The 72089-nt window shown below is 39.6% G+C and overlaps 4 protein-coding genes and 2 pseudogenes across 4 annotated transcripts in view; 2 read left to right on the plus strand and 4 right to left on the minus strand.

The window, feature by feature from the left end:
- The first annotated feature begins 7318 nt into the window (after positions 1–7318).
- On the plus strand, positions 7319–24706 carry LOC104435690 (annotated as a pseudogene).
- Positions 24707–25278: 572 nt separating this feature from the next.
- LOC104433830 lies at positions 25279–31404 on the minus strand. Its single transcript, XM_039306189.1, is given in 13 exon segments — positions 25279–26140; positions 26270–26359; positions 26564–26669; positions 27201–27394; positions 27633–27843; positions 28152–28227; positions 28349–28419; positions 28689–28784; positions 29136–29207; positions 29661–29760; positions 29762–29817; positions 29916–30118; positions 30771–31404. Coding segments are annotated over 13 exon segments (2532 nt in total). The 5' UTR covers positions 31282–31404; the 3' UTR covers positions 25279–25394.
- Positions 31405–36058: 4654 nt separating this feature from the next.
- LOC104435691 lies at positions 36059–38273 on the plus strand (annotated as a pseudogene).
- A 580-nt stretch (positions 38274–38853) lies between these two features.
- Positions 38854–45818, minus strand: LOC104433829. The gene is made up of 12 exons (XM_010046705.3): positions 44218–45818; positions 43417–43619; positions 43119–43316; positions 42594–42665; positions 42147–42242; positions 41809–41888; positions 41609–41684; positions 41090–41300; positions 40652–40845; positions 40202–40307; positions 39910–39999; positions 38854–39788 (listed from the first exon to the last, which is right to left on the minus strand). Exons 1-12 carry the CDS (start codon positions 44726–44728, stop codon positions 39043–39045), a joined length of 2583 nt encoding a protein of 860 aa, XP_010045007.2. The 5' UTR covers positions 44729–45818; the 3' UTR covers positions 38854–39042.
- Positions 45819–57072: 11254 nt separating this feature from the next.
- LOC104433831 (serine/threonine-protein kinase UCNL) lies at positions 57073–58660 on the minus strand. The gene has a single exon (XM_010046709.3). The coding sequence runs from the start codon at positions 58542–58544 to the stop codon at positions 57270–57272; it is 1275 nt and encodes a 424-aa protein (XP_010045011.2). The 5' UTR covers positions 58545–58660; the 3' UTR covers positions 57073–57269.
- Positions 58661–69844: 11184 nt separating this feature from the next.
- The window catches only part of LOC104433832 (cytochrome c-type biogenesis protein CcmE homolog, mitochondrial), an 8766-nt gene continuing 6521 nt past the window's right edge, over positions 69845–72089 (minus strand). Inside the window, 3 exon segments of the mRNA XM_039307228.1 lie at positions 69845–70518; positions 70521–70630; positions 70993–71633. Coding sequence (XP_039163162.1) covers positions 70358–70518; positions 70521–70630; positions 70993–71633 — 912 coding nt within the window. The 3' untranslated portion in view covers positions 69845–70357.

The raw sequence follows: 72089 nt of genomic DNA on the forward strand, positions 1-72089 counted from the left end.
ACTGCTGGGGTGGTGCCTTCAAGTTTACATCAAGCTGTGAAGTTCGTGATTGAAAGGAAGCTGATCACTGTCTATGGCGAAGATCACCGAATTTATCATGAGACAGCTATCCCCTATGTGGAGCTAGACTTTGAGTTTGAATCGAGTTATCACTAGTTTGAGTTGGTGTCCACCATTCATGCTTCTTGAGACTCATCACCACTCACTCCTGAAGTTTCAAATGCTACTCTCATGGTGGGAATAGTGATGGTTGTGAATGGTTTTGTTCCTGGTAGTGGTCTTGGAAAAAATGATCAAGGCATCCGAAACCCCGTTGAAGCCTTTCAGAGGTCCCGTTCTGCTAGATTAGGGTACCATGGAAGAGGTGGACAAAGTCTTGGAGGATGAAGATAGGAAAGACAGAACTTGCTACCTAACCAAGGGTGAGTGAGGTAAAACTCATTACCCCCAAACATTTGTGAGACATTCCCTGGTCCTTCGATAATGATGCAATATGAGACAGAAGTAATGGACACCCCGGGGCAGCCAAGCGGTAAATTCGACTATCTGGTGAAGTATTCGACTTTTCCCAGCTTTTACATTAACCCTTGCGACATAGTCCCAGATGGATGGGGTGGCATGGACGACCTGACACCTCCGGAGACAGAGAACCCGATGATACATTGGAAGTAATCACAAGCTTGTTCGATGATGTCTTCATAGGAGCCATTGACGAAGGTTCTCCAAAAGAAATGGGCCTTGGCCCACAAGAGTAACTCGTTTATTGCTTTTCCACATTTCCCCGCGTGGGAATCTTTATTGCTTTTTAGGAATTATTTTCGATTTCTCATTTTTTGCTTTCTTTTTAGGGCTTGAGAATCGCATTTTCCATTCAATAAATGTAACTAATTGATGAATTTCAATAAAATTATAAGTTTTATTTTGAGGGTATGATGAGGTACACCAAACCAGCCCGGTGATGATATTCAATCGATAAAAAGAAGAAAAATCTAAAGAGAATTCTGAGGCCTGGGTTTCATCATACTTTCTCGTGTCAAAATGTTTCAAAAAAATGCTTTTGTAAGTGCTTAAAAAATCCTTCAAAAGTATTTCATAAAATAAAAACAAAAACAAAAGATGTAACTTACTCTGTTTGTCTTTTTAATTTATTTACTTCATGTTTCAAGAAGTCTTATGACATGCAAAATTGTGGAAATGGTCCAATCCAATACAACAAATGCTGATATTGAAGATCCTGAAGATTTCATGAGGTGCATCGTAGCTAGAAACAACATGAAAAAGCCAAGGCCCTTACATCCGAGCAGACCATCACTATTGATTTAGGCGACACTGAAGAAGCCAAGGAGGTGAAAATTGGGGTGAATCTCCCTGAAGACGAGGCCGAGCGCCTAATTTAGCTACTGAAGGAATATCGGGATGTCTTTGCATGGACCTATGTTGACATGCCTGGTTTAGACCTGTCAATCATTGAGCATTGTTTGCCTACTAATCTGGACGTGCCACCTAAGAAGCAGAGGCTACGAAGGACTAAACCCAATCTCTCAAAGAAGATAGAGGAAGAAGTGATGAAGTTGTTGAAAGTGGGATTCATTGAAGTCTCACACTACCCTGAATGGGTGGCTAACATCGTGCCGGTGATGAAGAAAGACAGCCGAGTTCGAGTTTGTGTTGACTATTAGGATCCGAACAAGGCTAGCTCGAAAGATGATTTCCTGTTACTTCACTTAGATGTCATTGTGGATAGTATTGTCGAATTTGAACTATTCTCATTTATGGGTGATTTTTCTGGGTACAACCAAATAAGGATGAAGGAGAAAGACAAGGAGAAGACTGCATTTATTACATCGTGGGGGAAGCTTTCATTATAAGGTCATGCCATTCGGACTCAAGAATGTAGGGGCAACTTACCAGTGAGCCATGGTAGCACTATTTCATGATATGATGCATCAAGAGATCGAGGTCTATGTTGATGATATGATTGCAAAGACTCGGCTTGGAAGAAGCCACGTCAAAACTCTGAAGAAGTTGTTTGATAGACTCCGTGAGTTCAAGCTTCGACTAAATCTAGCTAAATATGTGTTTAGAGCAACATATGATAAATTGCTTGGATTCATTGTGATGGTGAAGGAAGTCTAGAGTCTTTTGGGGAGATTGAATTACATTACTCAATTCATTTCCCGACTTTTTGAAACTGCCAAGCCGTTTTTCAAGCTCTTAAAGAAGAATGCACGAGTCAACTGGGATGATGAGTGTCAAGAAGCGTTCGACAAACTGAAGCAATACCTGATGAATCCACTAGTTCTTGTCTCGCCTTTGTTGGGGCATCCTTTAATTTTCTACCCCACCATTCATAGTGAATCATCGGGTGCAATGTTGGCTTAGGAAAGTCCTATCGATGGAAGAGAATGAGCCATTTATTACTTGAGTAAAAAGTTCACTGTATCAGAACTGAAATATTATAATATTGAAAAGATCCATGTTGCATTAGTATGGGTATTGCATAGATTGCGACAGCACACACTACATTACCAGACGTTCCTTGTGACTGAGAACAACCCTATCAAGTATTTACTTGAATGGCTAGCTTTGGTGGGTAAGTTGGCAAAGTGGCAAATTTTGATCTTAGAGTTTGATGTGCAATTCATGCCACAAAAGTCGATTAAAGGTTGAGTGATCGCTGATCAATTGATCGAGAATTCAGGAGTTTCAAATGACAATGACAGTTTCTTAAATGACCGTGTCTTGAGTGTAAATGAAGACTCATAGACAATGTTCTTTGATGGAGCTGTGAACTTGTTTGGTTCTAGTACTGGGATAGTTCTGATTTTTCCAGACAGACAACACCATCCGGTAGCTACAAAATTGATATTCCCATGCACTAATAATGTGGTCGAGTATGAAGCTTGCATCCTTGGACTTCAAGCTGCAATTGAGATGGGTGTGGCCAAGTTAAAAGTGTTCGGAGATTCGATGCTAATCATACTATAGACCGTAGGTGAATGGAAGACTAAAGATGCCAAATTGCTCCTATGTCACGAGTATTTAGAAGAGCTGGTAAAGGAGTTCGAGAAAATTTCTTTTGAATATTTGCCAAGGTCTCACAATCAATTCATAGATGCACTTGCGACCTTGTCATCTACATTGCAAGTCACCGACGGGTTAGAAGTCGAGCCATTAAAAATAGAGGTTTTGGCAAAGCCGGCTTGTTGTATGATTGTGATTGAAGAACCTGATGGAAAACTATGGTATTACAACATCATAAACTACATTAAAATGCAGGAATTTCCCTAAGGAAGTTCTCCGGCTGATAGGAAATACATCACGAAGGTGGCCTCGAAATTCTTCGTTAGTGCGAGAATTTGTACAAGAGATCTTATGATTCAGTGCTATTGCGGTGTGTGAATGTAACCGACGCCACTCAAATCATGTAGGAAGTGCACAAAGGAGCATGTGGCCCTCATATGAATGGGCACATGATGGTGTTGACACCTGAAATTTTTGTCAACGTTTTAAACATTCATTTTGTAAGAAAAATATAAAAAATAAAGAGCAAAAAAAAAAGAATGAAAAAAGAATGAAAACATTAAAAAAAAAAAAAAAGAAGAAGAAGAAAAGAGAAAACAAAAAGAAAAAGGGAAAAACGCTAAAAAAAAATATATAAAAGGCTCACTCATTTTTTGGGGCGGGGGGATTCTCTCTCCCGCTCTTTCTCCATCATGATCTCTCAGGGGCTTGCTCTTTTCGGAAGGCTCTCTCTATTTTGGGTGGACTCTCTCTCTCTCTCTCTCCCGGGCGGGCTCCCTCTCTCTCTGGTTTGCTCGATCGCGGCGACATCAGCGAAAACGGTGGCGGTTACAGCAACAGTGACGACACCAACGTCTCTCTCTTTGCCGGATTTGACACTTTCTCTTGAGGATTTCTTAGATTTCCGGCGGAAACTAGAGAACCGATTTCTCCCTCTCGATCACTCTCTCGATGGGGTCTCGAATCTCCGGCAGAAACCAGAGAACCAGTCTCTCCCTCTCAATCGCTCTCGGTTCCGATGTTTCTGAGAGTTTTTCGACGGATTTCTCTCTCATTTTGGGGCAAGGATTGGTGACATCGGTGACGATGCCCACGCTTAATCGATCTTTTCTCTGGATCGGGCTCACCAGATTGGTGAGCTCTCTTTCTATCCCTCTCGATCAGTTAGGGTTTCGATTTCCGTTCTCTCTCTCAATCCGTTCGGGTCTTGGATTTTGACCTTCCCCTCTCTTGTTCGTTTTCTCTGGTAATCGCTATCTCGGTTGGATCTGACGCCCTCGTTGCGAATCGCACCCTTCTGGAGCTCGAGATACAGGAGTTCAGGTTTGCGCCGAGTTGGAAGCCTCGGCTCAGCTCTCTGTCTCTGGCTCGATCAGGTGACGAAGAACAATTTGTCGAGATTTTCCCGATAAATGTCGTTTGTTTAGGTGTTGTCGTTGTTGTCTTCATTGTTGATTGATGGATTTAGAGAATCCGTTTAAGCTTTGGTTCGGATTTGGTATTGAGTTGACTAGATATTTGATTGAGCCGTGTTCCGTGCTGTGTAGTCAAGATGAACGATTGTTGTACTGCACGGGGATGGAAACTAGTCTTGAAATTCTATAAGACGGGATTTGCTGGATTTTGTTCTTATCATGGTTAAAGTAGACTTGTTTTCGATTCAGATGTGGGGACTTTTGCGCATATTTTCCAGATCTCGTTTTCGTGCAGGTGTACAGTATAACCTTGATTTAATGTACTAGAGACCAAGTAAAGAATGAAAGGAGGTTCTGTTTGCTGATTTTGCTCCTTTTATGAGTGTTTCCTTTGATTGATTGCTATTATACAATGTTATTGGATGATTTTCTATGGATTGATGATCAATGATCATGAACTTGAGGTTGATTGAACTTGATTTGCCTTGATCTGCAATTTCGTATACCTGATATGTTACTCTCTGTTTTGGCTGTAACGAGGTGCTAGATGAGGTTTTTTGATCTCGAGTCCTTCTAGACATAAAAAACACACTTCTAGAGCTTCGATTTGATATGTCACACGCCCATAGTGGATGTTGTTTGGTCGCTGAAAAACACTTTTGAAATTTGTCAATTCTTTAGCAGTTTTAGATTGATTTGCTGTTATGACTTATTGATGTTCTGTTTTAGATGGATTGAGCTGGTAGATGATGTTATTGGGATTTAATGTCTTCTGGAGATTTGTTATAGACTTCTCAAGCTTTCCATAGACATATTATATGTGCGATTTAGTCATCATTTTCCCTGCCTTTCCATTTTTTTTTAAATTGAGCTTTGAAATCTAGAATTTGTCTTGAACTGTAGTGCTGTCTTGTCCCTATGAATCCGACTATTTACCATTCTTGTGTGGTCTTATGCATGATGATTATGAAGTTGAGCCATCAATAAAATTTCGGCCACATCATCCATGTGATGACAACTAGATTTTGAGTTCTCAATGAAAAATGTTTGTCATCCTTTATTCTATATGACATATTTTTGGTTAGATTCATGCCTATCTCTTAGTGAGCGAAATCATGCATGCTCTCAACTCTTGTTACATAATTGAAGCCTTGATTTATGCCCATCTTTTCATACTTGTCGGGTCTCTTAGAGGCCAAAATTCATGTTAGTGCCTTCTCGACACTTGAACTACATATAGCAAGTTTATTGTGCATCTTGCTTGGGTTTTATGTGCAAGTACATAATCACTATTAGCTTACATAATCTTCATCTCGACATGTGTTATTTGTTGAATTTGTACACCTGCTGCATTGTGAGCTCGCTGAATATGTCTACTCTTACCATACATGGCTCAAGTTTACTGGATTCATTGTTGTTCTTGCTGAACATGTTATATTTTTGGCTATGAATGTCCTGTATATTCATAACATACTGTCGCCAAGTTATAAGTGTAGTTTGTGACTTGAATTTGCTAGATTCATGTTCATGTCTGATGTCTGTGTCCATTCGTTATAATAACGATTTCTATGCGTTATCTTAGTCATATAAGATGAGGCAAGGAATCCATGTTTTTTTAGATTAGGGTTAGATTAGACCCTGTAGATGGAGAGAGTGTAAAGATGGTGGAGGTCGATGTCCATTCCGACCGTTGTCATGTACTATTTGTTTTCCTGACATATGTCTCAGGTTCCATGCATTGTATAAAACTTGACGAGTTACGGGTTTCCTTTCTTTCCTGATTGTTTTCTCTTTTATATTCTTTATGATTGCAAGATTAGGTTTACTACTTTTCTTGATTGTTTACTTCATGTCTTGCAATTTCAATTTCATTGATTGTTTTCTTTTCATTTCTTAGGAATATAATAGAATGAAAGTAATCCACCACGCATGATCACTTAGTATAAAATTAATGATCCTGAAAATGTAAAAAGAGACGCATGGACATGTTAGGAAAAACACAACATATTGTTTAGGTACCGAAAGTGCGCTAATAGCTATATTAGTGTAACCCAAGTCCCTGAATCTAGATATTTGGTTGCGTAAGAATCGAGAGAACTCTCCCGACCCTCGCTTGGGTTTTCTAGCCGACCCCCAAAATAAGGCTAATGGCGACTCCTGTATATTCTTAGGTTGTTAAATACCTATATCGTATAAATAAACCTGCTGTCGCACGGGGTACTAGCTTGGGAGAGCTCGCGATCTCGTGAGGAAACTCTCGTGATTAAAGTACCCCTACCTTACCTTTTCCCACCTTGGACATTCGAAGGTAGCGAGATCGGGTCGCAACAGATGTCTAAGAAGATTATGAGATTAGGCTACTAGTAGCTCACACTAAAAAGTTACTACATCAAGCATGTACGAAGTTGTCACTGCTACCGGATTCATGGTGATAAGATAAATGTTCCTCCAATTGAGCTGCACCAGTTTTCCGAGCCATGGCCCTTCTCAATGTGGGGCATTGATGTGATTGGCTCTATAAATTATAAGGCTTCAAATGGGCATCGGTTCATCTTGGTGGCGATAGACTATTTCTCCAAATGGATCGAAGCTACGTTCTTTGCAAGCGTGACCACCCGCAATGTTGTGAAGTTAATCAAACGTGACATAATTGCTCGCTATGGCGTTCCTGAAGCAATCGTCACCGACAACGGGACAAATTTGAACAACAAACTTGTTGATGAGTTGTTTAACGAGTTCAAGATCAAGCATCTGAATTCATTCCCTTACCGCCCTTAAATGAACAGGGCTGTTGAAGCGGCCATAAGAACATTAAGAAGATCTTGGCCAAAATAGCTGAGAATTATCAAGATTGGCATGACAGGTTACCCTTCACACTAATGGCATACTGGACATCGATCCACACTTCTACTGGGGCAACCCCTTTTGCACCGGTGTACGACATGGATGCAGTTTTGCCCGTGGAAGTGGAAATCCCTTCTTTGAGAGTTTTATCCCAGGTGGAGTTGTCAGAGGCGGAATGGTCACAACAAAGACTTGAGCAGTTGAACTTGTTTGACGAGAAGAGGTTGAAGGCTTTCTATCATGGCCAAACTAATCAACAGAGATAGCCAGATCTTTCAACTGGAAGGTGCGGCCGAGACATTTTGAGGTAAATGACCTAATCTTAAGGAAGTTGTTGCCGATTTTTTCGGATCCCTGGGGCAAGTTCGTTCTAAATTACAGCAACCCATATGTGGTGAAGAAGCTACTTCTTGGAGGTGCCTTGGTCCTGGTAAAATTGGACAGTCGTGAGTTTTCCACTCTAGTTAATTCTAATGCTGTCAAGAAGTATTACTCATGATAGAATTTGCTGTGTCATGTTTTAAACTACAAGCATTTTATGATGAATAAATTGCCTCAATAAGTGGCAAATTCAATTGTTCAAATTTGCTACAAAATTTGCATATATTCCTTGATGAATTGTGTGAGATAAATTGAATGTGTCAAATAGGATACCTTGGAATGATGAAAGGCAAGTCTTATTCCATACACTATTTCATACACTAATCCCTAATGAATTGTGTGAAAAATTTCATGCTTGCAAGGTAAAAGGGTGATCTTGCAAAGTGTACGTAAATCGAGGTAATGAGAGGTAGTTTTTCTTCTACTCGAAACACTACAGGTATACTCATCATTTAGCCCTTTGAGCCCACACACGTGAAGATTTTTTTTTTTTTAAATTATCCCTATCAAGGATCATCCCACATTGGGACAAATTTGAAATGAATGGTAGGAATCTTACTCACACTTTGCATCAATTTTCAAGAATTGCTTTCGCAGCATAACTCGTACAATAATTTGTAGTGCCCTAGGATGATGAAGAGCAGTTATTTCTCTATCTTATACACTTTTATCCTTTGCATAGCCTACTTGAGCTTATGAATTCATATTATATTAAGCCCAATTGGTGATCATCCTCCACACTGGGGCAAGACAAAAACATTCAAGTGGCATGAACTATAATGCTGACAAAAATAGAGACTTTGTCCAAAAAAAATAAGTGCAAAAATGGGGCATGAAAAAGCAGCGTGTCTAGTAAAAGCAATGCCAATGCCAAAAAAGAAATAATTAAACATTGGTTGAAGTCGTATCCCCAGTAAGGCGGTACTAAAAAACTTAAATGCTGTTGCAATAAATGGATGTGAAGAAAATCTTCGACATTGGAGAGGAAAATTGGTAGAGATATCAAGATGATCACCAACTTTGACTCCCAATCACTTGTTGAGCCTAATAATCCTTTTGTTTCTCACTAATGAACCAAGCCTATGTTATGTCTCTTACAAAGTCTCTTCAGATTATGGCACTTGAATTAACGTAAAAGTTCACATGTTCAAAAGTATTGCTTGAAGAAGTGCGAGTAAGACAATTTCTAGCTCATTTCGCATGTTTCTTAACTTGTAAATTCCAAGACAATTGCGAAGTCATTTTTCAATAGCTTTGAGTCAAAAGAGTCCATTTTGTTAAGCAATTGACCAAGCCGACATTACGGTCCCTGTTAAAGATCTCTCAAATTGGTAAGGTCATATCACTTGCGAGTTGCCTGGACCCCTGTTTGGCATGACGATGGTAAGATAGAGTGATTGTTGAGATCCTACATCAAAGGTCGGGATGAAATGGCCTTTTAATAAGGATGAGAGAAAAGTCATTTCAAACCGAGAGGTCCCTCATTTGACCCAGTCATGACACTCATGTGTTCATATTGGAATATTTTTTTTTTTTGAAATCTTTCCCAATGGAAATTAGGTGATACAAGATTGATATAAATTATCGCACATGAACCTCACTTGATTTAATGCATGTCTGTGAATGCATATTGCCTCTCTTACAACTGTGTTTTACAAGAGGCATATCCCCAAGGAGCAGAGATGTTACCAAATAAGTATATCTCTATTCACACCTTAAATACTTGTCACTTGAGTATACTGACACTCGATTGAGCTATCCCCCAAAGATTTTTCTCAGTCCAATTAAGGTGACCGAAGAAAGGTTCGAGTCTTGGTTAGATGATCCATGCTGCAACCTCATGCTAGGCGACCGTAGAATGGTATGAGTCTTAGACAATGTTTATGGCTCTTATAGGCGATCATAAAAAGGCATGGGTCTTGGAAAAGCCGTTTCTCATTTAGGTAACTATAGAAAGGTATGGGTCCTACATAATATTTATTACTCTAACAAGCGACCGCAGAAAGGTACGGGTCTTGGAAAGTGATTTCCTATTCAGGCGACCGTAGAAAGGTATGGGCCCTGGAAAGTGAATCCCCGCTTAGGCGACTGTAGAATGGTATGGGTCCTAAACAATATTTATTTCTCCATTTAGGCGACCGTAGATAGGTACAGGTCTTGGAGAATCCATTTCTTTATCAAGGCGATCGTAGAAATGTACGGGTCCTAGATACAACCAAACATTGCTATACTGGGCGACCGTAGAAAGGTACGGGTCCTAGGAAAGTAATCTCCCTGCAAAGCTTCGTTGATATTCTAGGCAATCGTAGAAAGGTACGGGTTTTGGACATGTAATGCCAACTATTTTGAATTACTCTATCTTCTCTAAAGGTAAGTTATTCCAGGTAGGTTCATTTGCATGCATCATATAAATTGCATTAAAAAATGGAATTCATTTTCCAACAAAAAAAACATTCATTACATATGCATAGTCAAAATTTAGGTCTCAATTTGTCTTTGAAGGCAACCTCTACAAGCTTACATTCAAAGAGGGGTGGCTGTTGACACCTAAATTTTTTACATAAAAAATGGGTTAGTTTTTACCCCCAAAAATAATACTAAAAATAAATTGCACGACATATAGTTTAGAAACATTTTATTTTATTTTTTGTTTTATTTTCATTTTATTCTTCTTCTTTTTTTGCATTGGATTGACGGTGAGCATATTCATGTAGGATTTTTCACATATTCAAGTAATATACACCAATGGGTATATTCTTTGGTAGAAAGGAAATTTTCGGATAGAATATTCGAAAAATACAAAAGAGAATATCGCGCGAGGTGCAACGATATATTCAGGGGTATTATGCACAAGCGAAATTGGAAACAAAATATGCCACAAAGATTTAAATTTTTCCCCTATAAAAGGTGTGGTGTGTGTACAAAGATTGAGGATGAAAAAAACTGAAAGAATTGAGAGAAAATTTGTGTAAGAGAGTCTTCGTCCATCTTGGTCCAAAGAGAAAATCACTTTCTCAAAAAAAAAAAAAAACCTTAGTGGGTACTGTTCATCTTCTTCGTGGAGGCAGCCTTGCCCGCGTCGGTGCCGTGCCCACACTAGCCACTGCCCCAACAGCCCTTGACCGCACCAGCACCACCCGCGCCAACGACCCACGACCCTATCTGCTCCACCGCCGCTTCGCTAATCTCACCCGCCACCCATCAACCTTGTAACGCCTCTGTCGCCTGCAACTTCTAGATCCAGCGCCTCTGCTTGCGCCTCCGCTTCGCTTGCGGCTATGTCAACCAACGACGACCTTACGCTTTTGCTGCCTCATTGTGCCGATCCTTGCCGCCGTGACCCTCCTCTGCCCTAATGCCCATCATATCCACCTTTGCCTCTGCTCTACCTATAAAGCCACCGTTGCTATCAAGCCACTCCACCAGCCTGACACCTTGACGCTCTCACTCACCTGCCGTGCCCTGCCATCGCCGCCTGCGAGCTCCACTTGGCATTGCTTGCCACTGCACCGGAATCCCCCTCACCCGCGATTGCACCAGCACTCGACGTCTACTCCGCCTCTGCTCCGATGATGTTGCTTCCCTCGTGACCCCCCTCGCCGGTGCCCTGCCTTGCCGGATGCCCTCATCAGTGTTTACCCTTGCTACCCGTGCCAAATGTGTTGTTCGGCTGTTGATCCCTTCGCAGAGCTCCTCGCCATCGATTCCCCTCGCCGGAGCTCCGAACTGGCGGCCAAGATTTCCTTTTTTTATTTTTTAAAGAGAAAAAATCAAATTAGGTATATTTAATTTATTTTATTAGGCAAGTTTATCTTATTTTTTATTTTATTTCTTGTTTTCTTATTTGAAATACTTCCCTATGTCTAAGTGGAAATTCTAACATACCATCTGATTCGCAACTACGCCTGGGTTTTTTTTATTTCATCTATGAGGCTTTAGATGAAATAATTAATCAATCGAGAATAAAATTGATATTTTGATCTTTAAGGCTTAAGATCAATTTATTGATTTTTTTAGTGAGAATTATTCCCTGATCTGAACAATGTATGATATCTTTGATGATTTTTGAATGGTTTGTCTTGTCTTGATTACTTTATTTATCTTGAAATATGTTTGAGTTAGAATATTGCATGCTTTAAGGTTATTTGCATATTTAGACTAATCATTTTATTTATTATGAATTTTGAAATAAAAAAAAAAAAAAAACATAAATTTAGGATGTTAGATTTTTGTTTCATTAGCTTAAATTGCATGTTTAATTATTTGACATTTTTTTTAATTTCGAAATTAATAAAAAGCAACAAAAATCATCATGCATATATCATGTAGAATTAGGGCATCATTTGTACGTCATTGCATATTTCATTTTAAGTTTAGATTGATTTTTTAGATAGATTGCATCTTAGGTTAGAAATTGCTAAGTTAAGATAATATCTTATTTTAAATTAGGATTTGGCTTAACCTAATTCCTAATACAAATTGAATAGAATCTTAATCTAGCTAGATAATTTTCACATTTTTCTAATTTCGAATTTCATAAAAAAATACAAAAAATGTCTTAGGATAAATTAATTTCAATTCCTAGGATAGATTGCCTTCTTTTTTAAAAAAAATTGTCATTACATGTCATGTAGAATTAGATTTATGAAATACATGTCATTTAGTGATTGTTGCTAAATCATTTTAATTAGAAATTGTCTGTCATTAGAATTAGGTCATTTAGTTATATTGCATTACATAAAGCATGATTCTCATTAATTAAATGAAAACAAAAAAAAATTGCGTGTTAATTAGAAATCATATGTAGGGTTGATGATGTGAATTCTGATCTAACAATGCGGATCATTTTATTGTTACAAGGTAAATCCCGTAATTTATTCATTACTTTTTTGGGTGTTAAATTGATAGTTTGCGCACCTGTATGATCACTTTACATGTTAGAGAAATAAATTTAAAATCAATCCAAACTGCTTGCAAAAATATTTAAAAAAAAGAAAAGAAATGGTACCGAAAAGGCATTAGAGAAGTCTAGTGTAACCAAATCCCCGTATCTAAAGTTTTTGATTCGTAGGAGTAAAATAATTCTTCAATTATTTTATTTAGGTGTCTAATCGATCTACCATAAATTGATTAGTGCCGACTCCTAGATAAAATCCATTTGTATGTTAAAAAATTTGAAACTAAGTTGTGAATTGGTATGGGTTTGGGAGAGCATGAGCTAAGTCTAGGGCTAGTAATCCATTAGCCAAACCCTAGGTGGTGCACCCGAAAATTTGGTTGCGACACTAATCTCTAAGAAAGGAAAGGCCGTGTATAAAGCTCCTATGGCAACAAAAGCAGGTCAGTCCCTATGAAAAGAAAACCTCACAGGATCTCTTGGTGGATGAAAAACAGCTCTTGGATGCCCCAATTTAGTCTTGGGAAGGGGCTAGTGCATGGGCTTTGGTGGTTGGCTCTAATAAGCTACCAAAGAATAGATTAAATTATTGAGCTAGAACTATTAAGGGTTGGTTGCTCCCTTGACAGTCTAGCACCTCAGAGCCCTCAGAGCCTTAGTGGCTCAAGAGCGGCCCAACCTGGTTTTCCTCATGGAAACAAAAAACAAGAATACTACTATAGAGAGAGTGAGGAAAATGACTTATTTCAAATTTTCTTTTATTATCGAGCCAGTTGGTATAGCAGGAGGTTTGATACTAATGTGGGATGAGGAGGTAGAAGTGGAAGTGGAGGGAAGCTCCGGGGAGCTTATTAATATACAATGCAAGGATCTCACTAGAGGCAACCTAATGCAGATATCCTTTCTACGTGCACCAACACAAGAAAGTTTGACTATGGCGTTTTGTGAAAGACAACAACTATAATAATCCACTCCCATAATTATGCATAGGAGATTTCAATGAAATTATTTACAATTGGGAAAAGGTCGAGAGTATAGAGGTGGATCGCTATCGAATGGCAGCTTTCCGGGGGTTTTTAGATTATTGCTCTTTGATGGATATCGAAAGTAAGGGCTGTGCTTATACCTGGTCCAATAATAGAGAAGGCAATGCATTAATAAAAAAGAGATTAGACAGGGCACTTTGTAATTTGGAATGGAGAATACTATACCCAAACACGATGGCTTTTGCACTACCGGTGATCTAATTATACCATCTCTAGATCAAATGGAGAAGAAAAGCAAGAGAATGTTCAGATTTGAATTGTTTTGGCTTGAAGACCTTGAGTGTGAGGAGGTGATTAAGCGAGTTTGGAATGCAAATAAAACAACTGAAATCAGTATTGCACATAAAACAAGGTTGGTTTATGCCGAATTAAATAAATGGAGTAGGAGAAAATTAAAAGTGCTCAAAAACAAATCATCCCCCTTAAATTTCAGCTTACGGAGTTGACTAATAAAACGAATGGAGAGCAAAACAGAGAGGAGATAAGTAACATTGTTGGAAAAATTGAAGATTTGTAAAGGAAATAAGAGATGTACCGGTGCATGAGGTTTAGAATTAACTGGTTAAAATGGGGGGGGGGATCAAAACATCAAGTTTTTCCATGCTACAACAATTCAAAGAAGACAATGGAATAAAATATCTATGCTTCGAATTGATGATCAAACCTGGTACAAGGACCCCCAGACTCTCAAACATCACATTCGAAGCTTCTATCAATTTTTATTTACTTCAGTGGGCGATCGGAATTACCAACCTATTTTAAGTCAATGTACAATGGTGGTCAATGAAGAGATGAATGAAGACCTCATCAAACCAGTCACAAAAGAGGAAGTTAAAGCTGCTGTGTTTCAGCTAGGGGCTACAAAGGCTCCGGGATTGGACGGGCTAAATGATTTATTTTATCAAAGTCATTGGCTTATCATCAATGACGATATCTTCAGTATGGTGCAATCTTTTTTCAGCGAAGATACGTTTGAACAAGAGCTCAATAGAACGCATATTACTCTCATCCCTAAAGTAATAAACCAAGAAAAGATCACCCAATTCAGACCTATAAGCTTTTGCAATTTCAATTATAAGATTATAGCGAAGGTGCTGGCTAATAGGCTGAAGCCTTGGCTACCAAAGATAGTCTCTGTGGAGCAAATTGCTTTTATAATTAACCGCCATATCCAAGACAATATCTTTATAGTTTAAGAGGTGATTAATCAACTAAGGGTGAGAAAAAGAAAGCGTAAATTTCAAGCCATTTTAAAACTAGATATACAAAAAGCGTATGACAGAGTTGAATAGGATTTTCTATGTGACTATATGCTGAGGCTAAGGTTCCATGAGAAATGGGTTAAATGAATAAAGCAATGCATCTCATCGGTATCTTCAGCATTTTAGTTAATGGTGAGCCTTCAGCTATCTTTAGGCCTACTATAGGAATTCGGCAATGAGACCCTCTCTCACCCTATCTATTCATTATCATGGCCAATGTCCTCTCGACCCTTATGAGTAAAGCTATACAAGATGGAAGCATAAACGGTATTCGCCTAAATCCTACATGCCCAACACTTTCGCATCTTCTATTCACTGATAATGCCATCATTTTCTTAGATGGAACAATAAGAAAAGCTTAGAATGTAGCCAATGTACTGAACCGATATTGTTATGTGTCAGGACAAACTATAAACCTCAATAAATCAAGCATTTTCTTTGGGAGAGACTGCCCATAGATACTGAAATAGAATTTAGCTGCTGAATTGAGAGTTTCCTATCTAAAAAAAAAAATAGGGAAATACCTCGGAATTCCATCTGACTAGGGTCACACAAAAAAGCAAGTGTTTGCTTGGATCCTTGCTAAAGTCGAGAGGAAACTTGAAGGGTGAAAAGAGAGGTTGATCTCAAAGGCTGGTAAAGAAGTTCTCATTAAGACAGTTATTCAGGCTCTACCCCAATATGTTATGTCCATTTTTAAAATTCCAACTTCCGTTTGCCACACTATTGAGAAGTGAATAGCCTCATTTTGGTGGAAACAGAATGTAGCTAGAAAAGGTATTCATTGGGGAAAATGGGAAGATTTGAAAACCAGGAAGGACTATGGTGGCCTAGGTTTTAGGGATTTAGTGGATTTTAACAAAGCAATGTTGGGGAAGCAGGCTTGGAGAATTGTCCAACAACCGGACGCCCTATGTTGTCAAGTTCTTAAAAGCATTTATTTTCCTCGAGGTGATTTGTGCGTAGCAACCAAAGGTCCCCATCCTTCGTGTGGATGGCAAAGTTTAATGGTGGGAAGCGATGCAATCGAACTTGCCACTAGATGGGAGGTTGGAGATGGACGGAGAATTCGGATTAGAGAAGATGTATGGCTTCCTTCTGGAAGACTCATAGGCCCAGCAAATCGGGATGAGCCAACAGTGGTGGCTGAATTAATCGACCATGAAGCAAAGGAATGGGATACTAAAAAAGTAAATGAACTTTTTCCGGAAAGTGTAGTACAAGAGATTCTAGCAAACCCTCTTAGCCTACATCCCCACTCAGATAAGCTTGTGTGGATAGCCAACAACTCGGGTTCCTATATTGTTAAGAGCGGCTACAACTGCATACATGATAGAATAGCACTCCCCACCAAACATAATCTATTCTCTTTCTACCAAGTTCCAAAATCACTATGGTATGAGATATGGAAAATCCCGACTTTACCCAAAATTCAATTCTTACTCTGGAATATATGCAGTGATGCTTTTCCAACAAAAGAAAACTTGTACAAAAAGGAAATGCTACATGATCCAACCTGTCATCTTTGTGGTCAAGCACCAGAGACAGCAGAGCATATATTCCTCTTATGCGACTGAACAAAAACATTATGGTCAGCCTCTGATTTTCAAGCCAACACTTCTCTAGCACATATTACTCGAATCCACAAATGGATTTTTGAACATCTCACCTCAAGAGTCAAACCAAACTTGAAGACCCTCTTCGCTGGCCTACTGTGGTAGATTTGGAATACCCGCAACTCAGCAGTCTTCCAAGGAAGGAAGCCCGATCCTACTACCGCCCAAGAAGCACGAAATGTTGCGGCTTTATACATGAAATGGCACACCAAGTAGATGAGCAGAAACAGAGGACCAAAAGCAGCCCCAAACGGCATGTTAAAATGGAGCCCACTTGGTACAAACGAGATGAAGTTGAACGTCGATTGCTCCTGGTGCAGCTCAACGATGGTGGGATCAATTGCAGGGGTGTGCAAGAACGCTGTCAGGCTCCTCGTTGCTAGCTTTTCCAAGCAGATCTATGCTCTGTCCGCCTGGGTGGTTGAAACCCTAGCTGTGAGAGAAGCACTACTATGGGCAAAGTTGAACAGGGATGCATGAACTGATCTGCAAGTGCTCCAACAGTAAAGTAAGAACAGAACTGATCTACAAGTGCTCTTATCTTCAGACCAATTATCACTCGTGCGATGCTTATCGGGCCAGGAAGAACCCCCTTGGCTGGCCTAGTCCATTGTTGTTGATTGCAAATGACTCATGGCCCAATTATGTGGAGTTTCGGTCATCTACGAGTCGAAGGAAACAACTAAGGCCGCGGATTGGGTTGCTAAAGTCCACGGAGCCAAATCTCTTCCTAGTAACTGGTTTTCAAATCCTCCTCAGCCTTTAATTTTAATTCTATGTTTAAACTCTCCAACTGATGATGCTCCTTTAGTGGGCTAGCAATGGAAATTACTATATTTCGACCAAAAAAGAAAAAGTTAGTGACTAACTAAATAAGCTCAAAATGGTAGGGCAGGACAGGAAGCTAATGTATTGACAATAATAATTCAACTGGTATCAGTGGAAAGCGATGATATTTACCAAAGGTATATACATACAATAGTCGTAACCAGAAACAGAGACCGAAGGAAGTAGAGGGATGTCAACGACCTAACTTTTTCCATCCAAAGGGAAAAGATATAGATGTTTAAGAGTATTGCGCAAAGATGAGCCTATGGACCTCAATTAAGCGCGGGTTTTGTCAAATTAACACTAGGAGAGTTTTCTAATGAGGAGTCGCCGTTAGCCTATTTCATTCCATTAGACCCCACACCTCTCTATCTGCCCCATCCCAAATACATCCTACTTTGCTCTTGTTTTATTTTTAGGTTGTCACACTCCAAAACTATCAAGAGTGGGGATGACATGAACGTCCTTTTACCCGAAGATGCAATCTCAAATCGTCAAAATCTAATTCTCAAAAGTCCCATTGTTAATATTGTTCTTGTACTACTCATCACTAGTTGAGGAACCTGAAAAAGATTAGAAAATAGAGAGATGAGCAACTATAACTTAGTGAGTAGTGCATCTCTTCAAAGCGGATCAAGCATCCTATGCATATTTACAAACCAAATCACAAGTCTTTTAACCCAAATCCAAAATATTACAAATATATAATAAGTTACATATGCTTCAACATAGCTATATTTTTAGCAGAAATAATCATTTCACAATAAAAACAAAATAGATACCAGTAGTCCAATTCATTGATCAATATAATCAATTCACACGTTAATGGTTCATTATATTAGCTAATCTCATGCCATATATCAATAATCTAATGAAATCACATGTCAATTGTCTATTTCAACGAGTAATCTCAAATCACATGTTGATAGTTTACTTCATCGACTAAATTGAAATTACTTATCAATGGTTCACCCCATTGACCCATTGACCAAACTTACATCACATGTCAATGATTTACTCCATTGATCAATTTGTTGCTTAATATCAAATCATGGCTGTGAGATAATACCTAGTGACAAAACCACTAAAATTCCTCATTGGCAAGGTCTCCACTTATTATTAGCTAGTGACTCGGCCCACAAGTGGACTAGTATGCACATACCTACAAGCCCTTCACTGGGCTCATAGTGATATTGAGCATTAATACCAATTCAAAACAACATCCTTCATAATACACAAAGCCAAATCTAAAAATCATTTCATATGTTATAACATATTTCATAAATCAATAATTTTTTGAACTTAACTCATTTGCTAAGAATACTTTTCATAAAATATTTTTCAAATCATTTCAAAATTCATCTTATAAATCGGTCTTACAAATTGAATCAAATCAAATGGATGCCATAAAGAATTCCACAAATCAATATACATAACATTCCATAATCCATGCTCAAAGAGCTTTTTGTAAAAATGTCTCGTAAATCCAAAATATTTCTCGACTTCGTTCCTCAAATATAATATATTTTGTATTAACCATTTCTTATACCATTCACAAATACCAAAATCTAGCAAATGCCAATCTAAATTTTTTATAACAAATACGCATATTCATATTTCATAACATATCAAATCTTTATAATTTTGAAAACATGAGTTTACAAATTCTTAAAAAAGATAGCATCACTCACTTGGATATGCCTCAAACCAAACAACAAAACTCACTCAAATCAACGAACTCACATGTCTATCATATAAACAATAAATATGATCAAAACCAATTAAAATGTTATCTTAACTAATGACTCGACTAAACTATACTTATACGTCGATAAAATGACACATGAGTATTAATACATTGCATATCCAAAGCAATTATTTAAGCAGTCTGCAATGCAGAGCTTGAGTGCGAAACTTAGTCATACCATAACTTTTTCCACCAAATCCCATTTCAAACGTTCTTACATTTAGTAAAAAGATTTTTCAACATGCTACAAGGACCCTAACTATTCCAAAATCAAGCCAAAAAATGACAAAATAGGAGCTTGAAGCTGCTAGACATGTGTTGTTCATTGCGCGCGAGAAATTTTGAAATTTTATTTCATGTAAACCGTAAGCTAAAATCACGATCTGTAAAATTCTACGGCTTCACACCACCCTAAACTATCATTTCTATAGAAATACATAGCTCAATGACTCAAAAATCATATGTCGTTGCTTGATTTTCCCAAAATTCCAAATTTGAGCTTTAAACTCATAAAATACTTCAATTGGATGAAGGAGGGGTATAAGCTCTTAACTAGCATTGCGTTACATAATTGAAGTAGCTTGGTGAGACTCCCCTGGTGAGAGTGCATAAAACCCTTTTCTTCTTTTCCTTCTTCTTTTTCTTTCTCCTTCTCCTTTCTTCCTTTCTTCCTGGCGTGCTTTGTCTCCTAATGGCCGAGCCCCCCCTCTCTTCTTTGACTTTTCAACCTTACCTTTCTTTTGTTTCTCTGTTTTCTTCTTTTTCTTCCTCTCTCCTAAAGACTCTCGGTCTCTCCTCCTCATTCTTCTTTTGACCGTTCAACTTTTCTTTTTCTTTTTCTTTTTTTTTCCACTTAATCAAAGTCCATATTGTATGTTGGTTCTCGCTCTCAAGACGCTTCGTGAATTTGGCCATGAACATGTCTACAACGCCGTCAAGCAGCCTCTCCAGCTTGCTCAAACTGTTGGCATCCTGGAGCTACACACCACCACACTGCATTAATCTTTCAATTTGCTCAGTGTTCAATTTTAAAGATCAATGCACTGCTATGATGTATGTGATTTCAATAGTTCTTTATTATTCTAGTACTTTTCAATATGTAATCTATGCTCAGTCCTTATGTCCCATGCAACCATCTTCAGCTTTGACCGCTTCATTTGGTGCTCGGTTGATCTTCCCTCATTTTTCCTTTGTACTTTAGAATAGAGGAAGCATCACAATAGATAACTAGAAAAACAAAAGAGTTTAGTTGTAGAAAAGGATAAGTCTTCAAGAAATTTTCATTACATCATTACTTCTTGCAGTCACTGTCGCCTGCTCGTCGTTGGATCGGGTGGCGCTTCACGAGCCTTACCTTGGCATCTTCAACTCCTTGATCGACCTTGACTACTGCCATAATTGGTGTGGCATTAGCTACGAACCCAAGTCCCACCACGTCGTTGACATCAACCTTTGGGGCAAGTCCAAGGGCCCCATCTTCGAGAGGGCCAAGCGGACCGGCTACATGATCGACATGATATCTCTTGCAATATGCAGGCTTGAGCACCTCTCGAGCTTCACCATCGCCGATTGGAAGGGCATCTTCGGCAAGATACCTGCCTATCTTGCCTCTCTGCCGTACCTTTGGATTCTGGACCTCATTAGGTGCAACGGACTGATTCAATGAAGACAGGGACTGGTTGTCAAGAACGGCTTTTCACAGATTTCTAGGACGATAAAAGCGATAAGAGAAAACTATGCACTAAAGAGGGGGAGAGCTGTCACAACCCGAAATCTATAAGGCTGGAGGTGACATAGTTGTCCTTCCACATAAAGGACATAGCCTCAAACTAAACTCAAAGTCTACTTCCAAAAGTTCCCATCAATAACGCTCTCGTTATACTAGCTCCTAACCAAAGAACTTGAAAATGTTGGGAACGAGAAGGGTGAGTGACTATAACTCGTGAGTATTATGTATTTCTTCTAAGCCGATTGAGTAGTCATTATACATATAAATAAAGCAATACCAGAAACTCATAATCCAAAACTTTAACATACATGTCAAATCATGTACGAGTCGTTTCATTTCAACAAATTGTATACAAATCTAGAAAATACTCATTCAAATCATCACAAACATCAATGATCAAATCCATTTATTAGTCTCATCAAAATCACACATCAATGGTCTATTTTATTAGTTTATATAGTATTGAAGCACACGTCGATTGTTCATTCATCAACCAATCTTTTGCTCAATATTAAACTATATTCATGATACAACGCTTGGTCATAAGGCGATCGGGATTTCTCATTGGTAAGCTCTCTACCTACAAAGTCGATAGTTCGGCCTAGAAGAATATCATAAGCCTGTTATGCAAATCCACACGTCCTTCCATAGGTTTACAATGATATTGAACACTAAACCCACATCCTTCAATATCTAGAAATTTTATCCATAATCAATTTCATAATCCACGATACATTTCACAAACCGATCATATAATCTTCTATAACTTGATCTATCCGATAGAAATAGTTTTTCGTAAAGTATTTCCCATATCATTTTATAAAACAAATTCAAAATTAAACCATAATTCATCTCATAAACCAGTTCGCAAATCGAATTGAATAAACTTTTGTAGCCCAATTTATCAAATAGAATGTGTTTTTTAAAGCATTTCACTAATCCATACCCATAACTTTTGGCAATTTCTTTGCAAGGCATTTGATCAAGGTGTTCACAATTAATCATTTCAAGTTATTTCAAATAATGCATTTTTATTTCCTCACAAACCAAACCATATAACATGTAACTAAATAATTTTTTTTCAGAAAGATTTTCCTCCATTCATTACATAATAATTAACTTATAAGCCATTTTTAGAAATGTTTTACCATGCCATTTCAAAATCAACAAGTAGTAAATGTTTGGTCCGGATTTATGCAGCAATTATGCTTTAAACATTACTTCTTCCATTTTTATAAATAAAATGTTGTGCCATGTCTTTCATACTCATACGATACTCAAATCTATATGACTTTTAATAAGACATGAGTTTTCAAATTTATAGAAGAAATAGCACTACTCACCTTGGAAATGCCTAAGGCCAAACAACAAAGCTCACTTGAACCGACAATCTAGTTATCCTAACAATTAAATGAGAATCGACGTGAAAACCAAGGAAAACACAACCTCAACTACGAAACGGATTAATTATGTCTAAATGCTAATAAAATGACTCTTCCGCGCTAACAAACCACTCCCTCGAAGTGATTATTCAAGCCATTCACAATGCAAAATTTGAATGCGAAACCCTAAAATTCTCACACCGACTAAACCATTGCTTTTAAACAACTCCTATCAAACTTCCCGGGCTCACCACACCATAATCCATTATTTCCATGAAATGTCGCAACTCCACAACTTAAAAATCAGACTATATGGCTCAAATTTTCCAAAATTCCAAATTTATGCCTTAAATTTGACAACTACCCTGATTGGACGAACGAGGGGCGCAAGTATTTACTGGGCGTTGTGATGCATAGTTGACTTGGCTTGTTGAGGTCCTTGTGGCGTGTTGTGCATTCCTTTTTCTTCTTCTTTCTTTCTTTACTCTCTTTTTATCTTTTTGCCCGAGCTCTCAATTTAAGAACCAAGCGTCCCCTCCTTTTCCTTTTTCTCTTTGACTTTTCAACACTGAGTTTTTTTTTTTGGGTGGGTCCCACCACTTCTTTTTGATTCGGTCCAAAATCTCAAGTATTACAAGAGCAATTCTAAGGTATATATGTGATATCCCCAAATTAACTAACTTGATGTATTCCTTACCAACACTCACAGTTTTATTCTTTGCATACAGATAGACAATCTCTTAAGAGGTCACCCATCTTGGTAGTGTCCTAGCTTGGCTCGTTTAATGTTGTAGTTTCAAAGTAAAGCTTGTCATTACGTCAAAAGACGCTTCTGTGAGTTAATTCTAATTTTCACACACATATATCTCAAAATCATTATCACTCTATTCGGTGTATAGTTCACTTCATTCCCAGCCCATTCAATATCCTAAAAGCCTGCTAGAAGCTGCTCCTTATTTAAGCCCTCTAGCCCTAGCAACTACTATATGGTATCAGAGTGGGACCCCATCTGGTAGGTGCATGGTTTAGGGCCGAATTGGACAAAAGTTGGTGGACATATAATGATCTAGTCTAGACTAGAGGACTTGAATGGGGAGCGGCTCCTAACAAGGTTTTAGGATGGCAAAGGAGATATGAATGAACGAAACTATACATCGAACAAGGGGAGAACGATCCTTATATATATGAAAACTGAAATTAACTCATGGATGTGCCTTTTGACTTGACAATAGGTTTTACTTTGAAACTCCAAAGTTAAGCAAACCAGCCTAGAGCACTGCAAGGATGGGTGGCCTCTTGGGAAAGTACTTGTCTATACGCTAAATGATAAAATTGTGAGGTTCGGTATGGAATGGGCCAAAGCAGACAATACCTCAAGCGAGTTAATTTAGGGATGTTACCTTAGGAACTACTAGTTAGGCGAGATACTAGCAAACATTGAGAGGCTAAAGCGGCTAATGGTGCTTAACGTGGCAGCTAACATGATAACGGGTCAGATCCCTAGCTCCTTGATGGGCTTGTCGAGCTTGATGCACCTCAACTTGAGTAATAATGGGAGCTCGGGTCCATTGCCAAGAGATTTTGGAATGTTGAGGATGTTGAGCCGAGCCCTTTTGAATGGTGTAAGAAATAAAGGTTAGGGAAGAATGGATTAAATCTCTTGATGCATAACAAACGAATTACCTAGGAATATACGTGGAATCGCCAGTAAGAAATGGATGAATTTACAACTTCACAATAGTCTAAATACAATCACAATAGGGGTATTCTTGTTTCAACAGTGTTAATGCTGATCGTCTTTTCAAAACAGTAATAAAAACCTTTTGTATGTTCTTTTTTGATGAAGAAGAGAACATATATTTTTTTGTATGTTCTAATCTGTATATATATTGCATTATGAGGAAGTTAGTTTAACTTTCCTTAAGAGAAGACTGCTTGCAGTGCCTCTCAAACACACCCCATCATGGATGAACTATTGTAATATAACAAGTGGGAACCAAATAGCTGGGTTGACCCCCGCAACCATATCCCAAATATACCGGTTAGCATATCTCGACCTTTCCTCGAATCGGCTCTCTGGCCAAATCCCCCCTTCACTCGGTAAAATGCCGGTCCTCGCCACACTGAACCTGGATTACAACCAAATCTCGGAAGCGATCCAGCTTGATCAACTTGGTGGTGAGCAACTTGAACTTGAGCAGGAACTCGTGCTAGGGCCCGATACCCGACGCGTTTGGGCCGAGGTCATACATCACGGTGCTGGACCTTTCGTACAACGACCTGCGGGGGCCAATTCCAAAGTCAATATCAGCCGCAACGTACATCGGGCACATGGACTTGAGCCACTGCCACCTATGCAGGCGGATTACCGTGGGGTCGTCCTTCGACCACCTCGAAGCTTCGTCGTTCCAGGACAACCACTGCCTCTGCGGGAAGCCACTAAAAGCTTGTTGGGTCAATAATGAGAATCTGGGCCGCTGTCTAGTGGGAACAGGGAAGATGGAGCGAGCACAAGATGTTGGTGAGATGATATGATGATGCTTGTATGATTGCGTATTAAATTACGTTGTTAATTGGGGGATATGAAGATCTTCGTGCACGTAATGCTGCATGAAATTAATAACAGCGATGATGCTTTTAGCGGAGGTTGTCGTGTAACCCGTGGGAGCCCCTCCAATTGCTTGATAATGCAATGGCCAACACATGGTGAAGTCACTTGGACATGAACATCTTTCCTACCGATGCGACGGCTTCAAATTTGATGTTGGGTATGACCGGTTTGTTAGTTTCGCGTTCAGATCTCTACATGCTTCGATTGTGGTTGCAAAAATCAGGGACCAGAAAATTGGGGAATGGCATTACCCTATTTGGAACAACTAAATTTTCGATGCACTTATTGCAATCAATACGAGGAAAATCTGTGAAATATGAAACCTAAAGTTTTCTTTATCAGGTCCTTTAACGAGTGCACCCAACTCAAATCGCATTGGCATAGTCGTGGCTTAGGCTTGGATCCAAAAAAGGAAAAGAAGCAGACGCGAATGCCAAACAGAGTGGCCTTATGGAGTTTCCGACCAGAAATTTGCAGAAAAGCAAACAGGGTGCAATTACATTAACCTTGCTTTTTTTGGTTGCATAAACTGCAGTTTGATCATTCTGATCTGAAAATCCTAACCAAGCATTCTTCTGTTTATTCTGAGGTACTTCTATACAAACCAATCTTTCAAGACTGGATGTCGAAATAAACGGTGTACGATTCATCTCTCAAGCTCATCAACGGCACCAAAAGGAAGCTCCGCTTTTCGCCCCTCGCCACGAAGCTCATAGGATGGTAAAAGCTTAGGGCGTCTCCCACCGTAAAGCTGCTCGCTTCGTTGAACTTACTGTCTGAGGAATCCGAGACGCAACCCAGCTTCACGCTGGAACCCTCGTCGTAATTCAACCCCGTGTATATGTAGCAACCTTCATGGCTTTCCGACTCCAAGGACACAGTCTCGGCCTTCCCGTCCAGTCCTGCAACCACACGGAAGAGGGACAAGCTGCCCTCGCTTGATCCCTCAACTGCAAGGCCCTTATCTTTCCCTTTTTCCACTACCACCATTCCGGGAAGGTCGAATGGTTCGAGCATGACCGATTTCCCGATCATGCCCCCTCGTGACCTGATTCCTAAAGCGGTGGATTCTTTGGAGACGAGTCTGAAGGTGGCGTGGACTGCCGAATCAGTGCCTGGCTCAGGAGACTTCTCCATTGTGATGGATTGGTTCGTGTTGGTCAGGAAATATGACAAATCACCTGATTCTTGCGAAAGAGAGAGCAGCTGAGAACTGTAAGAATCCGGAATGGGAGTTATCCAATCGGACAGAGGAGCATCTGGCTCAGCTTTGATTTCCCAGTCTCCGCTCGTCAGCCCCGCAAGAAGATAAGGCCCATAGAGTATCGCGTGAACGGAAGCATACTCGGATCGGTCATCTGGACATTAGTTTAATGCGAACTTTTCAGCTTCACATTAAAATACCTAAAGATGCTGCTAAGAAAAAGCTCCCGACTGCCGAAGCATATGCCCCGCAAGCAATGGGAGGCTTGGAGCCGTGACAGTACCTTTGATAGCCTCTGTCCACAGACGGGGGGGAAACTGAAGGGTCAGCTTGTCACTGGGGCTCCATTTTCCCTTCGTGACGAGAAAATTACCTGCACCAACCAACCGGATCAATTCTGCAGAACTGTTAATCTCCATTAACTAATTTCTCAAGTCGATGCTCTCAATTGACCGATTAATAAAAGAAAAGACGAGTTGCAATTTCAAAAGGAAAATGCCATGTCGAGCAATAAAAACCTAAGAAACGAATTTCAATCAAATGGGTGCTGCACACACACGAAGAACACTAAACGCACCTGGAGCTGGTAGATCCAAACTATTTCCATTTAATTCTGCTTTGGCACCAGCTGAAGACATCCAAGTCGGTATTCGGAAATTCAGGGTAGACAACTGCCCTGCTGTCTGAAATAAGTAGAAGCAGAGGAGAAACAATAAGACACCAAACACTGCCAAAAGAACACCAGAATCCAAAATATACTAATCTCACGTGTTACTAGAATTAGATGTTTTCATACTAGTTTCAGGAGATGCTACACATGATTTAAGGAAGATTTCGATTTTGCGTATTCAGGGTCGATAATTTATTTTATTGTCATGCGATAGCTTTAATATGGGACTAATGATTGAAGCTAGTTTGCTTCCGAAATGTGAATGCAACCAATTAACTTCACACAGCTTAGTGAGCATAATGCAATCATTCTTTTATTTATCTACTTTCAGCATCATCAATATGCAGATGGGAAAATAAGAGGAGGTCGCATCTTGTGGCCATTAGCCAATGCGGATGCTTTGCAGTAAAGAGTGACGCAACAGATTTAAAGTCGTTGCAACATAAGCACAAGACCATTTAAGTTGATTATATCTAAAGGAAAAGACAATGGAAAGGCCAGTAAAATTCTGCCCGCCCATCATGCATTGACCAGGAAGAAGCACCTTCAACGAAAAAGTAATTGTTGCTTGAAGATAAGGATCCCACGATGACAGAGGACCGATTTTTTGATTGATCACAGTCCCCCCTGCTTTCCAGTTGAGTGAACTCGATACATATTGAATTATGTAAAGACCGGGAACTTCTCCTTGCTCTTCAAAATATATAGAGTCTCCCAATTTCGAAAACAACTCAATTCCTTCAAACACAAAGAAAGAAAAGGATCATGTGATGGACAAACTCTGCAATACAACACATCATGTCAAGCCTATAATACTTGGTAGGAAAACTGCACAATAAAATGTGGCTAATTCCTGAAAAAAGAACCAAAGAAAATTGGGAAACAACTTCAATAAAGAGTGATATTCAACAAATCATGACATCCACAGACTCCATGTTACTGAATAAATGAGCACTCGAGGGGTGTTCGATCAGACCTGTCCCATAGCAGCACCAGAAGGAGTCAAACTGAGTTCCCCATTTATGAAAGCTTCTGGCCTTGGACACCCCATGACCCAAAGGAAGCATGTAGATCATGACACCAGGTTCAGTCCCTCTCTGAATACTTAGCACGCCATTTGTCAATGCTCGCTCATAATAATCTGCGTATGCAACTTCTTTTGTCCATCTAAACAAGTTGCGACTCACCTATAGACCAAGCTCAGCAGATGCAAAAAAGTCGGTCAACAAATAGACTTGTATAACTAAGCGAACGGTGCCATCACTTAGTATGGATTAAGAGGTTTAAGACAAACAATTAGACGTAATCTAAGTCATAGTTAATTAGCTTTGTACCAATAGTAGAAATTAGATCAGGACTTTGACATATTGCAACTTCTGAAGTATTTCGTAAAATGCCGTGTCAAATTTCCATTGCATAGTCGAGAGAGAAAATATATCCTGACTAAATCACTTCCCTAGGAGACCAAGTATGGTGTTAAGGAGTACTCAATCACCTTCAGCATGTTATATGTGGTGCATGATTCCTCATTTTCCACTCGAAGAGTGGTCGCTAAACGCTTTGCGTCCGTCCTGTCAGACCAACAAATAAAGAGGATTACCATGATGAGACGCACACACATACGCACGCGCTATATATATGTATACACATATTAAACTTGAATATAATTCTCCTTCAGAATTTAATATATACCAGAATTCCCCGAGCGATGTGCCACCTGTTGCATAGCTGTGGGAGGAGTTCACAATGTCCATGAAGAATGTCTACAGTCTGGTGTAAGAAGTTGCCAAAAAGCCGTTAGACAAAACATTGGAAACCTCAAAAGATAAGATGTATAGCCATTGAGAGCGTGGAAATACATCTAGGTTAAAGACGTAGTCATATCACAAAGCAAATCTCGTAAAAAGCCAGCCTTCTCTGAGAAAACAAGAAGGCCGCTAAGATGTGGAAGACACAGTGTTCTTTGCAGTCTTTTCATAAATAAAAATTCCGTTTCATGCTATCCTACAATTTGGAAATCAAAATATGTTACCTTGTATAGCGGGTCACCAGTAACTTCATAACGCATCTGGGCTCCAACGACAACTGGGATATGAGTGTTCGCATGAAAACCAGCTATGTCGTCGGCCTGCAGGTCAAACAAGATAACTTTTGCGAAGCTTTTACATATTGTACAGAGCATGGAACCAAATTTTCAAAAGCATAAAAAAAGAGAGAATCAACGTAGGAGATACTAAGAAGCAACAAACAGACACATGCAAAGAAGGTAACTTGGAAATACACACATATGTCCTCATTTACAGCAATTCCTTGCAGGTTTGCACCATCGGTTAAAAATCTGACTTAGAGGACTCGTCCAACTTTAAATATTCCTGTCTGAACCTTGAAAAACATTATAGCACTTGAAAAAATGACACATATTCTCTAAAGACTCAGAGTAGCATGATGAGAACACTAAAGAAACAAAAATGGTTTTTACCTGCACAGCAAGCAATCCTAAAAAGCAAGGTTTATCAAAGAGATGAGCCAAGAACAGATGCTTGGTATCGTTCTGCAACAAAAAAAGTAGAAGCACAAAGTCAGGAATTTTGAGATAGGTGACACGCTACAGTACAATGAAGAGGGTTCACCAAGCAAAACCTTTCTAATTTAAAAATATGCAGGAACCTCTCAATAGATGTTAATATTTGATGGCAATTTCCTCTTTAAATGCAGAGAAAGAACATTTCTCTACTCACTCACATTAGCCATTGCAAAAAAAAAAAAATTTCCTCCCAAAGAGTATTTGAAAACTCAGATCATCGGGCAAGAAAGAGCATGACTTTCTCAGACAACTAAGGCAACCAATATTGCAAGCTCTGAGAAGGGCATTGGATTGATCTATGACTATCTACTGTATCACCACATAAATTGTTCAGTACAGTTATGTCTCGAATCAACCAAGAGACAACAGCCCGGATCAAGTTCACATGCAGTTACACACAATAACTTGTAGTTCATGTACCGTCATGCTGAATAACTGGTAAAGGACGTCATTCATGCCACCAGTCTCTTCATTGAGTGACAGCCAGTGTCTTTCTATTGAGTAATTTATGATCACATTCAGCCAAAGTTTGCTTGTTGCCAGCAAGTGTATATTGATCCAGAAGACCTGCCATGATCTGTCGAAGTAGATAGCCAAGACGTTACTTTCAAGCTTGCCAGTCTACAATCAAAACAGGGAGTGCGTTCAAAATTTCCAAACACTCAAGAACTGTACCTTGTCAATGGTGTAATATGGAGCCCAGACTGGTTTGATAGCTTCGAAACGATCAAATTGCTCGGATGGGAAAGCCGAAAGATATCCTGTGCCCATTTTCTCTTGACAGGCGGCTAGAGCAGTCACTAATGCAGACATTTTCTCTCCAATACTATCATTGTGAGTGCTTGCCCACATTTGTGCAGTCGCACTCAAATAATGCCCTTCAAAACAGGAAAGCAAGATACTCAAACCATAGTGACAGAAAGATCACGAGCTAAATTCAACTTCTTCATCGTCCAATTTGGATCCTAAGTAATCAATATAGAAGTCCAGTCCAGTAAATGCTCGACAACCAGATGGTCCTAAAAACGACGAACTTCTCTAGTTTTGCACTTAATGAATAAATGACGCCACATCATGAGAATATGTTATTCTAAGTAAGATCCTCAGCCTGTATAGCGCTCTCTAGATTATATTAGGGGAGACAAATCAGAGCAAACACCAAAATTTCAATGATCCAATGATATTCAAATATCATGCTACCTTGTCCACTTATTGCTACTGAAACAAAGCCTGTTCCTTTTGAGACTGACGTGAAAATCATCACCAAAAAAAAAGAAAAAAACATAATTGTTACTAAGTGCATGATAGAGATGGAATCGTGCCAAAAACATAATTCAGCCAAGGAACAGGAACCCTTCATGCTGGAGAGAGGAGATCATCCGTTCATGACGTATGATGTGTTCCAGAACAAGCACATCAATTGACTATAGCGACACAATGACTAATTAGTTCAACGATTAACCAGTTCAACGACAAATGGGAATAACAATAAATATCAAAAGAACTAAAGTAATAAGGAACCAAACTAACCTACAAAGTGACCCCGGAGCTCGCAAGTCGGCTCCTCCCAGCCACCATATGCCTTTCCTTGTGTCGGTAAACCTGCCGTTTTCCTAAAGCTCCACACCAAACTATCCACATCCAACAACAGTAAGTATTCTAGGTTTGTCTGCTGCGCCCGCCATTGAACTGAACTCGGATCCAATCTCACATCATGCAACGATACTTCCTTAAGGAACTCCCCTGCTGAATTGGACCCAGCAGAATTCTTCAATTTCCGGTACGTCGTTATCCATTCAAATTCCTGTTCTCCTTTTGACATCTTTCTTGGTTGCAAGTTGGACCAAGCCGTCTCGTCCGTTGGAATCAAATGGTAGTGTGAGAACATCTCCTCTCTCCATGACTCATTGTTTGATGCTAAGAGCTCGTATCTAAGAGTGTGTGATGAAAGCTGAGTAGGAGAGTGGGTACACTCCTTACCCAAAGCAACATTAATCAAAACAAGCAAGATTAACAACCAAAACAAATAAGAAGCCTTCATTCTTTTGGCACTACACTGGATTGTATTATGCAAAATTAAGCTCTGAAGAACCACACGGAGCAGACAATCTGGCAATTTATATAGCGTTTGTAGTGAAAGATGAGGGTAGATGAGAACCACGATTTTGGAAACAAAAATGGGATTAAAGCACAATTAGATAATAATAAAAAAATTTAAAAAGAAGAAGAAGAAGAAGTGCCTTTAAAAAGTCTAGGAAAAAAAACTGATTACTCATTTTAGAGAAATTATGTGATTAAAAAAATTATAATTAAAAAAAAAAATTATTTGAGGTGGTATTTTTTGGCATTAAAGTAATAATTTTTTCATTAAAATTGACACGATCACTTTTAAAAACAATTGACATTGAAATGATTTTTTTTACAATGGCTGGCACTGAAATAATCACTTCTTAACTTGTTTAAATGACATCATTTAGGGGCTTTTTTGACATTGAAGTGATTATTTTTTATTAAAATTGACATTGAAGTGATCACTTTTTAACCATTGAAATAATCATTTTTTTACAACGATTAACATTGAAGTAATTACTTTTTAACTTTTCTACATGACATCCTTTAGAGATTATACGTTGACCGGACACACTGCCAAACCACATAAGATTGGAGAATTAATAAAATATTATCACATCAGATTTCCGACAACTCATATCAAATTGATACTTAATTTATTGTTTCTTGTTTTAAAAGTGACATTTAAGTGAGCCCGTGAAAAGTTAACTCAACTCGGAATTAATACCTAAATGATTTTTTTTAAGTAATAATTAAGTGAGTCCGCGAAATGTTGAGTGATTAAAGTAAGCTCTGTATACAATTTAAGGCATTTGTAGTTGCTTCTCCTAAAATTCTGGAATTACCCAGAATGGAAAAGGCTAAACATTGGGCAATATGAAGAAGATACGTTTCACCGAAGGGGATTTATTTCTATTAGCAGAAATCAAAGAGGGACGGGAAATCTTTAACACAAAAAGAGGGAAACTTTGGATATAATTAGATAAAGAGGCGACAGAAAGGACGCGCTTTTCTGCTGTGGACTTGAGCAAAGCAGCAAAAATGACAGAAATAGCAAGAACAGTGGAACGAATATCACTGGATGCTCTATATATATCAGGAGATACATAAGAGAGAGAGAGAGAGAGAGACTTTAACTGAAGCAATAAAGATGAGCAAAACCCACCTTGCGAAATCATGGAATTAGTAACTAACTTGATAAACAAGCCAAAACATAGTGGGGGTGGGAAGCGGGTGTACCGACAATAATAATAATTAAATTTGTATCAGCAGAAAGCGAGGATATTAACAAGAGATATACGTCCAGTAGGCGTATCCCGAAACAGAGACTGAACGAATCACAGAGAGAGAGAGAGAGAGAGAGAGAGGAGGTAGGGAGGAGGATGGGGACAGGGGAGAATCACGGATACTTCGTCGGTTTCCCCGGTGGTGGGTGGGGTTTGACCGATGAAATTTGCAGCGACTTTGGAGCTACTTTCTACACGCAGCGAGGAGAGAGAAGCAGAAACAGAACCGGAATCAGCGGTTGTTGATTGGGAACAGAACATGGCTGTGCCATGCCGTTTCGCTTTCACCGAAACTTTTTGGACCCATCATCGGAGAAGCGGCGGTCGCGAGGGATACTTAAGGTGGGTCACACCATTTTCGGTGATGGGTCGAACCCGCCGTGCCCGATGGTTTCCTCCGCCACTCTCGCTGATGGGTTGAACCCGCCGTGCCCGATGGTTTCCTCCGCCACTCTCTCTCTCTCTCTCTCTGAAGGAGGAAGGAGCGCCGGCCAGAGGAAAAAGCCGACCGTAGGGAGAGAAAATGGGAAGCGTGCGACTGCCCTTTTTCTTTCTTTTGTTATAATTTTTATATTTTAATTGTTTTACTAGATTCCGTTGGAGGGCAACTTTCCAGGATTAAAAATCAATTTTGGAAAAATTATACACAAAACGAAGATATATTTCGACTTTAATTGACTACCACTACGCTAAGTCATACTTAGAAAGTGAAAAATTTTGATTAAAACAAGAGCGAGAAAATGAACTTATAGATAGCTATTTGAATATAACAATTCCTTTTAATTTTTCTTTTTGAGAATTTATGAATATATTCATGGGAGTAATATCTAGGAAACGATTTTATTTTCCTAAAAAAGAAAACTGTAATTTAGGAAAAGCGGTTGCTCGAAATTGGGGGGGGTGGAATTTCGATTTAAAGGGTTCCTTCATATTTTGATGGCCCTTGATTTTTAATTCGCATTTTCTTCTATGCATGCGATAATTTTCGAATAGACAATTAGGGAGGGAGAAAAATGAAATGGAACCTATGTTTCTTTTAACTGGCAAGGAGCAAATTATGCACAAGAATTGCGTCTGATCAAGAAATTGATTGTTGAAACCATAAAAATGTATAAAGTGTGACGAAAAAGTAGTGCAAAAATGGGATAATTTAGCTAAGAAGTATTGAGAATCACTTCTCTTTGGTGATAAGTGCTCACTGAATGAAACTTTCCCTCTCAAACTTTCCCAATGTAGACATGCAGAGAAGGGAGCAGCTTTTTTTTTTTTTAATATTTATCACAAAAAAAATTTCGAAACTATTTAATTAGAACTTTTCATAAATATCAAAATTCTTAGTGTTTCGCCAGTTTTGAATCCTACAATGAAATATCTTTCAACAACTGTTGTATTTTGATTTTTACTAAAGGAGACTTAGGTCTTGTGTTAATATTGGACATAACAGGTCAAATGCTAATGAGAATATATATATGTTGAATTCTAATAAGTAGCTTGATCTATACTCACTTGAATATTTTAATGAAAGCCCATTACAATCAAAGTGGTTTGTACAATTTGAAGTTGATTTGACAATACAGAATACTGAAGATAATATTGGGAAGGCACTGCTCCTAATTAGACTTGAGGACGAAATGTCGGAATCTAATCAACAATGTTGGATAATAGAGACAACACCTAGTAGACATTGTTCCTATATGGATATGAGGACTCAATGTCGGAATCTAATTAATGATGTTTGGACTATGATAACAACACTTAGTAAACATTACTCTTGTATAGGTATGAGGACACAACATTGGAATCTAATCAACAATGCTACACCTAGTGGGCACTACTTCTAGATAGGTATGAGGACACAACGTGAAAATTTAATCGACAACACTGGACTGTAGGGCATCATTGAAATCTAATCAACGTCACTACCTAGGATATAAACATTCGTCGAAGTTGAATATACAATGGGAATTTGAAGCTATAGCTAAACTAAACTAAGCTAAGATAAAAGGGCAAGATAAAAGAATTTTGTGTGTTGTTTGGGGACTTCTCTGTTGGATTACCTGCAGTATTTATAGGCTAATTTAATAACCATCAGTGGTCGGTCGCTTCCTCCTTAAAAGTTGCTCCACGTTCTTTGTTGAACTGCCTTATCCATAACTCATTGCCTTCTAACCTTTTGATGATGTTCACATGGCTTGTTTGGTGCCCTTTTAAACATCAATTGTTCTTGCCCAAATTTTTCCGTCAATTCTATCTAAATTATATGTCTTCAACATCTTTGGGCTTGGACACGTGGTAATCAACTGCTTTATCTTCAAATCATGTATCTCTATTTGTAGGTCCATCAAAATCTAGCCCAGGGGCTTTCAAAATCCTTGGCCATCCGTTTCCATGACTACCATGGGCTGGGTTGATGTAAATCACAACCCACACATGACTATGAGAATGATTTTAAATGCTTTAATCCCTTATGATCAACGCATGATAGCAAGGATATTTTTGGTTGTCAACATATCCCCATTTTTAAAAGAAGTAAATTGGAAATTTATTTCTTTTAAAGGAGAGACCTCGTTTTGCGAGCAATTCACTATGGATGATCATCATACCTTTTTGTTCTTTGATATATCCACAGCCGATACGGATCAACAACTCATGTTGTTTCTTGACACGCTGCTTCAACTTTTAGCGGATATCATTTATTTTTGAATCATCGTCTTCTACTTCGAGTAGAAGGATACATCTCATTGTCTTTTTCTTTATATTCTTTTGTCTTCTTCCTCTTTTTTTTTGGTGGCTCCCACCACTTCTTTTTGACTTGGTCCAAAATCTCAAGTTTTATAAAAGCGATTATGAGGTATATATGTGATATCCGTAGATTAAATAATTCAAGGTATTTATTACTAGGCCTCACGGTTTTATGCTTTGGCATATAGACAGGCACCTTCCCAAGAGGTCACCCATCGTGGTAGTGTCCTAGCTTGACTCACTTAACTTTAGAGTTCCAAAGTAAAGCTTGTTGTTACATCAAAATGCGCTTTTGTGAGTTAATTCCAATTTTCACATTTATATCTCAAAATCGCTCCCATCTTGTTTTGTGCATAGTTTGGTTCATTCCTTCTCCCCTTTGTCATCATAGAAGCCTGTTAGAAGTCGCTCCTTATTCAGGCCCTCTAACTTCAACAGCTACTATATGGTATCAGAGTGAATCGTCTCCAATAGGTGTGTGGTTCAGGGACGAATCAGACATAAGTTGATGGGCTTGTATCAATTCGGTCTGGGCTAGAGGGCTTGAACAAGGAGTGACTTTTGGCAAACTTTTAGGATGGCGAATGAGATAGGAGAAGAGCGGTTCTAAGATATATATGTGAAAATTGGAATTAATTTATGAAGGCACCCTTTGACTTAACAGCAAGTTTTACTTTGAAATTCCAAAGTTAAGCAAGCTTGGCCTAGAGCACTACAAGGATGGGTAGATACTATTTGTTTGTATGTCAAATGATAAAATTGTGAGGCTTGCTAAGGGACGGGCCAAAGCAAATAATATTTCGAGTAAGTTAATCTAGGGATATTACATTAAGAACCACTTGTCGGGTGAGATACCAATGGACATTGAGATGCTAATGCAGCTAGTGGTACTCAATGTGGCGGATAACATGATAACGAGTCAGAGCCTTAGCTCCCTAATGGGCCTGTCAAGCTTGATGCACCTTGACTTGAGTAATAACGGTATCTCAGGTCCGTTGCCATTAGATTTTGGAATGCTGAGGATGTTGAACCGAGCCCTTTTGAGTGGTGTAAGAAATAAAGGTTAAGGAAGAATTGCCTAATCTCTTGATGCACAACAAACGAATTACTCGGGAATATATATGGAATCACTAGCGAGTAATGGACGAATTTACAACTTCATGATACTCCAAATACAATCACAAGGAAGGTATTCTCATTCTACAACATTGATGTTGATCGTCTTTTCAAAGTAGTAATAGATACCTTTTGGGTGTTATTTTTGATGGAGAGGAGACTGTGTATTTTTTTTGTATGTTCTTTTCTGTATATAGGTTACATTATGAGGAAGTTCGTATGACTTCCCTCAAGAGACAACCGCTCGCAGCGCCTCTCAAGCACACCCCATCATGGATGAAGCGATGTTTCTTGAGCACACCCTATCATGGGTGAACTATGGTAATATAATAAGTGAGAACCAAATTGCCGGGTCGATCCCCGTTTCCATATCCCAAATATACTGGTTAGCAGATCTCGATTTTTCCTCAAGCCGGTTCTCTGGCCAAATCCTGCCTTCGCTCAGTAAAATGCCGGTCCTCCCCAGACTGAACCTGGATTACGATCAAATCCGGGGGGCGATCCAGCCTGATCAACTTGGTGGTGAGCAACTTGAACTTAAGCAGGAACTCCATCTAGGGCCCGATACCCGACGTGTACGGGCTGAGGCCGTACTTCACGGTGCTGGACCTTTCGTACAACAACCTGCGGGGGCCAATCCCAAATTCAACATCAGGCGCAACGTGCATCGGGCACATGGACTTGAGCCACAGGCGTATTCCGGTGGGGTCGCCCTTCGACCACCTCGAAGCGTCGTTGTTCCAGTCTATGAAGCACGGACACTCTCCGACCCCGTGCGTGTCCGACACTCCGACACGCGTGTCCGACACGCTCCGACACGTTCCGACACGCTCCGACACGCGGGCGGTCAACGCGAGTCGGAAAACCGACACGCGGTCAACTATTTCCGACACGCTCCGACACGCGAGTCGGAAATTCCGACACGTGACTCCGACACGCACGGGGTTATTTTTATAAATTTTCAAAACTTCTGGGGTCTAAATATAAATATATGAAAAAAAATATAAAAAAAATATAAAAATAAAAGCTAAACTTCAATCACGCACGGGGTCTGGAGAGTGGAGACTCTGGACTCTTCTCTTCAGTCTTCATGGGAAGTAGCTGTTGGAGGTGAAGGGGCTAGGCGAGGCGCTTCTTATTTGTATATTTTGTATTAACAATTTACGCATTGTGTCAAATCCGAGTATTACATTGATGCTTATTAGGAGAACTGGGATTGCTGAATTGTTGCTTGCAATTATGGTAGAAGGATACATGGACAAGAGTAAGGGAAATTCTGAAACCTAACAATGATCCAAAGATTAAGGCGGAGTTGAATTTGCTAGGCATTATAAAAATGATTTCAAATGGGAAGAGTTCTTATTTGCTGCTCTGCACCAAGTAGGATTTACCTTGAGTGAACGGACTGATTTTTGTCATTTTTATGTATTGAGCGCTCTATTTTGAATAAGTCATCTATGAAGTAAGTGGCATCAAAATTGAAAACCTGAAGGGCATATCGGTTTTGATATGATTTTTCTCTATTTTTATTTCCTTTCCACTTTTGATATGATATTAACAAATGTAGGATTATTGTTTTTAGTATAGATTAATTCTAGGCTCTTTTTAATATTATTATTTAGTTATTTATGCATTTTTATATAAAAATATTTATTTAATATTTAACGTGTCGGAACGTGTCGGAATTCTATATTTTTTGAGAAATGACGTGTCGCGTGTCGCGTGTCGCGTCGTGTCGCGTGTCACGTGTCGCGTGTCGGTGCTACATAGGTTCCAGTACGACCACTGCCTCTGCGGGAAGCCACTAAAGGCATGTTAGGGCAATAATGAGAATCTGGGCTGCTATCTAGTGGGAACAGGGAAGATGGATTGAGCACAAGATGTCGGTGAGATGATGTGATGATGCTTGTATGATTGGGTGTTAAATTACGTCGTTAATTGGGGGTATGAAGATCTTCGTGCACGTAAATGCTGCATGAAACTAATAATAGCGATGATGGTTTTAGCGGAGGTTGTCGCCTAACTCGTGGGAACCACTGCAATTACTTGATAATGCAATGGCCAATACATGGTGAAGTCACTTGGACATGGACATAATTTGTACCGACGCGACGGCTTCAAATTTGATGTTGGGCATTGCCGGTTTGTTGGTTTTGCATTCAGATCACGACACGCTTCAATTGTGGTTGCAAAAATCAGGGACTGGAGAATTTGGGAATGGCTTTATCTTATTAGGAACAGCTTGATTTTTGATGCACTTATAACGATCAATACGAGGAAAATCTGTGAACTATAAAACCTAGAGTTTTCTTTATCAGGTCGTTTAACAAGTGCACCCAACTCAAATCGCATTGGCATAGTCGTGGCTTAGGCTCGGATCCAAAAAAGGGAAAGAAGCAGACGCGAATGCCAAACAGAGTGGCCATATCGAGTTTCTGACCAGAAATTTGCAGAGAAGCAAACAGAGTGTAATTACATCAACCTCGCTTTAATTGGTTGTATAAACCGCAGTTTGATCATTATTGTCTGAAAATCCTAACCAAGCATTCTTCTGTTTGTTCCAAGGTACTTCTATACAAACCAATCTTTCAAGACTGGATGTCGAAATAGACGGTGTACGATTCATCTCTCAAGCTCATCAATGGAACCAAAAGGAAGCTCCTCTTTTCACCCTTCGTCACGAAGCTCATGGGATGGTACGAGCTTATGGCGTCTCCCGGCGTAAAGCTGCTCGCTTCGTTGAACTTACTGTCTGAGGAATCCGAGACGCAACCCAACTTCACACTGGAACCCTTGTCGTAATTCAACCCCGTGTATATGTAGCAACCTTCATGGCTTTCTGACTCCAAGGACACAGTCTCGGCCTTCCCGTCCAGTCCTGCAACCACACGGAAGAGGGACAAGCTGCCCTCGCTTGATCCCTCAACTACGAGGCCGTTATCTTTCCCTTTTTCTGCTACCACCATTCCAGGAAGGTCGAATGGTTCGAGCATGACCGATTTCCCAATCATGCCCCCTCGTGGCCTGATTCCTAAAGCGGTGGGGTCTTTGGAGACAAGTCTGAAGGTGGCGTGGACAGCTGAATCAGTGCCCGGCTCAGGAAACTTCTCCATTGTGATGGATTGGTTCGTGTTGGTCAGGAAATAAGACAAGTTGCCTGATTCTTGCGAAAGAGAGAGCAACTGCGAACTGTAAGAATCCGGAACAGGAGTTATCCAATTGGATAGAGGAACATCTGGCTCGGCTTTGATTTCCCAGTATCCGCTCGTCAGCCCCGCAAGAAGATAAGGCCCATAGAGTATTGCGTGTATAGAAGCATACTCGGATCGGTCATCTGGACATTAGTTTAATGCAAACTTTTCAGCTTGACATGAAAAAACCTAAAGATAATGCTAAGGAAAAGCTCCCGACTGCAGAAGCATATGCCCCGCAAGCAGTGGGAGCCGTGACGGTACCTTGGATAGCCTCTGTCCGCAGACTGAGGGGAAACTGAAGGGTCAGCTTGTCAGTGGGGCTCCATTTCCCCTCTGTGACGAGAAAATTACCTGCACCAACAAACCGGATCAATTCTGCAGAACTCTTGATCTCCACTTACTAATTTCTCGAGTCGAAGCTCTCAATTGACCGATTAATAAAAGAAAAGACAAGTCGCAATTTCAAAAGGAGAATGCCATAGAGCAATAAAAAACTAAGAAACGAATTTCGATCAAACTGGTGCTGCACATGCACGAAGAACACTAAACGCACCCGGAGGTGGTAGATTTAAAGTTTTTCCATTTAATTCTGCTTTGGCACCAGCTGAAGAAACCCAACTCGGTATTCGGAAATTCAGGGTAGACAACTGCCCTGCTGCCTGAAATAAGAAGAAGCAGAGGAGAAACAATAAGACACCAAACACTGCCAAAAGAACACCAGAATCCAAAATAGACTAATCTCACGTGTTAATTGAATTAGATGTATTCACACTGATTTCAGGAGATGCTACACGTGATTTAAGGAAGATTTTAATTTAATACGTCAATAATTGATTTTATTGTCATGCGGATGGTTGGCAGTAAAGAGTGACGAAACAGATTTAAAGTCGTGGCTACATAAGCACAAGACAGAGCAATTAAGTTGATTATATCTAATGGAAAAGACAATGGAAAGGCCGGTAAAATTCCTCCTGCTCCTCATGCATTGGCCAGCTAGAAGTACCTCCGACGAAAAAGTAACTGTTGCTTGAATATAAGGATCCCGCGATGACAGAGGACCAATTTGCTGATTGATCACAGTCCCCCCTGCTCTCCAATTAAGTGAACTCGATACATATTGAATTATGTAAAGACCCGGAACTTCTCCTTGCTCTTCAAAATATATAGAGTCTCCCAATTTCGAAAACGACTCAATTCCTACAGACACAAAGAAAGAAAAAGGATCATTTGATGGACAAAACTCCACAATACAACACATCATGTCGAGCCTCTAATACTTGCTAGTAGGAAAACTGCAGGAGAGAATGTGGCTAAGTCCAAAAATGAACCAAAGAAAGTTGTGGAAACAACTTCAACAAAGAGTGATATTCGACAAATCATGACATCTGCAGACTCCATATTACTGAGAAAATGAGCACTGGAGGGGTGTTCGATCTTAGACCTGTCCCATAGCAGCACCAGAAGGAGTCAAACTGAGTTCCCCATTTATGAAAGCTTCTGGCCTTGGATACCCCTTGACCCAAAGGAAGCATGTAGATCATGACACCAGGCTCAGTCCCTCTCTGAATACTTAGCACGCCATTTGTCAATGCTCGCTCGTAATAATCGGCATATGCAACTTCTTTTGTCCATCTAAACAAGTTGCGACTCACCTATAGACCAAGCTCAGCAGATGCAAAAGAGTCGGTCAACAAATAAACTTGCATAACTAAGCGAATGGTGCCATCACTTAGTATGGATTAAAAGGTTTAAGACAAACAATTAGACGTAATCTAAGTCATAGTTAATTAGCTTTGTACCAATAGTAGAAATTAGATCAGGACTTTGACATATTGCAACTTCTGAAGTATTTCGTAAAATGCCGTGTCAAATTTCCATTGCATAGTCGAGAGAGAAAATATATCCTGACTAAATCACTTCCCTAGGAGACCAAGTATGGTGTTAAGGAGTACTCAATCACCTTCAGCATGTTATATGTGGTGCATGATTCCTCATTTTCCACTCGAAGAGTGGTCGCTAAATGCTTTGGGTCCGTCCTGTCAGACCAACAAATAAAGAGGATTACCGTGATGAGACGCACACACATACGCACGCGCAGATATATATATGTATACGCATATTAAACTTGAATATAATTCTCCCTCAGAATTCAATATATACCAGAATTCCCCGACTGATGTGCCACCTGTTGCATAGCTGTGGGAGGAGTTCATAATGTCCATGAAGAATGTCCCTATAGTCTGATGTAAGAAGTTGCCAAAAAGCCATTAGACAAAACATTGGAAACCTCAAAAGATGTATAACCATTGAAAACGTGGAAATACATCTAGGTTAAACACATAGTTATATCACAAAGCAAATCCTGAAGAAAGCCAGCCTTCTCTGAGAAAACAAGAAGGCCGCTAAGATTTGGAAGTCACAGTGTTCTTTACAATTTTTTTCATAAATAAAAATTCTGTTTCATGCTATTCTACAATTTGAAAATCAAAAAATGTTACCTTGTATAGCGGGTCACCAGTAACTTCAAAACGCATCTGTGCTCCAATAACGATTGGGATATGAGTATTCGCATGAAAACCAGCTATGTCATCGGCCTGCAGGTCAAAAAAGATAACTTCTGTGAAGCTTTTACATATTGTACTGAACATGGAACCAAATTGTCGAAAGCATAGAAAAAGAGAGAATCAACACATGAGATACTAAGAAGCAATGCAGACACATGCAAAAAAGGTTACTTGGAAATACACACATATATGTCCTCATTTATAGCAATCCCTTGCAGGCTTGCACCATCGGTTACAAATCTGACATAGAGGACTCATCCGACTTTAAATATTCCTCTCTGAACCTCGAAAAACATTATAGCACTTGAAAAAATGACACATATTCTCTGAAGACTTGGAGTAGCATGATGAGAACACTAAAGAAACAAAAATGGTTCTTACCTGCACAGCAAGCAATCCTAAAAAGCAAGGTTTATCAAAGAGATGAGCCAAGAACAAATGCTTGGTATCGTTCTGCAACAAAAAAGTAGAAGCACAAAATCAGGATCAAAATCTACAATTTTCGAGATAGGTGACGCGCTACAGTACAATGAAGAGGGTTCACTGAGCAAAACCTTTCTGATTTAAAATATGCGGGAACCTCTCAATATATGTTAATATTTGATAGCCATTTTCTCTTTAAATGCAAAGAAAGAACACTTCTCTACTCACTCACATTAGCCATTGCAAAAAAATAAATTTCCTCAAAGAGTTACTGAAAACTCAGATCATCGGGCAAGAAAGAGCATGACTTTCTCAGACAACTAAAGGCAACCAATATTGCAAACTCTGAGAGGATCGATCTATGACTATCTGGTGTATCACCAGAGCAATTGCTCAATACAGCTATGTCTTGAATCAAGCAAGAGACAATAGCCCAGATCAAGTTCACATGCAGTTACACAGAATAACTTGTAGTTTATATACCGTTACAGTGAATAACTGGTAAAGGACATCATTCATGCCACCAGTCTCTTCGTTGAGCGACAGCCAATGTCTTTCTATAGAGTATGTTCTGATCACATTCTGCACGCGATTGTAGAAGTAATCAGCCATCCATGTAACCATTTTCAAAGCTTGCTTGTTGCCAGCAAGTGTATATTGATCCAGAAGACCCGCCATGATCTGTCGAATTAGATACTCAAGTCGTTACTTTCAAGCTTACCAGACTAGAATCAAAACAGGGAGTGCTGCGTTAAAAATTCCAAACACTTGAGAACTGTACCTTGTGAATGGTGTAATATGGAGCCCAGACTGGTTTGATAGCTTCGAAACGATCAAATTGCTCGGATGGGAAAGCCGAAAGATATCCCGTACCCATTTTCTCTTGACAGGCAGCTAGAGCAGTCACTAATGCAGACATTTTCTCTCCAATACTATCATTGTGAGTGCTTGCCCACATTTTTGCCGTCGCACTCAAATAATGCCCTTCAAAACAGGAAAGCAAGATACTCAAACCATAGTGACAGAAAGATCATGGGCAAAATTCAACTTCATCATCAACCAATTTGGATCCTAAGTAATCAATACAGAAGTCCAGTCCAGCACATGCTCAATAACAAGATGGTCCCGAAAACAACAAACTTCTCTCATTTTGCACTTAAAATGAATAAACGATGCCACATCATGAGAAGATCTTATTCCAAGTAAGAGACAAACCAGAGCAAACACCAAAATTTCAATGATCCAATGATATTCAAATATAATGCTAACTTCTCCACCTATTCCTACTGAAACAAAGCCTGTTCTGTTTGAGACTGACGCCAAAATCATCCCAAAAAACAAAACAAAAAAACATAATTGTCACTAAGATATGACATGGAGATGGCATCGGGCTAAAAACATAATTCAGCCAAGGAACAGGAACCCTTCATGCTGGAGAGAGAAGAGATCATCCATTAATGACGTATGATGTGTTTCAGAACAAGCACATTACTAGACTATAGTGACACAAAGACTAACCAGTTCAACGACAAATGGGAATAACAATATATATCAAAATAACTGAAGTAACAACCAAACTAACCTACAAAGTGACCCCGGAGCTCGCAAGTCGGGGCCTCCCAACCACCATATGCCTTCCCCGGTGTCGGCAAACCCGCCGTTTTCCTAAAGCTCCACACCAAACTATCCACATCCAACAACAGTAAGTATTCTAGGTTTGTCTGCTGCGCCCGCCATTGAACTGAACTCGGATCCAGTCTCACATCATGCAACGATACTTCATTAAGGAACTCCCCTGGTGAGTCAGACCCAGCAGAATTCTTCAATTTCCGGTACGCCATTATCCATTCAAATTCCTGTTCTTCTTTTAACATCTTTCTTGGTAACAAATTGGACCAAGTCGTCTCGTCCGTTGGAGTCAAATGGTAGTGTGAGAACATCTCCTCTCTCCATGACTCATTGTTTGACGCTAAGAGCTCGTATCTAAGAGTGTGTGACGAAAGCTGAGTAGGGATGTTGGTACACTCCTTACACAAAGCACCATTGATCAAAACAAGCAAGATTAACAACCGAAACAAACAAAAAGCCTTCATTCTTTTGGCACTGCACTGGATTGTATCGTGCAGAATCGAGCTCTGAAGAACCACACAGAGCAGATAAACCACAGAGCAGATAATCTGGTAACTTTTATATAGCGTTTGTAGTGAAAGATGAGGGTAGATAAGAACGGCGATTTTGTAAACAAGAATGGGATTAAAGCACAATTAGATAAAAAAAATCCAAAACTACCCGCAAATTAAAAATGGTTAAAATGGGATCAGTGTACAAATTTCTGTATAAAAGTCAGGAATTGCCCAATGTTTCAACGAAGGGGCTGTATTTCTAGTAGCAGAAATCAAAGAGGGACGAGAAATCTTTAACACAAAAAGAGAGAAACTTTGGATAGAATTACATAAAGAGGCAACAGAAAGGACGCGCTTTTCTAAGGTGGATTCGAGCAAAGCAGCAAAAATTACAGAGTTAGCAAGAACAGTGGAACGAATATCACTGGAAGCTCCCACCTCGCGAAATTATCGAATTTAGTAACTAACTTAATAAACAAGCTGAAAAATGGTGGGGTGGGAAGCGAGTGTACTGACAATAATAATAATTCAACTGGTATCAGCAGAAAGCTAGGATATTTATGGGAGGTATATACGTCCAGTTGGCGTAACTCGAAATAGAGACTGAAGGAATCACAGGGAGAGAGAGACAGAGACAGAGAGACAGAGACAGAGAGAGGACAGAGAGAGTGGCAGGAAGGAGGATAGGGACAGGGAAAAATCACGGATACTTCGTCGTTTTCCCCGGTGGTGGGTGGGGTTTGACCAATGAATTTCGCAGCGATTTTCGGACCTATATTCTACACACAGCGAGGAGAGAGAAGCAGAAGCAGGAGCAGAAACAGAGCCGGGAACAGCGGTTGTTGTTTGGGAACAGAACAGGGCTGTGCCATGCCGTTTCGCTCTCTCCGACACTTTTTGGACCCTTCATCGGAGAAGAAGCGGCGGCGGCGAGAGGTGCTCAAGGCGGGTCACACCATTTTCGCTGATGGGTCGAACCCGCCGTGCCTTACGGTTTCCACCGCCGCTCTCTCCGCCCCTCTGAAGGAGGAAGGAGCGCAGGCCAGAGGAAAAAGCCGAACGAAGAGAGAGAAAATCGCAAGCGGGTGACTCCCCTTTCTTTTGTTATAATTTTTATATTTTAAATGTTTTACTGGATTCCGTTGGAGGGCAACTATCAAGGATTAAGAAAAAAATTATGGGAAAATTATACACAAAACGAAGGTATATTTCGATTTAAATTGACTACCGCTACACTAAGTCATACTTAGAAAGTGAAAAACTATGATAAGAACGGGATCGAGAAAATGAAATTATAGATAGTTATTTGAATATAATCATTCCTTTTATTTATCTTTTTGGTTGAAAATTTGTGAATATTTTCGTATTCGTGGGAGAAATGTCTAGGAAACGAATACAAAGAACTTTTAATTTTTCCCAAAAAAGAAACTATATAGTTGAGGAAAAGCGGTTCCTCAAAAGTAGGAGGAAAAGAAACTACAATTGATTTAAAGGGTTTCTTCAAATTTTGATGGCCCTTGATTTTTAATTCACATTTTTGTCTTTACATGGGATGTTTTCAAAAAGACAACTAGGGAGGAAGGAAATAATAAAATGGAACCTATGTTTCTTTTAACTAGCAAGGAGCAAATATGCACATGAATTGCGTTTGATCAATAAATTGATTGTTGAAACGATAAAAATGTATAAAGTGTGATGGAAAAGTCGTGCCGAAATGAGATTATTCAACTTAGACTGAATTGCGTTTGATCAATAAATTGATTGTTGAAACGATAAAAATGTATAAAGTGTGATGGAAAAGTCGTGCCGAAATGAGATTATTCAACTTAGACTGAATTGCGTTTGATCAATAAATTGATTGTTGAAACGATAAAAATGTATAAAGTGTGATGGAAAAGTCGTACCGAAATGAGATTATTGAACTTAGACGCGTTGGAAATCACTTTTTCAAGGCGGTAAATGCTCATCGAATGATTTCCCTCTCAAACTTTCCAGAGGCAAACACATGGAGATGTGAATAGCTTTTCTCATGCAAGGACAACCAAGCAACGCGTATCATGAGTGGACATAACAATTAGACGGGTCAATTAACTTTTGATGGATGTATTTCGAAATTGTCTAATCATGACTTCTCATGGATTTTGAATTTCTACGAAAATAAAAGATCCTCGAGACAAGCCAAGTCCAAGCGCCCATTCAAGCTGAAATGTATAATGAGACCTATACAATGCGCGATATATAATCAAGTAAGAACCCTTGCCTTCAAGCAACAATCACATAGAGAACCCTTGCCTTCAAGCAACACTTACATAGATATTCTCTTCTCTAAGCTAAATAGTTTTTCTTTTCTATTTTTCCTATGTGAGACTTTCTTTTTCCATAATCACGTTGCGAACTCTCTAACAAAATGCATGTTGAGTAATATATATGTTCTCGAAATAATCATTTTGTGATCATTCTCGACAAGTCAATTACCAATGGAAGCATGTTTAGGAGTATTTTAACGTAATGTACATTAAATAATGTAGATGTTAGCAATATATTTGTTTTGTTACGATTCTCAACATGTCCGATTGTCAACGTAATGCAATTGAAGAAACTGTTGAGATAGTCGAGTCGAAAAAACGTCAAAATCGTGGAGTCAATATAACTATTGATGTAATCATTTGGCAACCATTTTTAAACACATCGTACTCTCTGGGGACCCTCACACAAATAAATCAAATTTATTATCTTTCACTTATTTTTACTTGCTTGCATTATACTTTTATTTTTCAGACTCGTGTCATTGATAAAATTTCAACGAATATCTATATCTTGGCATTTTCAGGTTTTATCGTTAATTAAATTTGGGCAGAGTTTGTTTATGTTTGGTTGGTTTGTAATAGATGTACTTCCTAGGCCTTGTTGTTGATTAAATTCCAATACCATTTGTGTATGTATAGTTTGGTTCGAAGTAAAGCTATTGAAATCCTTATTTTGCCTAGACATTATATGCCCAGAGTCTTTAAAAAACCTATCTCCTCTAATTAAAAGTCAAAGAGCAACTTTCAACGATTGGTATTTTGTTGCGGAAGAAATTATGGTGAAACACATAGTCTATAAAAATTGTTAGACATAAATTATTGTTGATAATGAACAAATTTTTTAGTGATTAATTTTTTAAAGTGATATGAGCGATTACTTTTAGGAAAATATCATTTATTTTTTGCAAAAAAAATGGAATCCTAAATTTAAATTTGCTAGAGATTTATGCAATGTCGTGGAATTAATCTTTTATTTGATGAAATTTATCATTTCACCCATCATATGACAATGTATCAGTTTAATTTACTTTAGTAATATATACTTTGGTAATATATAATGAACTTTTGTGAAATTTTTAGACAAAATGTTTTGTCTATATAAATATGTGAGCTTAACCCTTGCAATCGTTGCTCTCACACAAAAGGACTTGGGATTAATAAGTCAGTGGCTTTTACATATGACCCAATTTAAAAGTATATCCGAAACATTTCGGTGAAAGTAACATTAATTAATGAAGCAAAGCTCCTTTGTTTCAAGAGCATCAATGTAAGTTTGATAATTACTTAATTTGTCCACAATATAATTACAATCCCGTCCCTTGAGAAACCCGAGGTTTCAAATACCACGAAGTTCTGATGAGGGTGGCCCTATTTATGATCGAAGTAGGGTCCGAATTTGGCAAATGATGTACCACATGAGCGCTACAAAAATTAAGAGTCTTTCCTATCATCGAATCCATAATTGAACCCGACGACAGATGTGGGTCATGATGGTATATGCTCTTCGCTGGCAATTCATCAATTTTCTGATTGAAATTGTACAGTGAGCTTTCCCTCCTCTCTTCGGACAGCTTTAATTGGCCAGTCTCTACCCCAGTCGCTTGAGTTGATTCGCAGAACTGATGATCTCCACCATATTGCTCCTCCATGTTCGAGAATCTAAGATAGTTAGACAAAGAACAAAGTCATACATACATACATGTATTTATAACATATATTCATTTTTTCAAATTATAATAGAAAATTGGCACGGATTGTTCTGAACTTTGGCCCAAGGTAAAATATAATTTTTGAATTTTTAATTTGTTCAATGTGACCTATGAATTTTTTATTTGTTTAACTTGAACCCTAACATTTTGATACATTTCAACATGTTCGCTAAACTATCTGAAAATGTTCAACCACTTAACATGTACCAAAAGTTCAAGAACTATATTGAACAAATAAAAAAAGTTCAAGAATCAAATTGTACAAAAGGCCAAAGTTCAGGAACTATTTGTATTGTTGTCTTATTATAAAAATAAATAAAAATCAATTTATAAGGTGGAGTATGCGGTTGATTCTAGCTAAAGCGGCATCAAGTTAGAATTACCCATTTCGGGCGTTAATATTGGCTGATCGCATGCTTGACAGCGGGGGCTGATGGCGATGTTTTACCTAACAGTGGTATCTACCCATCTACTCAAAATCAACTCTTCAAAGAGAGAACAAGGGACCTCATCCTGTCATATCTTTCTTGAGTTCTTATAAAGAAATCATCACCCCCATGATTGAAGCAAAAGAACATCAAGGGAAGTGCCAAGATTGTTCTTTCCCATCGTATTCGCTTGGCTTTGAAAGCTTACTCAAGCTCACCCACAAATCTCCATCACAGATTCACGAGATTCTTATCCTATTTTCGATCTATGACACGACCTGAATTATTCCCAACGCTCACTCCATTTTAGGGGTTTCGATCGGGTTAATAATGTTTAAAGATCCATCTTCCTCTACGTCGGCCAAAGGCGATATATGACAACAAAGCGTCATTAGCGTCTGCTTTTTCTCTGTACAGGGTACCGACAAGCTGCTTGATGAAGACATATATGATTAACAAATGATTATTCTAGCGAGATATACTAGTTGAAAATCTAGATGGGGACACCAGCGTAGCGTGCTGTTCTTAGGTATTGATTTTAAAAATCGGGTTTATATTATTTACTATACGAATACTATAGGATAATATATTATATCTCGCATTATCCTATGATTATTTCGGCATTTGCGCTTGGTTCTGCTTGAACGTTTCCTGTTAACAAGAGAGAGAGAGAGAGAGAGAGAGAGAGAGAAGAGTGTTTTTTTGAAGATTTACTGTTGGCAGCATAGGGTTTGGACAGCCCAAACACGTAGCCCAATGATATAAATATTATGTTTGTCAAGTTATTATTAAGTTTAGAAGTAGAGACATAAAAAATTTTAAGGTTTTTTTGAATTATTTGTTAATATCCTTGAATTTCATAATGGAATTTATTTCTTCTTTGTCTGTGATTTTTCCTAAAAAGGTTTTACACGTAAATCTGTGCTTTTTGTTTTCCTTAATTTTAAAGTCCCGATACACAACAGAAATCAAGAACAATGTTGGTAGGAGAGAGCGAAACTGAAACTGAGATCTCCAAAATCACGATGGCCATGAATTTTCTGGGTCGGATAAAGTCCCACTAACTAGAGCACCCCAGTCGAAGATGAACAAGTAGAAGAAGATGAAAAGACCTTGTCAGGTGGGGAACAGCTCAGACAAGAGAGTTAGCAGCATCTTTTCCTTCCGCATTAGGTCTTGGCTCATTAACTTTCACCGAGGAAGGAAAAGGCCAAAGTCCGCAGCCTGCCAAAAAGTGCAAAACACTCAGAGCCACGCACTCCCACTTACTATTCACCTGCTGCAGCATCACTTGTCAACTTACTGGCGAGTGGCACCTAAAAGGGATGTTGACTTTTTCCTGCGGGCTGAGCAACTTTGGTTTTTTTTTTTGTTTTTTTAAGTATGTAAATGTCAAAAAAATTGATTGCAGGGTGCCTCTTAAGCTCAAGAAGAGTGAGAGATGAGGCACCACTGGGTGGTGTACAAGGAAAGTGCAAGGCATGGCCCATGGAAAGAGAAGAAGAAGTCCCTTGCAAGATAAGATGAGTAGAGATGAGCGGGAAAAGAATTTGTGGTTGCATCTCCTACTTGCGCTGTATCAGTAGCATTCTAGTTCCTTTCGCTGGCCAAGCAAGCAATAATAGACCTATCGAGCTTGCCTCGTTTGTATGGTTTTGAAAATGGGGTATACCATGAAAGTAACAGATTCTTGCGTAATATATAATGATATGCAGTTGGAAAATGACCCGTATGAATAATGCTGGACCAGATCAAGTGGTGAAAACGATGGAGTGTGTCGCAAAAAGCAAAAGGTCCCAAATTCAATTGATTCCCGATCGACTTGATTTCTCGATGTCATATTATGAAGAGAGTCTTTGCAAGTCCTTCACTTCAACTACAAATGACCTCGTTTCACACCGCATTGAATAGGTAACGCAAATGTGGTGTGCGGAATATTACCGGAGAAAGACATGGAAATGCGTGTTTAAGAGGAGGGGATTGTCTAGAGAGGGTTCGTTGATGAACGGCATATAATTAGTACTTTTGGGCCCGCCCTGAATAGACACCGTCTCGACCATTTGTTTTAGAGGCTTGACCCAGGTCGATCGGGCTGAGTCGATCCGACCAGTTGCGAAGCAAAATACCTATTGGAAGCGGGGTTTATCAACTTTCTTAGCAGCGTGATATCGAACTTTAAAACCAGTCCAGACAGAGGAGATCATGCTGGTTACGAAGCTATCCTAATTATCAGATTGAGTGAGGGTTTTTCTTTCTGGGCAAGAGAGAAGAAATCTCATTCAAGTAGTGCAGTATAGCAGAAGACCATGTAACAAAAATACCAGTAAGGATGGATCGTCAGAGAGAGAGATGGGAGTCTTAGGTTTGTTGGGTTGGGTAATATCAAACATCATCCAAGCTGGGTCGGAGCTCACTCACTGCTCCACGTTCGATTTGGTCTTGTGATGTGCAAATCTTCAGCTGCAAAGATCCACTTCAATCATGAAGAAACCCTCGGGCCCAAACGTGTCTTCTGGCCGTAGTAAGATCAGAAATATTCGAGGTCTTAGGCCCAATCCCACCTACATATAATCATAACATCTCCACCATATGACTTGCACACTGTTATAAACATTGCATGGTTTGACAATACTTATGTTCCCAAGATCATGCAGACAGTACTCCTCCCTACAGCCTCCAGGATTAACTATATTCAAGAAAATAAGAATTAGAACCTGATCTCAAATTTGCAATCCGATTTCTCGACAGTTCTTGTGATTAATTTTACTTTCCAGGATTGATCAATAATCGACTTGTATTTTCCCTCGAGTTATCAACAAAGTCAATCATTTCCACATCGAGTACGGCAAAAAAAAAGAATTATATTTATAGCCATTATAGTTTCTCTACTGTAATTTGGTTTCAATTTCAATCGTCAAACCAAAAAACTTCTTCTTTAGAAAGACCCACAATTTGCCAGAACTACTTATGCTTCCACATAGGCCTCACGAACTCTTGGATAATTGCATCTTCTCAGATTCACAAATTAAAGGGTTATTGTACATTTGTATAGTATTGTAATATCCTAGATTTATACTTGATGACGCATCGAATTACGTGTCGATATTTCAATGATGGACCATTTTTTGGTTCAGACTATGGTGGACATTGAAATGCATATCTTTTTTCATGTGAACAGAAGAATTGGAAATTACACAATTTTCCCTTGAATATGACTCAAGGGGCTTTGATCCTATGCATGATAGGTATAGAGCCTGGACAAGTGCACAATATGTTCCACTTCTTGGGTTGATGCCTCCTTTTAGGAGATGAGACTTTAGCCAATAGGCGACATATGATACAAATAAGACATCATCGGTGTAAATTGGTGGGCTACCATGTGGTGCATGCACATCATTCTTTAGATAGATCTCTCTTTGTTATCCAAGCAAGCTTTATATAGGAGCCCTTTGTACTGTGGTTGTATTTTGGTTAGGCTACCCTCAGATTTGGGGTACTATGTTGTCTATATATGTTCTATGTTTACTTTAGGAACCATGTTTCCTGTATGAACCACTTTGTTAATGATGCGCGTGCTTGGGAAGCTGGTGTATCTTGTCTTCAAACAAAAAGAATCGTCCTCAATCAATGTGAGGAGTATGTGTATTAGACATTGTAAATTCGGCTTCCGCATTAGAAACATGTCTTTCACATCATTATTTGGACATCTCGAGCTGCCCACATGTCAGGCTTTCGGATCTAAGTCACTTTGACACGTCTCTATACAAGATTCAGGTCGTGACATAGATGCTGCTTCTCGATTGAAGTCTGAATAATGAGATACAGGTAAAATACACACACACTCATGGACATGCTGGTGCTGGAACTGGAAAGCTACTAGCTCAAGGGCTTGCTTGTCAAGATACCGGGTCAATTGTTGCACTCAAGGATAAAGGGAAGGAAAAAGGAGCCCATTCGTTTCCCGTTCAAAAGAGAGTTTTCTTAAATATTAAAGCTTTCATTATCAACCGAAGTCAATATCAATCAAGGAAATCACTAAATACAGTTTTGAACCATACATTCCGCACTAAAGTCTTTCGTCTTTTAGAAACCGACCAAAGAAAAGTGGAATTTCTACCATTCAAAAAGAGGGGAGACCTCTAGCTTTTTTAAGTATCATCATCATATTCCTCCTCCCTTGTGATTTAAATAGCTTCAAGAGAGACCACGTAGCAATGTACCGACGACCGCAAAATCAGATTGACAATGGATGGTCATGGCTTAGTTGCCTGTGGAGATGCCACTTTGGGGGTGGTCAAGATGAATCAGTTCTTGAAAGTAAAATTAGGGTTCCCAATGCTGGTCTTTTTTTTTGGGTCGCGGTCAGACTACAATGTTCATGATCACGATTACAAAGGGTTGATTCCTCTCTATGCCTTGAATGGAATTATATAGTTTGACCAGTCCACATCTTTATTGGGAATGAAGATGTTTGATATGCAGATCGATCATTGCTTGCGGTCAAGCTCCAATTTTCAGTTTTCTTACAAAACGTCAATGTGCTCGATGTTACCCTAAACAACCTCGTGGACATTTCTTTTATTAGACAATATGAGAGATATTTATTGATAAAACAAGAAATGCCACTCTTCAATCTACTTCCCTTTACATCCGCCGAATCAATGTGTCTATTTTGTGTGACCCACTACTTTTTTAAATCTCACGTTCTGTCATATTTAAGCACACTTATCTACTTTAAGATTACCGAGTTGATCATGTGGAGACTAAACATATTCATCTTACTAATCTTTTAATATGCATGCAATGCAATGCCCATGACATCAAGATGCGAAGCCACATGCACGCCATCATCACCTGCAGCTGAGAATATATATATTTTCTCTTCTTTAGGGCATGTTCTGAACGAAAAGATATGTCATGCCTTCACGAGAACGTCGATGAAGACAAATATGCACACCCGTGATTTGCACTTTCCCTCATTGTCTCCGCGGCAACCCCCATGTTCTAGATGACACTATCACGGATAAGTTAGTAAAGAAGGAACGCGACAAAGAGGAAATATCCAGAACTCTAGACAAAACCGATGGTCATACGCAAGGGGGCCTCTTTTCGTTTCTTCCAGCCGAAGAAGAGCGACTTATCAGTATCACGCTTCTTCTTATTCTTCTCTCTCTCTCTCTCTCTCTCCCCCATTAGACACAAGCAAGTGGGTCTGTTCTTTCCATTTTTTCACCAGGGAAGGTCCAAGTTCCGCATAAAATGCACAGTGCCAAGATTCACGACAAGTCGACAACACGCGAAGACACAGCTCGTGGCCTTGGTTCCGGTATTTGGCATATATACAATTGGCCGACACGGGGAATAATTCCTCGTTCAAAGTTCCATGTTTAGGGAACCAAATTCTGGTTTACCTCAGCACCAGATGCTCTCGCGAGTGGCAAGACCAGGCTATTGCAGTTGATGATGACACTTTCGGTCCGAGTTCTGCGTATATCGGCCTATCGTATAAATTCTTGGGTCGTCTTATTCTTGGATAGCCTATCATGATCATTTGTCTTTCTGTCTTTTGGAATTTTGCCCGTTAGACCCGGCGATTGAAATCTCTTCGGGATCGTTTTGGAAAAGGAATCGAGACGCCGTTCAGTTGAATTCCACGTGCTAAGGGAATTAAAATACTAATCTCAAATTTAAGGCAATAATCACGAAAGGTTGACAGAAAGAGTGATCCTAAGAGAGCATATGAGCATAGACCATACATTAGCCGGTCTTCATGGAGTAATTAAGGCATGTTAGCTGCCATCCGCGATGGCATCCGCATAAGAATGTCCACAACATCGATACCATCGATAAATGTGTCATGAAATGCATACATATAAATTTGATTATAAAAAGAGTCTCAGAGTTTAATATTTAAAAAGAAAAAAAGGAAACTCCTCCCAAAATTATAATGTTTACATGGATTTTATTAATAAGTGGGGATGCTTGTTAAACAAGTCATTAAGAATATTCCTTAGGAAATGAATTATTATTTACATTTCGTTTATTCCATAAAAAATGAATAATTACGAAAATATCTTGAAAATGATAATCGTTTGTGTCGTTTATAAAAATAAATAAATGAAAGATATTTTTATTGTTAATAAAAATGGTTAAATATAAGTCATTATCAATAATAAAATATTTTAATTAATTAATTATTTCATATAGTTGAAATGACTATTTTTAATACGATTAAAAAGTGTCTTGGGCGTGGTCTTCGTCGACAAAATGTTATTCGCAGTAAGAATCTATATATGCAAAGCGCGTCAGGCGTTAAATCCCGTCACGCCTTGTCAGTACGTCATATATGCGATTAATGACGTCAGCGACCGCATCCGGTATCTTGCTCGTCAGAAAGCTAAATCTTAAAGCACGATTGACTAAACCGGTGAAAGGATGGGGAGGGAGGGGGAGGGGGACTTAACAATTCGATGTCCCTCGGTTAATGTGGTGGGGGCAGACAAGGGACAACCTTCTGTACCCAAAAAAAAAAAAAAAAAAAAAAAAAGTGTTAAATCTTTTTCGATCCACTTTGCCGTGAAAGGCCAGTTGCACAGTCCCCCAAAGTTAATTAAATTAACTTAGGAAAAGAAAGTCGTGACAACATATAAAAAATAATAAAATAAACCCTTTGTTTAGCAATTTTTCGCACGGATGGACCCTAAGATTATAAAAAGCATAAATTAATTTTGTGGACAGATGCGATCGGAGCCCTTGAATTATCGTTTTGTTATTATATACGGTCCAAAGAAAGGGACAAGGCGGGTCCTGAGAAAAGGTCGTGATTAATGGCACTAAATATCATGATTAGCATCGGATTTGTTGAACCGCTTGGACATTTTTCCCACTCCCCTAATTTGAGGATATGCTAATGATGGTCGTCACCTGCCGGACTTTTATTATTCATGAGTACGACACGAGCTCCATATAAAATTTTTATGTTTTCCTCGTCTAGAAGAACATACAATTTTCACCACGAGTTAGGTTGCGCTCAAAGCAATATTTTCTCATTTCTTGACTGGAGTAACGATAATGACAAGTCAAGGAAAAAGACTGCCTAAGCTAATCAGGACCCAAATTGTAATTTACCTTACGACAATTTGTAGAAGATTATATATTACAAATACATATAATATATATTTAGGTTGTTGAACAGGACCACTGAAGGTAGCTAGGGCCAGTGAAATGCTAACCCGCGATAAAAAGTTTTTCAATTGTTAGCCCGCCCTTCAGACCTCCATAACTTTATAGAATATGCACATACTGTGCGGTAATCAATGAGGCTCCCCTTTTGATATTCACATTCCAAAAGTTTAAATAAAAAATTATATTTTATAAGGTCGTTGCCTCCCTCGTTAAATCTCACCTCCCCTCTCTTAATTCGAATCTCGAAATTGTAAATCAGACATTATCCACGATCTCTCTTCGTCTAAGCCAAGTAATACGAAATCCCTTTCCACGATAAATCAACGCCTTACGTTTGCCAAATCCTGATTCGAGTGTGCGGTTGAGATCAAAGGCGAAGCCATCCATTCGTGCGCATGTCCCTCTCCATGAGGTCGCTTCGAAAATCTGATTCCATGTGTTTTGCATTCCTTGTACTCGAGATTGCAATGGAGTGCAAGAAATGCAAGGCACTTTGTTTTTCCCTTCCACACCAAGCAAAAATAAAAGGGAATTAAAAAAAAAAGAAAAGAACAAAGAAAATTGAACAACACGATACGATTTCCTTCCGGCGATGGCTTTCTAGCTGCTCGACGGGAGATTGCGGGCCACGCGCGGCCGAGCCGCGCGTGGGGAAGAACGATTTGGCAAGGGGGGAAATGGGGGGATGAATTATATAATTACCCCAAGCTCAACTTTATAGCTTTAATCACGTTCTACAATTATTATTAAAACTCTCCTATGTACAGCGAGTTAATTAGGTGGGTGCGCCCAAGCGACAATTTAAAAAGGAAAGAGGTGGGGGAAAAAAATAGTTACAAAAAAAAGAAAAGAAAAATTAGTCCTGCACACGTGTGGGGTGGGGTCAGAACTCCGCTATGGACACGCTCCGAGACGGCGACGGCAGCGGCGACGCCGGGATCGACGGCGGCTGGCTCGATCTCCGGAAGTACTCCCGCACGTCGACCGCACGCGCCGCCAGCCTCTCGGCGTCGTCAGCACCGCCGCCGTCGTCCCGGGAGGGGATGAAGGGGGGCCGCAGCACGACCTCCGTCAGCAGGTCCCACCTGAGCCCTCGGAAGAACTCGTGCTCCTTGATCTCGGCGGCCCCCCGGAGGTAGCCGAGCCTCATGGTGGGGTCTTTCGCCAGCAGCCGCTCGATCAGGTCCGTCAGGGCCGTCCGCTTCCCGATGAACTCCGGGTTCTTCGCCAGTACGTTCCGGAACGTCTCCTTCCGGTTCTTGCCCCGGAACGGGGTCGCCCCGTAGAGCATCTCGTAGGTGAGGACGCCCAGGGCCCACCAGTCGACGGCGAACTCGTGGCCCTCGCCCCGGACGACCTCCGGCGCCACGTACTCCTCCGTCCCCACGAAGGAGTTGGACCGCTCGCCGTCGTCGGAGAAGCTGCCGCCGCCGCCGCCGCCGCCCGGCTTGTTCCGCCGGCTCACCGGGCTGACCCGCGCCGACTTCGCCTTCTTCAGGCTCAGCGCCTTGGATTCGCTGAACACCCCGACGAAGCGCGTGAGGTTGTTCCTCTTCGGCTTGCTCTGGGGAAGCTCCGCCTCCTTTTCGCGGCGTTCGAGGATGTGGATGGACTTGGCCTTCCTGGGCTTGAGCTGCTTGGAGAGGTCGAAGTCCGTGAGGGTCACGTGGCCGGACTGCTGGATCAGCACGTTCTCGGGCTTGAGGTCGCGGTAGGCGATGCCGCAGCGGTGGAGGTGGTCGAGGGCGCAGATGATCTCGGCGACGTAGAAGCGGATGACGGCGGGGGAGAAGACGCGGTCGTTCTGGTGGTGGCGGAGGACGTTGAGATCGCCGCCGGGGCAGTAGGGGACGGCCCAGGCGAGGAACTCGTCGGTCTCGAAGGAGGCGAGGAGGCGGGGGAGGAAGGGGTGGTCGGAGGGCCGGGTGAGGCGGCCGAGGACGGAGATCTCCCACCGGGCGCGGCGGGTGGCGTCGTGGGCGGAGGACTTGTCGACGAGCTTGAGGGCGAAGGGGGAGGAGGCGGAGGGGTCGGAGGCGGCGTCGTGGACGAGGAGGACGGTGCCCATTGCTCCCTTGCCCAGGACCTTGAGGGCCCGGAGGTTGTCGAGGTGGAGCTCCGCCGCGGACGGCGGCGGCATTGACGGGGGTATGACCATGTTGCGATTCTGTTCCGGCGGGTGTCTGATGCTGATGTCGAGAGAGAGAGAGAGATCCAGCCGTGTGCGCGTCTCTGCGGGAGGAGGGAGATACAGAGAGATGGTGGAGAGGTTGTGTTTCAGCTTATATAGAAACTACATAAAAGAAGAGCGGGGGGTGGGTCTTCAGCTTTAGCCTCTCTTTTTTTTTTCCCCCCTCTTTTTGTTCGTTTTTTGTTTTTATTTTTAAAAAAATTTGGATGTTTGTTTTCTCTTTTTCCTTTTCGCCTTTGCATCTCTTTGGTGTTCTCCTTTCTTGCCTGTAATTACCTAATTTTTGTTTCGGTTGGATTATTTCTTAATAACCCGCTCTCTTGTATCCTTTCTCCCTCGTTGTGAAGTTGAATTAATGCTAGAAAGACTGAAAAAAAAGTCATTTTTTTAATAAAGCACAATTTGATTATGAGTGTGAAGCATAATCCTTGTTTGCTCAATACTTGTTTATTTTGTATTTTATATTATATATGATTTTCCTCTACATATATATTTTTGTTATCGTTATAACGTGATATCATAACATAGTTCAAGAGTTTAAATTCTAACATTCCCCTCTCGAACTCATTATCTGTGGTGGTAACACAATAATTGGCTCATATAAAAATACTAGTCATGCCCATTTCGCAATAATTGAACTGATTTGTGTGTGTGTAAGGAATCAACTTACGCGTGAGGAGGGCGTGAAATATAATCACATATAGCTCAATGAATCATAATATACCTTTTACATATGCGGTCTCATTCCACCGAATGATTTTAGTTTTCAGATTAAATCATGTCTTATAATTATAGTCAATTATGTGAAAGAAAGTTATCGTTCTCTTGTCAAATGTTTGATTAGGTCATTGTATCATTCAGGTCGATTAGATTCTACACTTTTAATTCAGTTAGCATTGGTAGAATCTGACTCGATAATAGTTATTGTACTCTTTGAACTTGATTATACATATTTTTTTTTAACTCAAGCAAAAAGGTGGATTTGATTTGGCTTGAAAGGATCGAGCTAGTTGATAAATATTATGTGATCACTGAAAACACACAACAAACGTGATAAAGTTGGAAGAGACACTTTTACGGGCATGATTTTTCATCTAAATCATGGGTCTTGTAATTATCAAGGTTGTTAGGGTTCTCATTGAACTATATAAAAGAAAAAAAAAAAGGTTACAATCCTTTGCCCAATTGAATCAAGCAAAAAGGTCAAGAAATCATACTTAAACCAATAAGGCATCATTCCAATGCAAATGTAACTAGTGTGTCACTCATATGGAGGAATAAGCACAATGAGCGGGGTAATAATAATGTAGCCTTTCTTTCTCTCTCCTTTTTTATTATTCTTTTCCCTCATTCATTTTTTTTTTTTTTTTGCTCCTTCAATAAGAAAAAAAATTCCATTATTCTCTCCCTTTATTATTTAATAAAACAAAGTGGGGAGGGACACACGTGTAAGGAGCTAAGGAGAAACAAAAGAAGATGGCACAAAAGGACAAGAACCATATTCGTACGGTTGTCACATGGGAACCTCCCATAATCTAAGGGACGAACGTGCGCGTGCACCATCCTTGTTGTCAACTTTGCCATTACCCTCAGAAACCATTTTCCCTTGGTTTTCCTGTTTAATTCTTAACAAAATCCATTTATCTTGCTAAATATTATCCCTTAAATCCTGGTTTGCAGCTGTTGAAGCTGGCTCTAATTTTTTTTATATAAAAAAGGAATTGACTTCATTGAGTAATCCAATTCTCGATTATACGTGCACCTCGTATTAATGCAAGAATCCGGATTTTTAATTTCTAATGGTTTTTTTTTTCTTAAAAGGAAATAAGAATGTCAACATATATTTTTCTATCGAAATACGACCTTGATTCATGGCACCAGCTAGGTCGGAAAAAAACTATTTAACATATACTCAACATGCGACGTATTTCTCGGGTGCTAATTGCGAGTACCGTCCGTAAATTACATCCCATAGAGGATTAATTAATAAAAGCCTGTCTTGGGGAGCGATAAACGGGATAGATTTGCAGCTAGATTCCCATTAAATAACCGCGAGTAATGTCCGTGATTTATATCCGATAGATAATTAATAAACAAGAGCCGATCTTGGGAAATGAAAAAAAAATGGGATAGATTTGCAGCTAGATCCCTAATTAAATGACCTTATATATAGGATAGATATACTACATGTATCTTAGCGAGTCGCAGAGCAAGGAAACATTAGAAAAAGAGACAAATAATTCCAAAAAAGCTTGCACATAATCACATCTTGATATCCTAAACATTGCGCTTCGGGCTCCTCAACCTTTTGTTTGTCACATATCTTGTAATCACTAGACTCTACGACTAGAGTTTAGCCCCATATTGTCTTTGCTTTAACATCAACAAAATGTAAATTAATCATCTTCATAATAAAATCCCCCCATCAAGATCAAATTACGGGTCCCTCAAAAGATTATCGAGGATACCGTGACAAGACATTTTTGATCTACTTGCACCAACAAATTTATTTTCTAGCATATTCTCTAACGTACGTGCGGACCGTTTATTATTCCTTTGAGGGTATTTATTGAACACTTGTTAAGAAGTCATTTAAAGCAAGTTTTGCAATTTTTTCCATACCCTATTTTTCTCGTATCATTTGTGATTGAGATTTTCGAAAATCAAGATATTTCACAGCGATTATATTTAATGGACATCTTGGAGGCACTTTCATATGAGACCGATATTTTAAGGGCATTTCCGGTTGATGATTTTATAGTGGACTTCGATGAATGTGCTTAATTTAAAATTAGAGTATGCTTTAGCTTGAGAATCCATGTTAGTGTATGGCGTGTGCAAAGATTGATTAATGGAAACAGGTGATGCGCATTAAGGTTAGGTGGTGCTGGTGGATCAAACCCCTTTCTTTGACGGTATATTGTTCTACCGAAAGGTAGAGAGAAATATAAGGAAAAATAATTTATATTTGTCATACGTCAACTAAACTTTTTGCTTCTCTCTATCACGTAGTTGTAGTTTCTCTAGTGGAAATAATGTTATATATACACGCATATGAGGCTGTGACGGGTTTCTTTCTGAGATTTCGATCTTCTGAGCACGAGATTTTCTTCTCCTCGTTCGTGGAAGTCTTCCAAAAACTAGGGACAAAAGGGTTGGGATGCTGCAATGGCGACGGTTTCTGCTCAACCAGTAACGAAGTTTTTGTCTCCTTCGGTGGCCATTTCTCTGTCTTTATCGATTCCTTCTACCTACCCGTTTCACTAGAGAGAGAGAGAGAGAGAGCAGAATAATACATTGCGCTCAATGATACGATGATACAAGAAAGCTAGCCAAATACGACTGTGTAGTGCTCCTTATCTCGTAGGGCAACTTGAGTTGGACGAGTCCTCGATTGAAAACCCTAATGTGCCCTTTTCACAGCTAAGAGGTTCGTGTAAGGTCGTTCTCATGTTTGCCAATTTAGGAAGAAAATGATAGGATTGTCTCATCGGCAAAAAGATAGAAAAGCAAAGAAAAGAAGATATTTTGTTCCTTAGAATGTGTGTTCAGAGTGATATGGTCAAGATGGGGCAAGGAATTTGACAGAAATTCAAGTTTATAAGAGGGCGAGATGTAGACTTGATCGATGGGCAGTCCAATCTGGGCTTAAAAGTGACGCTGAACATATTAAATCCTCGGGGTAAAATAATGGGTTTTCTTCAACCCTTCATTGAAGCCATCTCCGGATTACTCTTTGACGTCTCTTAACTCAGAATCAATCTTATTAAGATAAGGTAAGGATTGAATTGACTAATTACCAAAGTATCGTAAGAATACTACTGCCGTGAATAAAATGACGGGAATCAAAATCACACATTCAGAGATTCCCAAACTCGAATGTTTGGTTCTTTCAGGTGCTGATGCTGGCAAAACATTCGCCTTGCACTACTGCGTTCACATAACATAAGCGGGGTGCTGTCCCAAGATGAGCAAAATTCCAAGAAATCATCTGATCAATCATGTTCACATGCTTGAATCGATGGGGAAAAGGACGAAGTGACTCAGACGGGAATGGCTACGAGATCACATGTGGGCATCGAAGGCGATGATTGGTACCCTTCGCGAGCGTGGATTCAATAGGAGGGTCCATCTCTTGCTAAAGGCTGTCCCCATATTCGCTCCCCTTTTTTTCCTATATTTTATACGACTGACTGCAGCTGCTTTTAGCTAGCGGCGCCCATCAGATTTGTTTCTGCACTATCGATCAATCAATTTAGCACGGTAAATCTATCGCATCACGTGAAAAAATTCCTTTCCGATTAGTTTATACAATGAGCTTGGTTGGAGATAAGGTCTCTTTGTTTCTTCTTCGAACAGCTAGTGAGTTGAAAGGATTAAATGATTGGACTTCCCGTCAGTACATTTGCTACTCCCCTAGTTTCTACGTTAATGATCTGTCCCTTGATCTAATTGTCCTTTTCTGATATGGAAAATAGACGTTAATTCTCATGTTTAATCGAATATTCTTATTCAGGTACCTCTTTCTCTCTCATCAAAGAACATGTTAGAAAAATAGAGAGATAGGCAAAAAGATCCAGCAAATATTTGCATATTTGTCCATTTAAAGGAGGTGAATAGGTTTTAGGGATCGATTAAATCTGAAAATTGACATGAATTAAGTTCACACGAACCGAGCGTACACAATAATTTTTTTTTTTTGAAAAGTTCTCATGTTTCCTTGTGACGAACAATTTGATCATGCACGCCAAGGCCATATCCAATCCATTGCAAGATTAGCTCAAACAGTTTGAGGTCAAGGCTTAGATTCTTGTCTTGGAATACATCACAAAGAACTTTTCTGAATTCGTATAGAAGTTCGGTCTAACCAAGTGTTTATCTGAGTTTATCAGTTGGGAAGAGTCGCTAAATCACTTAAATTGCCTTAACAAGACAAAAAAGAAGAAAAAGAAAAAAAAGAAAAAAAGACAAGATGGCCCCTTCGACCGCCTATCATCTAATTTTTATTAGACCGTAGGACAGAACAGATGGGCCTCTTTCCTTTAGTGTAATTCCTTTTCGTTTCTATTGGCGATCTTCTTTATAGTGTAAATTCAATTGGTAATGAGTGCACCTAACAGCTATGGGGGGAGGGGTGGGCTTCATTGAATTTAGGCTCTCCATCAAACGAGGGTTTTGCAATAAAAACATTCAACTTTGAAGTTCTGTGGGAGTAATTATTGCACTGCACAGACCAAAGTGAAAGGGGGGATGGGGTTAATGACTTTGAAGATCTTTGATGGAAAAGATGAAGCAAATTGCCACGTGATGCTGTAGGCCATGTTCATTGCCTAATCTTTATAATCTAAGCAGTGCACACAAAATGTCATTATAGAATCTTTGAGCCCTAGGAATTACTTTTTCTTATTTTTCTCTTTTTTTTTGGGTTTTTCTTGTGAATATTCTTTGCATATTACTTTATTTCTTTATATCCGAATCAATACTCGGCTGAAAATTCAAAGATTGAAAAGTCTCTGAAAAGAAGAATAACAGGTGCAGGATTGACTTCGTGCTTGCATCAAGTGAAAGAGATTCATAATAATACCATCATTCGCAAATCCGATATAAGGGAATATGAAGAAGAATGAAAAAAACAGAATATGAGGGACAGAGAGGGGAAAAAAAGCGTGTCTCCTCCATCCAAGCCTCTTGGATAGAAGATGATGACTTGATGTGGTACATGTAAGAAAAACCAGCCTTGTGGTACAAGGGAAAAATATAAAAAAAGTTGAAAACTTATTACATCGATATCAATTCAATCTTAAACCTTCAATTAGGTCAATTTAATTTTAAACATTTTCACATTGATATCCATTCAGTCCATTCAACCAATTTAGACTGGAAATCATTGATGTGGATGGCTAGATAGATTGAAATGATACAAATATGAAAATGTTTAGGATTAAATTTTCCAAATTAAAAAGCTTATAATTGAATTAGTACCGATAGAGAAAAAAAAAAGAATTGGTACCGATACAATAGAAGTAAGTTTTTTTGGGTACTTTTCCATGTGTTGCAAAGTTTTGAATTCCAATTCCTCATCTCATAGGATATTATGATTATATGAGTTTGAACCATGTTTTCTTTCTTCTTTAGTGCTCGTGCTATTTACAAGAGACTCAATGAAAACCATGGACTTGGTAGCCATTGGAAGGACTTTTCCTATATGTATATGCGGTCCGCATAAAATCTCATGTACACAAGTTGATGTGGATGAATGCCACGTATGTGTACTTGAAACGGTACATTCGAAAGCAGAATTGTTGGAGTAGAAAGTTTTCTAACGAGTCAGCTACCAACTCCTCAAAAAATTAGGTCATTGGCATAGCGTGAAAAATACACACTTTTGATGTAAATTGGGGGTAGGCATTGCATCTTTTCAATCTTATATTATATTATGTCCTATTGAGGGGGAAGGGGGTGGTAAAGAAATAGCATTCCACTTCTACCAAACCCTAAAGCCCCATGCATGTCAACTTTAGGCAACAAAACACCCAAACTACTTTGTTTGGGGGCCATCTTTCTCAGCCTTTATTGGACATTAGGACCCCACAAGACCATTTCTTTATTAATGCTTCCCCTAAAAATGCTCATGAAGTTTCATAAGTTGTGTTCCTGTCGGTCATCATTGATGGGAGGAAAAATGTGAGCTTCCACCTAAGACCAAGGTGAAAAAGGGAGGGAGGGGGAAAGATAAAGGTGATGAAATTAAAGTAATATAATTTCCTCCAGTTGATAATTCCTCCACCCATTTCAAAGTTAGGCACATCTATGCTTTAAAGGGAGAAAAGCTAGGGATGCTTTGATGATGGCGTTGTCGGCCATGATCTTCCATCCAAAAAGAAATTGCTTTTTGTTTTTTTTTTCAAAAGGAAAAAAAATATCAGTGCCTTTTGGATCAATAAAAGGGATACACACGCACTCGCACAAAAACACAATTTGAGTACTGTTTCTGGAGGTAAAAAATACTTTTAAGCACAAAGCAGACACTTACACTTGTCAAAGCCCCACTCCAATTAATGAATAATTCCCTTGAATTCTGTTAAGACAGATTCAGAATTTTATAGTGGGAATTGTTTTGCGAAAAATAAATTATTTTAAAAATATTTTTCTGAAAATGATTATTTATATCTTTTAATATAATTTGTTAACGATAATTTATGTTTAAATATTTTTATAGACATTAAAAATATTTTTCGTTCATTCATTTTTGTAAAAGATACAAACAATCATTTTTATAATAATATTTTTTAAATTGTTTATTTTTTACTAAATAGACGAGTCTTAATTTGTTCAAAACATTTGTAGGTATTTTGTTTTTATCTTTTCAAGCAATAATAAACACATTTTATCAATCAATGTATGTTTTTTTATTTATTTATTTATTAAACTAACCTAAAAAAAATTTAAGTCGATAAATGAAGGGAGATCGTTAGAAAGTAGGATTAGGAGAATAGGGCCGATCAATGTATGTTTTTAAATAGCCTAAAAGAATGGGAGCTGTATGTGCAAAATATATTAGGACATAGCCTAACTATAATGCCAACTGATTGATGGAGAGATGAATGGCATGCATATAAAGAAAATATAAATCCCTAGACTAACAATGCGGGATACTTTAACATATGCCTTTTGTCGATTCATTCAGCCTCTCTTTTCTTTTTTCTAATGTTTCTTTGCAATACTCCGGGACATTGCACCTACATTTTTTTCCCCTTACGTTACTTATGCTTCCCGATATGCTTAAACGAAACCGTTTCCCTATCGTTGTCTTGAGGGGGAACTCCAAGTACGTCCGGCGCACTACAGCCTGAGCAGCACGATTGTCCAATGATACGTCAATTCGCTCGCTAAAAAGCCCCTTTTGGTCAACATCTCTCTCGTTCAATTAGCCAACGCGTTATCACATTGCTTACTTTTGTTCTTGCTCGAGTGTTTTCCACTTATACTCTCTGGTCACCAGGACCCACCATGAACAATAACATACGATGGTTCGGCTTCTACCGCAATCGAAGTTGCATAACAGCAAAGATACGAGCTGAATGATGCGCGGCTTGGCTCCTTTTTCAGACCCGCAACGTGAAATTTTCCCTTTCGAATCCACACACGCATCGCGTGCCTCTGCAAAAAATCTGGTGGAGGAGGAGGAGGATGACTCGATCTATATTGATGGGGGTGTTGAACGGTACCTTACGGTAGAAAAAGCTAAAGTCTCTGAACTTTCTGTATTCGATTTGTAAGCTTTTCCATTTTTTTTTTCTTTTCGTTTTTTACGTGGAGAATATCATAATTGCGGGTATGGGGGTTCTGCGGGCAGTGATGACACCGGAGGAATTCAAGTATCATATCATTACCAAACGCTTGCTAAGCTTCATGATGGAACGATACACTAGTTTTTCAATCATTTTGCACTGACCCATTTGTATTCCTTTGAGTAGAAGATGATGAAACTATCATTATATCGCCCCAACGCTGGCGTATAGAAGAAATCACTGCTGTTACTAAGAAGAGTATTGACGTATCCATATGATGTATTCATCAGTGATCGAGACATGTACATTACTTGTATCACAAGAAGAGACGGGGATTTGAATTTGGCACCTTAAATCTGTTTGGTTGGACAGATTTCTGTTAGGAACAATTGCTCTGTTGATATTGACAGTAAAAAAGAAAAAGAAAAAAGAAGCAGCATCGGAACCTTCTTCATGGGTTTTGTTATTTAGTACATGGTCTGAAAATTAGAATTGACCTCTTTCATCTATTAGTAAGTCAGAAGTCCCAAAGTAAGATACACATATATGCATGTACATAAAATGAGCGAACAAACTTGGTTCTTAAAAATTCTTAGATGCACCAGGCGCATATGAATCCGCCACAACTCCTAAGTTTGGGGAGTCTTGAGTCTCGCATTAATTTCACATAATCTAACAATGGAGCTGCACTGGACTCGCGTGCATTAGACATCAAATTTTTTAGTAGATCATAATTTTCTCCCATTGCGAATCTTTAGTCGACCTCGGTCATACCGACTGCCCATCCAACCAACTTCAGGATCGAACTAAAGTGGCTCATGGGCCTAAAGCAAATGAAGAGGCCCGGAAAAGCTCTTAATCCGTGAACGAATACGTACGACTGGCTAATCAGATTGCAAGCCCTACAAAACTATCAAGACAAGCTCTAACTTATGCTTTATTCGCATGTAGGAACTCTGATGTCAATCTATCAGCATCCACACGAAACCTGCGGAGGACACCAGTCGATAAAAAGGCCGTTGCGCATTTTGACACAGCACAAAACCCTTTTTTCCAGCCAATATGCCCTTAGACCTAGGAGTTAGCGGTTTCAAGTTTCTTATATGTTTCACTTAAAACCTGAAACATATTTTTGAGTACAGATTCCTCATTTTTTAGATCTTGAAACCTACCCGTCGAAATCCAAAACATCGAATCTACCCTGGCGCAAGTTCCTCGTTTCTTAAACAAATGGATGGAGTCTATTAGTGTTATGTTCCATGAATTCGATGATGGGAAACACATTGGTAAAAGGCACAAAGAAAGCAACAGACAAAAAGAAAAGCAAAAGGCATAAACAATTTTAGATTTAGGAATCTCGGTCCGGTTCCCGTTTCCGAAAAAAAAAGGAACTGAGAAGCAAAACCTCCCTCCCTAGAACCAGGAACTGGAGAAACAAATCTCCATTTCCCAGTTTAGATCTCCAGTTCCCGGTTCTATTCGGAACCGTGCTCACCTCTACTTAGACTATCATTTGATGACCAAGACCTAATGCGCCCTAGCGCTATTCGAATGAGCATTCCGAGACTTAACATTCCACAACAAGCGCACAAGTAGCCATTGTCCAGAAAAATTCTTCTGCAAATTGCTAGCATCTCCGTACTAAATCTGGGCATGAGCCAAACCAGCTCGTCTCTCGAATGGAAGGGGAGGAACTTCAATTGCCGAGTCATACATAATATGCTTGAACCAATACGACGCTTACATGATTCCAGCTAAACAATGTCAAAATAACCACAACATCCCTTCAACAACACAACAGGCGCTGGCGACTTAAGGCCTTTTCCCGGAATACAATAGATTTCGACGAATTCCTACCATGGAAGCCCATCATTTAGGCATGATAAAGCACAAGGGCGGGAACATATACGACTAAATGAAGCATCTCTGCAGTTGAGCTTCGGTCAATCCTAATGTAGTAGAAATCATTTCATATGCAGAAGAAGACAACTCGTAGTTTACAACCTCAGACAGCTACAACCGATTAAGTACAGGACGTTGAACCTCACTTACCTGCACAACATACCTCGGGTACCATTCTGGATAAATAGAAAATCTGCCCCGCCTACTCTGCAAATTGGCGCCAACAAGCTTTACCCACATCCATGACAAATTCACATGCCAGCGCACGGAGAGTAATACTCTTGCTATACAAGCGGAAAGCACTACAGCTGGATATTATTAAGCACGAGTACTACAGACATTGATACTAAAGAGAGTTTTTAACGCAGAAAACTAATGCTCTTGGGAAATGGATGATGTACCCTGAAAATCAAATCATGCATTAAAAGCAAGATATCCTTCTAAAATATCACATCCAGTTAAATAAAATCTCAGTAGCAAACTGAAAGCAATAAAAAAGAAAGAAAGAAAGAAAGCACACTAATATTTCACCAGAGTGCAATCCAACCTCTCTGTAGACAGTTGAACAGCTCACGAGATAGTTCAACCTCCTATAAGGGGCAAGAGGGCCTCATTGTCAAAAAACCAAAAAATCCAGAATTTTTTCGAGAAAATACGACCTCAAACTTTATCAGAATAGATCAATCCAACCTTCTATATCATCGCCAATTTCATGGAAGAGGAATCCTGAAGATTAAATCCAACGTTCCCCCATAATCTCTTGTGGACTCACGGCATGTAACCATGCTCAATGCAGCCCCAAAAGGCTAGAAAGGTTCCACAGACTGGTGAGATCAGATCACCTCATTAATAAACTGTTTTTCACCAGAGCACATATTCACCAAAATTTATCCAGTAAGGCTTTGTAACAAATTATCGTGCTTTGCATCCCTAACATGTCCTGTCAAAAGCAGAGCAGAAATTCCAGTCCAGTACACCAACAGAGCTCTGAGAACCTCAACCAGAGGAACGATGCGTCGCCAATCTACAAATTCGCCCCTCTAGTAGGGTGACATAATGGAATGAAGATAAACATAACAAGAACACTGACACTGAACTTTTATTACAAGAAAGAGATGACTCTGCAAAACATATAGTTTGCAATCAGTTATACATAGATCATATATGTATACCACCAGGGTACTCACCTCCCCAATTTGGGGACAATAAAAAAAATACAATGAGCTATTACATCGGCAAAATTTGATGTTTGGCACCTTGATATGAAATCTCTGCCTAATTACAAAGAATAACTTACTTCATACACCTAGGTATCAACCAAAAGACTCTCCAACTACTTGAACTACCGTAGTCCATGTGATTAACTGCTACTCTTTAAGAACAGCAAGGAATCGCCGCAGTGAACAAAAATCGAATGTGTCAATGAACATTATCAGCTACACCTAAATTAAAATCAAGATTATACCAAATACCAATTGCCTATGATGGTTTAGATCCTTCAAAAGTCTCCCATGCCCGAATCACCTTATTATTTGGAAAAATACTTTGGTGTTGGCTGTCACAAAAAATCAACCAGCAATCAATGACTTATGATGCATTAGCTCCTGCAACTGTATTCTCCCCCGCTTCAATCATCTTCTTATTCTTCTCGATTGCAGCAGCGACCTCCTGGGGCATGTACTTCTCGTCGTGCTTAGCTAGAACCTCCGTCGCCGCAAAATAACATTCCGCACTCCTTGCTTTCCCCACACCGACTTTGAAGATACCTCCTTCCTTATTTCATCAGAGAATGGTTTCACAAACCCTTCGACCACCACAGAATGCCCTTCCCTGAATAAGTCTGGTAACGAACCTTGATACCTGATGTTATCAACATCAAAACCATTTTGCAATCACATTGAAAGAATCCAAAATGACAGAGACAAATCAAGCCACACATTTTACCAATAAAACACAATGAAATGAGGACCTTAGGTCGAATCGCCTATTCTAGTCTTAGTCATGATCCCTACTGAACTCTCGAAATCGTTTAGATCAACTTACTAATCATACCATCCCGCAAACAAAATGCTTTTCATCGAATGACCTACTCGACAATGGACATCTACTAAAGCGAAACCAATTCAATACTTCCTACGCACAAGAACAAAATCACTTCTAAATGCAAAGGACGGCAATCAAAATCGCGATAACCTGCGAACCAATATCACAAACTAACTAACCTGACCAAAATGTCAGTGATCAAATCGGTGATAACGAACTCCATCACCGCCGAGGAAGCGGGCTGCGCGACGGAACCTTCCAGAACCAATCCGCCCAGCCTAAACTTGTTCTTCGTAGGGTTAGCGGAGTACTTCTCCATCGCATCCGACGGGGTCACGTAGAACACCAGCTGGTCCTGAAACTGGTTCAGCACGATCACGATGAACCCGGCGATGCAGCTGAAAGTCAGGGCGTAGGTCCAGAGCCGCCGGTTCTGGAGCTGGCGGGCACGCGCGCCGATGTCCACGTGCTTGGGCCGGGCCGGGACGTGCCGGGCGGTGGAGAGGAACCGGAGGGCGGCGATCGAGCTCGGGCAGTCGCGCGGGAGGGCGTAGAGGCCGGAGATTGGGGAGAGGAGCGGCGGGGAGATCCGAGGGCGGAGGTGGGCGCGGCGGGGCGCGGAAGGGCGGCGGCGGCGGCGGCGCGGCCGAGGTGAGGGCGGAGGCGGAGGGCGAATCGGGAGGCCATCGGATTCGCCAGGCCGCGTGCGTTTTCTCGGGAAAGCGACGGAAAGGAGAGGCGAGAAAATTCTAGGAAAATGGAGAGAGAAAGTGAGGGAGGGGGGTTTTTGGTGCGGGGGTTCGACGGAGGCGTGAGGCGGCTAGCAGAAAACGGGGCCGTTTTTGGACCGAAGTTTCGCGGGAAGAGGGCTGGCGATGCTGTACAAGCAACCGGGAGCACAAAAGTCAATTTCGAAGGTCGCGAGCGAACTTTAATTTCATTGTGTAAAAAATGATAATTATGATTCTCGAATATTAATAGAATCTGACGTAAATTACAAATGAAACACGAATCATAATCACCAAATCCAATTGCTAGTTGCACGGATGACACATGATTTTCTAGCTAATGGGCCCATAGGTTGGGCCAACTAATTACGTCAAGGACCATCAATCCATTATATTTTCAAAATGCCGAAAACACAAATTAGGTTCTTATTTGTCTTGAGCTTTCAACATTTAGAATGTTTATATTTGGCTAAAGGAATAGTTTTGGAATAAAAATGAAAAGTAGATATTTTTGGAACAAAAATAGAACTAAAAACTCTTCTCATCCC

Source organism: Eucalyptus grandis, chromosome 2, assembly GCF_016545825.1.
Source record: "Eucalyptus grandis isolate ANBG69807.140 chromosome 2, ASM1654582v1, whole genome shotgun sequence".
Classification (NCBI taxonomy): domain Eukaryota; kingdom Viridiplantae; phylum Streptophyta; class Magnoliopsida; order Myrtales; family Myrtaceae; genus Eucalyptus; species Eucalyptus grandis.

Bases quoted from the DNA above. Each gene is read 5' to 3' on its own strand.
- LOC104433829 (XM_010046705.3), bottom strand. From the start codon at position 44,728: ATGAAGGCTTTTTGTTTGTTTCGGTTGTTAATCTTGCTTGTTTTGATC. The intron at 40,846-41,089 runs GTCTAAGATCGA...TTGTGTCTGTAG, and splicing joins CTGGTGCTGCTATGGGACAG to GAATTGAGTCGTTTTCGAAA. The intron at 40,308-40,651 runs GTACTTCTAGCT...TTCTTATTTCAG, and splicing joins CAGTTACTTTTTCGTCGGAG to GCAGCAGGGCAGTTGTCTAC.
- LOC104433831 (XM_010046709.3), bottom strand. From the start codon at position 58,544: ATGGTCATACCCCCGTCAATGCCGCCGCCGTCCGCGGCGGAGCTCCAC.